Source organism: Cupressus sempervirens, chromosome 1, assembly GCF_028749045.1.
Source record: "Cupressus sempervirens isolate cs-2001-9-10 chromosome 1, ASM2874904v1, whole genome shotgun sequence".
In the NCBI taxonomy this organism is placed as follows: domain Eukaryota; kingdom Viridiplantae; phylum Streptophyta; class Pinopsida; order Cupressales; family Cupressaceae; genus Cupressus; species Cupressus sempervirens.
In genome coordinates this window covers 238556867-238628955 of record NC_143118.1, presented here as the reverse complement: position 1 = coordinate 238628955, position 72089 = coordinate 238556867, and the positions used below count along the sequence as shown (strand labels likewise).

Here is a 72089-nt window from a genome sequence, read left to right as displayed (position 1 = left end):
TTGTATGGTCTGAAACAAGCCCCTAGAGCATGGTATGAGAGATTTCATAACTATCTTATTCAAATTGATTTTCAGAGAACTAATTATAACATTAGCTTATACATCAAGGAAGGACTAAATAACAAGATTTTTTTGGTAGAAATATTTGTGGATGATACTTTGTTTACAGGGAATGATGATATATGCAAAGAATTCTCAGAGTAAATGAACAAGGAATTTGAAATGTCTATATTTGGTGAGATTAAGTTCTTTTTTGGTCTTCATATTCAACAGAGCAGCAATGGTATCTACATCACTCAATCTAAGCATATCAAGGAGATACTCAAGAAATTTGGTATGGAAGATTCAAAACCAGTTGGAACTCCCATGTGTACTGGACTAAAGCTTACCAAGGATGATGATTCAAAAGAGATAGATCAGACTTTATATAGATCAATGATTGAAAAATTGTTGTATGTAGTTCATACAAGGCCTAATATTGCTCTTGCAATTGGTATAGTGGCAAGATTTTCAACAAAACCCAGAGAAAATCACATGATGGCAATTAAGAGGATCTTGAGATACTTGAAAGGCACTGAAGATTATGGATTGTGGTATAAATTTGGAGGTAATCTGGACCTGAAAGTGTTTACTAATGTTGATTGAGCAGGAAACATTGATGACAGGAAGAGTACAAGTGGTGGAGCATTCTTTCTTGGAAAAAGATTAGTATCTTGGACAAGCAAAAAGCAAAATTGCACATCCCAATCTACAGCTGAAGCAGAGTATGTTGCAGCAGTAGTGAACTGTTCTAATATTGTTTGGTTTAAACAGTTATTGGAAGGCATAAAGGTTGAGATCAAAGATCCAGTTGTTATATTTTGTGATAATACAAGTGCAATTAACATATCAAAAAATATAGTGATGCACTCCAAAACCAAGCACATTACAATAAAATATCACTTTGTCAGAGAATTGGTGCAGGATAAGGAAATCAAATTGAAATATGTCCATACAAAAGAACAAATTGTTGACATATTCACTAAGCCATTACCTAAGGATGCATTATTATTGTATCTAAGAGGTAAGTTAGGGGTCATTCCCCTATCTGAAGCTCACTAAAATAAAGTTTTAGTGATGCATCATCAAGAACCGAGTTGAAGATCTATCAGTTGATGCAGCATAGTCAAGGGACCATTGCATATGAATCAGTACTCAAGGTACATTGTCACTCATTTGGTTTGTGTTGTCTTTGGCATGTTTTGTCAAAGAGGGAGAGTTTACTATCATATATTTCTGAAATTTGAATCTGTTTGAGGAAGAGTTTGTTGTTTGAAAAGAAGTTATGTAATTCCTTCACAGAGGGAGATTACTACATTGAAGAAGTTTGTGGCATAAAATCTAAGAGGGAGAAAGTTATGTCAAAAAAAACACTTCTTTTCAAATTTCATTGTGCGATGACATGTTGTGTTGCCCATCAATGCCAAAGAGGGAGATTGTTGGATATGATTGTTTAATTGTATGTTGTCTTTGATGTTACAAAATGTCATATCAGTTGACAGATAGTATCTACCGAGCTCAGTTGGTCAGCAAAGAAAATTTCAAAGTCTACCGAGCATTCCTGAAAATTACTCTATGGAAATAGTGTATGTAGTGCCTACCCTTGTTCACATCTTTCCGGACATTGTTGCTATTATTACCAAACTATGATAGACTAGTTTTATGTTGATGGATTAGTGATATTGTTTTGAGACTATCAGACATTATGTTATGGATTCAGTTGATATATGATGAGATCATTTAGACTTTACATTTCATGTATGCATGATGATCATTACATTGCTTTCAGTTATTGATGTTGATTAGTTAGATGGTTTATTATCTCATGTGTTTTATTATGGATACTTACCCCATACTTGCATGTGTATGGTGTGCATGTTTGTTCATATTGTATGGCATTTTTGATATGGTTAAGAAAGGGAGTTGTAGTCACCTGCTAGTCGGGATCTACACGATGCACCACTTCCTGCCATTGCCCGTTTAGCATAGCATTATATATTGTATGTACATGCATGGTTTTTATGCAGGTTGCAGGTACCGGGTATCGACTTTCCTGAATTGTCAAGATGAGCATACCCTAGTACACTATCTCAATGATAAGAGAAGGGAGATAAATTCTCAAGTCCGAATCCCAAACCCTTAAAACCATTTTTCCTAGAGAGATAGGACAAGTATTTGGATATTTTACCTTCCGAATGTGTCGGATGACATATTTCGTGATTTTTAACCCTTTAGACTGATTTTGTGTGAATTGTTCTATGATGGATTTTTATATTTTATCTTGGAGGTCTATGGTGAATTTTTTATTAATTAAGTCCTAATAAATAGATTTAATTAATAAATTAATTATTTGGAAAAAATTAATATAATATCATGATCTTTGATATTTTGATTATAATTAATTAAATGAGAATTAATTGAGAAAAAGAATTAAATAAAAGAAAATTAATAATTAATAATTAATAATAATTATAAATTAATAATAAAGTAATAAATAAATAATAATAATAAAAGTTATAAAAATTAAAATGAAAGTTATAAAAAAATTAAACAAAAGTTATAAGCTTGCCTAGGAGTAAACACACCTTTTTATTTCTCATATGTCAACAACACGGGGGTTAGTGCACCAATTAAGCACATGGTGTCTACAACCTAATGACTCATCTAGCAAGTTGGAATAGACTCATGCTTAGTTGTCTACACCTTCTAGTTGTTTCTAGAGACATTCTAGGTGCTTCCTGAGAAGCCTTTATATTCAGGCATTGCTAGAAGCTTAGAGACAGCATTTGGAGAGTGTTTTGGAGCATTGGAGGACTCGGAAACTTTGGAGAAGGGAGGAGCTTGCTCTGCGGGCCTTCTGAGGAAAAGCGAATTAGCATCAGAATTCGGGTAGACTCTTGTGATTTTGCTTATGCTATTTCCGCATCTTGCACTTCCTGTCTTCATGGTGTCTTCCATATGTTTTCTGAGGGTTTTTCCTATTTTGGTTGTGTGCTTTCTCAATACGGGTAGTTAATATTTAATTGAGAAAATTTTATATGCATAGATTTGAAGAGAACACGGGACTAGGGTTTAAATTATAGCCAAATCCATTAGAAAATTTATTGAGAATTGTGTTGCTATGGACATGTTAATTCAAATCTGCATACATACATATATATATATATATATATATATATATATATATATATATATATATATATATCTTATAAAGAATCGAATGTCATATTGCTTTGCCATTTGCATTTTTCGCAAAATGTTTTAATTAAAACCGAATCGTATATGATACGATTGTTTTGTTTTAAAAAAAAAATTTGAATGCAAATTAAGGTGGGTGGGGAGGGACGAGCCTGTACCCCCACCCCACTATGTATACATGGCAGAGGCCGGCGGCACTGCTACCACGACAGGCCTGCACGATACCTCCTCTGTGCAGTGACGTTTTGTCATACAAATATATGTAATCGACTTCAAAAGTTATGAAACGACTTGCGATTTGATTATTATATTTTGATTTATAAAATGTTATTTTTATATGTATATATGTATATTTATGTATGTGTATATATATATATATATATATATATATATATATATATCTGTATATATATATATATATATGTATATGTATATATATATATATATATATATATATATATATATATATATATATGTATATATGTATATATGTATATAAGTATATATGTATATATGTATATATATTATTAAGTTATAAATAATAATTATATTTAAAAGACTGAATTAATGGGTCATTCTTTTAAAAGATAAATGATTTAAAATAATAATAATAGTTTGTCAATTATTATTTAAAATAGAAAGATATTAATAATTAACTTAATTAAACTTGGTTTAATTAAGGTTAATCATTGGAATGTGTTTAATCGAAGTTTTAAATCATGCAATTAATGAATTGTTAATTGACTATTGGAAGTCGATAGGAGTCATTTCTAGACAACGTTTATATAAACCATATAATGTTAGAACAATTGGAAAATTGAATCTAATAGTTTTGGGAGAGAAACTTTAAAACAAATACATGGGATTAAGAAATACGTGAAAACATTCCTCCATTTATTATCTAAAATTTGGAAACGGAAAACGGAAAACCTCCACATTTAATTCAAGTATGTAATTTTAGCAAACCAAAACATGTGCTTGCATTGTTTATTCTTTATGCTATTTGTTTTGGGTTTTGGGTTGACTAGTGTTGATGAGTTATAGGACGTCTACCAGAGGCTTGGGGGTTATGATTGTGATGTCATGATGATGTTTTATTTCCGATCTTTATAAACCCAACCGTGGTTATGAGATGGAATGCTCTATGTAATGTTTGTAATTACTGATTGTTATAGCTGAGATTCATATGTATGAGACATTTGACTTAACCATTTTTGAGTCATCAATCAGTTATCCTTGGTTATTTTTCAGTCGCCATGATGGGACTGAAATGTTGATTTATGATGTCATGTTGTGACATGTTTTTGACTCAACCATTTTGGAGTCTTCAATCAGTATGATTTGAGATATATTTTGGTTATTGAGAACCAATGGATACTTTTGATTATCAGTGATGCTTTAGTTGCCAATAGAGAGCTGTTGTGGTCATGATTTTCTATGGATGCTTGCTCATGGAGATTTGATGCTTTTATTGTGCATATTTGATGTTCTTATTATGGATTATCTTTTGATTTTTCTTTCCAGTCACTTGTATAGGACTAGGGTGATTTATGATTCCATAAGCTTAGGGTAGGTTATCTGCTTGTAGTGTCGAGAAGTGGCTTGCAATGGGGTTGTTGGTGATTTAAGAAGTGTTAAAACTACTAAGCGACAAAATGCTTAATACCAAAATGACAGTACATACACAATCTAAAGACTAGCCTATTCTTATTAACAATTGCATATGTAAGGTATTTGGACCCAACTTCAACAAAACCAAAGATGGTTTTCTACTCTTTTGGCTCTGCAAAACCAGGGTGGCTGTACCCAGGGATGGTTCAAAATTGAAACAAATGTATGAGGATTGTTCTTAGTTTCATTCTAATTCTCGTTTCAAGATCCTTGAACATATACATAATTCTTACTAACTTGATAAAACACATCCCATAAACAGATATGGCCAAGAATTCTTCTATAGATCTGCAGATGTTTTCAACAACAATGGCTAACTGAAGCTAAAACATTCCATGCAGACAAGTGCTGGCCAACTTTGAAGATCTACAGGGAATAAAAGTAAATTTTGATTTGATGATGCATTTGAAAAACCATTTGTAAGATATTTCTCCTTCAGCTGAAAAAACTTGATCAATGCCTAATCCATTGGGGTTCAAAGTCTATAGCAAATTCTTAGATCTAATTTGTTGCCTTACAACAAATTCTATCAGCAATTCTTATCAGAACTTATCATTCAAAAATCTTTTTCAATACTTAAGTAATCTTATCACATTCATCAAAGCCTTTATTTAATCCATTGAATTAACAGCAATGATAAATGGATATACAACCTAATTTGATTGCATTCAATTGCACAAGCTTTTACTCATACAACATCAAGGTAGCTAAGTATTTAAAAGGAGACAAAATTCAAAAAGAACTGATATGGGGACAGTTCATAATTTGTATTCATTTCCTTTGAAAATGGTATATCCTTTACAGTAGACTCGGAATGGCCTTCAGAAAGAAACACGGGTCATTCTATATTCATGTATTCTCAGAGAATTTGACAACAAAATACATTACAAACTTGCTTTCAAAATTTGGACCAAAAACCAGACTAAGCACAATACTTAGAAGAAATAGAATTCGGACCCTTCTTTAGCCTTGGAATCTCACTTAAATAATGTGAGATGCAACAAGCTTCAGGCTAAAGAGAGTGACATGTGTCCCCTTAAAAGATACTGACGAATGTTTGTAGTAAAAGACAAAAACAAATAACTGAAAAGCTAACACATCAAACCATCCTGGGTGGGTCCCTTTCTATTATACTTCTCATTTGTTTTAACAAGAAAATAGGATCTGATTCTCCAATTATTCTTCATCCTCAGAGTAAGTAGCCATGAGGTTTGAAAGTGATGTATCGCCTTCAGTTACCTGTAAATTTACTTCAACCTGGGGATTTTCCATGTCCTCATTATTAACTTCAGGGGTGACTTTTACTTCTACATTTTCCTCCTCATCATCTTCTGACATTTGTTCTAGAAACTGATTTTTCCATTTATTAAAAGCATCATCATCTGGCCAATCAAAGCTCAGAGCTTCTCTTTGTATCATTATTAAAGAATTTGCATTTTCTTCTAAAACATCAAATTCTTTCCTCATAGTAGTATAAAACAACTGTATTTTTACTAGCTCTTCATTTGTCTTTGCCCAGAACCAGTGGCTAGTTTCACTTATGATGTTTATTATTCTTTCATTTAATAACTCATCCATCTCCCTTTTCCACTTTTCTTTTTCTTTTATTGTATCAACAGATTCTAAAGCACAAGGAAATAGGGTGAATTTTTCAGCAATGTATTGAGAAAAACAGAGTGTTAATCTTCTCTGTAAAGAATCTCTTTCATCATCAAAATTCTCTAGCTTATTTAATAAATCAAAAATCTTCTCAACTTGATGATAAGGCATTTGGACTGCAGATATACATATGATTGTAATATCATTATTTCTCTCCCTCCATTTCTGTGCAAGAAGAGTTAGTTTATCCTTATCCCTGTTCAACTCATCCATGAGGGCTGAAATTCTTGTCAACTGATCAAAAAAATTTGACCATTGAATTTTATCCCTCAGATATATTACACCGTGCTTTAATTTTTCTTCATATTGATTTCTTAATTCTATCTGCAACTCATGCAATTTTGTTTTTTCTTCTTCAAATTCCTCTACAGTATAGAATTGGGGCCTTTTAGGGGTGTCAGGTATTTCAATAATAGGGGTTGATCCAGATCCAACCAATGGTTGTGAAGGGTATGCAATTGTAGGTGCACTGGATTCTCCCATTTTTCTTTTCCCCAGTATCCTCTCCATTTGAGACATTTTGTTTTCCAATGATTGTATCCGTATACCCCTTTCCTCATATGCCTTCAAAACTTCTTCAAACCTAGCATTGAGTTGGGCAAATTTATCTTCTTCTTGTTCAGATACAACACCACCCAATTTTAGCATTTCTGAAGCCATTCCCATTACTTGTTTACTACTTACCTCACCAGCCCTATATACTGTCAATGTACCAGTATGTTTTGCAGTGGGAAACTCATGCATCCTGGTACTTTCTCTCTTATCTATGGACCACAAAAAAAGGGCTTGGTGGTCATCACTAAATTTGATCCCTCTATGAGCCTATAAGACTTCTTCAACAGTTGTCAGTTGAACATCCTTCTGCTTCCTTACTGAATCAAAAACAATAGCATTCGCTATATCCCATTCTGGCAGAAGGAGGACTTCTAATTGTCTAACTATTTGCCTTCCAACTTTAGGAGTGAACCGAGAAAAATCATTCAAAAACTTTGATTTTACCTCTTCCTTGATAACCGGGTCAAATTTATTTGGTTGCTCAGCCTTGATCTTCTCACAAGCTTTCTCAAAATTCTTTATATTTAATCTCCATAAAAACTGAGCAAAAGCCCTAGATCTTACAAAAATTTCATCATTAATAAATCTTTCAGAAGCCTGGGCAACAATTGGGTCAATTTCCTTACCTTGGTAATCAGCAATGGTCAGGTCCAAGGAAGCTGTAGGAGGTTCTTGTGGCTCTCCAACATTCAGGTCTGTAGAAGTGACAATCACATCCCCATCTCCTCCCATTTGTCTAAGCTGTTCCTTTAGAGATACCTCATCATCTATTTGGATTGGAGACTGGCTTGGGGAGTATTGTTCTTTTTGAGAAGAAGAAGACCCCTACTCCAATTTTCGTCTTTTTGGAGAGCTGGCCGCAGATGGACTTCTTGACCTTGGCTTCTCATGAGTGGGTACCTATTGCACACTCTGAACCATGACATAACCTGCCCTTTTCTGCAATGTATATTGGCTAGGAGTTACTACATTTCTACCACTCATTCTTCTTTGTATTTTTGCTGCCTTGTCTGGGTGTGCCTTAATAAATATATCTTTCTTCTCATTCATAGTCTGAATTATTATAGCAAAATTATTCATTAATGCATGTATTTTATCTCCCCAATATTTCTTATCTTTCAATGGGTCGTACTGGGGGTCAAAAGCATTAATGAATTCTAGGTTTTTACTGAAAACTATCCATTTCTCTTTCCTTAATTCTTGCTCCTGCAATGTGAAAATATTTCTAATTATATCCTCCGGATAGTAAACCCGATGTACCATATGGGAAGCTCTCACCCTTTCTCTTAATAGATCATAGAATTCTTCAGTGTCAATGAATCTAGCGTGAGATTCTGCCATGTTATATTTATTCAAAAAAAAATTTAAATGCTTCCACCCCTTTTTAACAAAAACAAAATCATGCACTACAGTAACCATTGGAAAGAAAGTGCCCTTCTTGACCAATTCCCTCTCATCTATAGTACCTATCTGCCACAAGAGCTCGGCTATCCCTATCTTCAAAGGTACATGAAAAGGTAACACATGAGGTTTTCCTAAGAAACCATAAACTCTTATTACTGTTGAAACATTGTAGGGAATTATATCCCCCCAATTGTGACTGACAAGTAACCCTTTAGCATGATCCTTGGGTCTGATTAATTCTAATAATGCTTGTGGGATTCTAGGGCTATCTCCTCTTAAAAGCAGTCTAAGATTTGATGCAAAATACCTGTCAAATCTTACATAACTAGAATTAATGGCCTCTAAAGTCATATCCACACTCCATAATTGCACTGGATTTCTTTCTCCATCCTTTGTGGTTTCTAACTCCATACCTTTGGAGAAGAAAGCATATCCTTTGTATAAACATACATGCATCACCAATGAATACCAACAGAATGGTTTGTTTACTTTCCCTTTTGCTATTCCAACCAGCCCGTCGTGAATCTCTTTTGCTAGGAAAGTGGCAAAATCCAGAATGGTACTCGTTCCAAATTGAAAGGTTTGAGCAATTATAAGGACCACAGAACCTGGAATTTGATCACCCTCATCTATCCCCAAGATCTTGCAAAGAGAAAAAATATAGTGCTTGAGCTCTCAGATTGAAATGTCTTCTCAACAATGGCTCTGGAATACTAGCTGTGATCATAGGCAAGTTTCCAACCCTAGCAGCATGCTCCTGTAGTGGCCCTGTTCTCAAGTACACTCGTTGTGCATCATATCTAGCTTGCAAATCATCCAGATCAATGATTTCATGCACAGCGTGGTTAGGGTTCAGGTTGAAAACCTCACTGAACAATTTAGGGCAAACCCTTAAAAGGTTGACCCCTAAATGATTTTTTACCCACCCTGTGATAGGATCATACCTCTTTGCCAGGTCCATCAATAAATCACTATCAAAGAAAACACTAGGGACTACTAATTTTCCAATGTCAAATTCCCATACATTGCTCATAGGAGTGTCCAATTTTCGCTTTGAAAACCATTTCTTAAACAACTCCAAACCTCCCATGGAAACCTGGGCATCCCTTATCCAATTAGCTTTGTCATAAAATCCCTCTGCCACAACCAATCTAGGGTTTTTTGGAATGAGCTCCCTTCCCTTTTTTATTTCATGCACTGATAAAGGAAATTGTTCGAGAAAATCATCATGCACTGAACATTTTAGATAATCTTTTTGTCCAGTAAACTCTTTTCGGGGCGGCATTTCTAATGAAACTTTGGAAAATTCACAACAGCAGATGCTTCAAACTTTACTCAGAAAGTCACAGAGTACTTACCCGCCAGAAATCGCACTTCTGCACCATATGATGTCTTCTGCAATTTTATTGGAATATTAACCGAGAAATTTTGTGCCTTAGCTCTGAAATCTTAAACGCCCTTTTCTTTCTGTACTTTGGTGATTCATTAATGGTGAAATCGTGGGCTCTTTTTATGAATTAAAACCGCACGCACCAGGTCTAAATCACATTTACTCGCAGTAACCATTGCCTGCAATTTGCACTCAAATTTGAATCCCATCCGTAGATTTTATCATATCGCACGGTCCTAATTTAAAAATAACAAGGCTTTACGGTCTTTTTTTAAAAATGCCACGTGTCATCATCGCGCCTCCCCGCTTTATTTAAAAAACCTACAACTCTATAACACGGGGATGCGTTGACCCTTGATCTATGATAGATCAACGGTGATTGAAAAACACTTCAACTTGGCATCCTTTCAAACGGAATGTCGCAATTAAAGGTACACAAAGGGTTTTCAAAAGGCATTCTGACGTAAATAAAATATTTAAGATAAAAACCCCGCCAGAATATTTGAAGAAAATACCTCTTTTTAAAAAATTTGAAAACGAGGGCATCACAAAACAAAGACATAACTGATTTTTCACCCAAGTACCAGAAAATTTTCCTATACTATGAAAAATCACACCAACAGGGGCCAGGGCCCTAAGAGGCTGCCAGGGTAACTCATTGTAAGTTGTTTAATAAGTGAAAACATTCACACCTAATACTAACTAAATGAACCTAAAAAGATAATTGTTTTGTTCTCGCCCATGCCTCGAGTGCTTGTATAGACTAGGATGGAAGTAGAGAGAATGCATGGTTGCGACCTTGCATTACATAGTATGCCTTGTCAGTATGAGAGGATACTAGTGGCCGCATGAAGATCAGTAGGGACCCATGGAGTTTAGCTAACTGCCAGGGTAACTTCTACATGATATATGCGATGACACTTTCCTGCTTGCATAATAGGTTCCTACATGTCTTTTTGTGCCTCTAGGAATTAGATGTCAGCTTTGTGATTGGAACCTTTGAATTAGTATACTTTTAGGATTCCTGAACTTATAGAGATTTATGTGTAGCTTGTTTGGGACTTAAGATTATCTCCTCAGCACGGTGGGAGTGGACCACTTAGGTACCACGTAGTCGGGTGTTAGTGTTTTTCCACTCTTATCATTTGAGATCTGTTTGAGACATCGTGGCTGATGCGTCCTTCATGATGGTGGACATGTATCCTTTCATTGATGATTAGCATATGTTAGATGATGTTATCTTATGCTTATATTTGCATGTTAGATTACTTTCTGCATGTGATGTAGTATATGTTAGGAGTGACATTCCTACTATGTTAATACCTATGATCTCTTCGATGATTTAGAATGTTACGCACGGAGGGATGGCTAGGACCCACGATGATCTAATGACACTATTTACGGTTGGGAGGAACCGTGCACTTAGTTTATTATGTTTGATCTTTTATGATGGATGTATATATCTTCTATGATGATGTATCATGTGTATCATATGATTATCTTTACTTTGATGTATCATGGACTAGATTAGGATGATGTACCTTATTTCACATATGTATATTCTTTTAAGCTTTTCATACCCTGTGACATGTACAGTGGATGATTGAGCATTTAGAAATGTAATGTATAAACATTGGACTTATCATTATTATTTCATGTGGTTGTTGTATTAGATGGATTCAATAATGTTAGTTGATTTAGATGTAATTCAACGTTAAGATATCCTTAAATAATGTAATCTGTTATGTATGTTATGTTTACTTTTAGATGGACATTGCTATTGCTTCCGTTATTGTGTATAAGTTATATGTGGTATTTACTTTCATGTGTTAAAAAAAAAATGCTACCAAGCTTAGTGAAATTCTAGGTTAATTCTTTGGATCCCTTGGCGGGGCATTACAGTGTCTACCAAGCTCACTCGAGCGTTGAAGGATTTTGTGGCAGAAGTCAGTGTTAACCGAGCTCACAAGGTTAACAAAGGAAAGTTAGTGTTTATCGAGTTCACTCGGTCTCCAAAAGATTTTGCAAGGTTCGCAGTGTTAACTGAGCTTCAGTTGGTTAACACTGGAAATTAGCTCTAGAACAGTGTTTACCAAGCAGGGTCGGCCAATGAAGGATGTTATTGTTTTGGGAAATAAAGTTTAATTGTTTCAAGTAATGATTGTAGCTGATTGGGGTAATGATTATTAGTAATTGTGAGTTGTAAATGAGCCGACTTGATAATTTGTAAGGTATAAATAAAAGGTCAAGTTGAGAATTCTAAAGTAAGAATGAGCAAGCATGCAAGTGTGTTGATTGTGTGAAGAAGAAAGTGTGAGTGAACTTTGAAGGACGGTCAGATATCCTTGAGGAGCAGCAAAGTTGTATTTGATCAGAGAGGATCTAGTGAAGCAGAACAAAGATCTGTATCAACAATTCAGTTGCATCTCATTCAGGTCAATTCGTTGTTATTTTCTCACCATTGTAGCAGTGATTCCTAAATCTCTTAACAGAGTTGGTTTAACAGCCATTTGTAAATCCTCTAACAAGGTGACAGTTCTATTGAATTGTTCTAAAGTCCTTTTGCAAGGCCACTCTTAGCAGGGTGATTAAATCCTTTAACAAGGTCACACCTAACAGTGTGTTTTGTAACCTTTAACCAAGTTGGCTCCTAACAGGGCTCACTTCAGAAGAGTGAAAATCAGTAGCTAGTTACTTTTTGGTTTTTTCCCATATTAGGTTTCCACGTTAAATCTAGTGTCTCATGTGTTCATATTATTTCTTTATGGTTGCATGTTAATTACTATGAATGCTTAAAGATCTGTTAAAGTTAACGTACACTACATCTAACGAGTTATAGCATTTTTTTGTATGTTTACCGAGTGACAGCAATAACTAGTTTTATCAGACATCTAAGGGACTGTGAATTTGTTTTTGTGGTAACTGATTCACCCCCCGCATGTTAATTACTATGAATGCTTAAAGATCTGTTAAAGTTAACGTACACTACATCTAACGAGTTATAGCATTTTTTTGTATGTTTACCGAGTGACAGGAATAACTAGTTTTATCAGACATCTAAGGGATCTGTGAATTTGTTTTTGTGGTAACTGATTCACCCCCCCTCTTAGTTACTCCATCTATATTTTCAACACACCCATCCTAGTATTACTCCATCTTGAGCACGCTTAACTACAAAGTTTCCTCCATGGTTAAACCCACTCTGCTTGCAACCCCATTTCCAAAAGCTTCACCAAGTGTTGTGCCTTGCGAATCATTCATTAGAAAGCCCCTCAAGCTCATCAACTGATAAGTAGGAGATATTTTCCATAGCACGTTAAATTGTGATATTGCTATCAAGATTTAATTGTGTAATTTTTGAGTCAAACTTATTGACCCATATTTCATGTTAGTGGTTTACACAAACCTGTCTCTCACAACAATAAATAAAACACTTAGCACTCATTAAATCTAGGTGATGCTCACACAGGTGAAGCATCGAGATTTCTTGGGAGGTCACCCATCCCAACACTACTCCAACTTGAGCATGCTTAACTACGAAATGTCCTCCATGGTTGAACCCACTCTACTTGCAACCTCATTTGGAAAACCTTCAACAAGTGTTGTGTCGTATGAACCATTCATTAGAAAGCCCCTTAATCTCGTCAATTGATAAGTAGGAGATATTTTCCACAACAAGTCAATTTGTGATATTGCTATCAAGATTTAACAGTGCAGTTTTTAAATCAACCTCATTGACCCATATTTCCTGAGTAGTGGTTTACACAAACCTAGCTCTCATGACAATGAATAGAACACTTAACACTCATTGGATCTAGGTGATGCTCACAGAGGTGAAGCACCAAGACTTCTCAAGAGGTCACCCATCCTAGTACTACTCTAGCTCAAGTGCGCTTAACTACAAAGTTTCCTCCATGGTTAACCCCACTCTGCTTGCAACCTCATTTGTAAAACCTTCCCCAAGTGTGGTGCCTTATGAACCATTCATTAGAGATCCCTTTAAGCTCATAAAGTGATAAGTAGTTGATATTTTTCACAAGTCAAATTGTGATATTGCTATCAGGATTTAACTGTGTAGTTTTTTAGTCAAACTCATTGACCCATATTTCATGAGCAGTGGTTTACACAAAACCAACTCTCATGACAATGAATAGAGCACTTAGCACTCATTTGATCTAGGCGATGCTCACAGAGATGAAGCATCAGGACTTCTTGGGAGGTCACCCATCTCAGTACTACTCCAACTCGATTGTGCTTAACTACGAAGTTTACTTCGTGGTTAAATCCACTCTTCTTACAACCTCGTTTGAAAAACCCACACCGAGTCTTGTGCCTTATGAACCATTCATTAGAAAGCCCCTCAAGCTCATCAATTAATAAGTAGGAGATATTTTCCACCACAAGTCAAATTGTAATATTGCTATCAAGATTTAACCATGTAGTTTTTGAGTCAAACTCATTGACCCATATTTCATGAGCTGTGATTTACACAAGCCCTTCTCTGATGAGAAGTCAATAGAACACTTAGCATTCATTAGATCTAGGTGATGCTCACACAGGTGAAGCACCAGGACTTCCCGGGAGCTTACCCATCCCAATACTACTCCAGCTCGAGTGTGCTTAACTACAAAGTTTCCTCCATAGTTAAACTCAATTTGCTTGTAATCCCATTTGCAATGCCTTCATCAAGTGGTGTGCCCTATGAACCATTCATTAGAAAGCCCCTTAAGTTCATCAATTGATAAGTAGCGCACTTCATCTAGAGTAATATTGAGATGAGTGGCCTCTCAAGAAGTCCCAATTATTCACCTCGATGAGGATCACTTAGATCCAATGAGTGCTAAATGCACTATTCATTGTCATGAGAGATGGGCTTGTGCAAACCACTACTCATGAAATATGGGCCAATGAGTTTGACTCAAAAACTACACAATTAATTCCTCATAGCAATATCACAATTTGACTTGTGGAAAATATCTCCTACTAATCAATTGATGAAACTTAAGGGGCTTTCTAATGAATGGTTCATAAGGCACAACACTTGGTGAATGTTTTGCAAATGAGGTTACAAGAAGAGTGGTTTTAACCATGGAAGAAACTTTGTAGTTAAACATGCTCAAGCTAGAGTAGTACTAGGATGGGTGATCTCCTGGGAAGTTCTAGTGCTTCACCTTGTAAGCATTGCCTAGATCCAATGAGTGATGGGTTCGTGTAAACCGCTACTCATGAAATATGAGTCAATGAATGGGTTAGTGTTCTATTCATTGTCATGAGTGATGGGTTCGTGTAAACCGCTACTCATGAAATATGAGTCAATGAATTCGACTCATAAACTGCATAGTTAAATCTTGATAGCAATATCACAATTTGACTTGCTGTGGAAAATATCTCCAACATCACTTAATTCTTGATAACTCATAAAAATCTTCACATCAACTTTTGTGGTTCTAAACATGCTTAGATATACCTATGTAGATGATAAATGCATGATCGTGCATGTTAACTTGAGCTCCAATGCCAAATTCAATTGACTATACCTAGGTATTGGCTATTCATTGATCGTGTGGACACTTGGACATTTTATTAATCTAACCTTTCAACTCCATTGTTACAACTGATTTAATAACTTGAATAAAAACGCATCACCGTGACAACACAACAATACAACCATATGATCTAAACACATAATCTGCATCAAATGTCATTGATACTTCCTGGGAAGTCACCCATCCTAGTACTACTATAGCTCAAACACGCTTAACTACAAAGTTTCCTCGATGGTTAAACTCACTTTACTTTTAACCCCATTTGCAAACCCTTCAACAAGTGTTGTACCTTACAAAAGCATTCAATAGAAAGCCCCTTTAAGCTCATCAATTGCTCTATAGAATATATTTTACACAATAAGTCAAATTGTAATATTGCTATCAAAATTCAACTATGTAGGTTTTTCAGACAAACTCATTGATCTATATTTCATTAGTGATCCACATAAACCCTTCTCACATGAGAATGAATGGAACGCTCAACATTCATTACATCTAGTTGATGCTCAAAATGATGAAGCACTTGTACTTCCCAAGAGGTCACCCATTCCAAAACTACTCCAACTTGAGCGCATTTAACTACAATGTTTCATCCATGGTAAACTCACTTTGCTTACAACCCCATTTGCAAAACCTTCAACAAGTGTTGTGCCTTATGAAACATTCATTAGAAAGTCTCTTATGTGTCAATTAATGTGTAGGAGATATTTCCCACCACAAGTCAAATTGTGGTATTGCTATCAAAATTCAACTTTTCAGTTTTTTTGAATCAAACTCTTCAACCCATGTTTCATGAGTAGTGGTTCACACAAACCCTTCTCTCATTAGAATGAATGTAACACTTAGCACTCATTGCATTTAGGTGATGCTCACAAAAGTGAAGCATTGGTACATACTAGCATATCTCAAATGTGCTTAACAATGAAGTTTCCTCCAGTGTTATATCCACTCCTTGCAAACACATTTCCAAAATCTTCAACAAATGTTGTGCTTTATGAACCATTCATTTAAAAAACCCTTAAGCTCATCAATTGATCTATAGCAAATATTCTCCAAGAAAAGTCAACTTGTTTTCCAATCTTACCATAGTGCTAATTTGTTTTCTAATCTTTTTCCACTAAAATTAATAATTTATAAATTTGGATAATATTGGACACCTATCTTTATAAGAAATCATGTAATGGATACCTACATCAGTTTTTTTGAAACATAAATATACAAATTTAACATATTTACAAAATTCTGATTTACCATTTCTCAAAATGTTTGATAGCCCTCTACATTATAAGCCATTTCCACATCTAGTTTATAACTCTGTTAGTTGTGAGTGCTTGATGCATTAGATGTGTTATTAATACACGTAATACCTTCGCCACATCAACTCCTTAAACTTGCCATTCAAATTTTAAGTTTTAAATTTCACGATCATGCAAGCCAGCAACTACATCTTGTTGGAGCTCTTCAGAAAACGATAACATATTGGACAATTCTGAATCAATGCCATTCAAGGAAAATATAATTCAACAGCTACCGTATTTAATATGGGGGATCATATAGTTATAGCAGATCTCAACCAAGGACTGAATTTGTATATCAGTTTTATGAAATATTTTGTGTTACTTATTGATGGAGATTCAGAAAAGATCTATTGAACATAAATTGGGGCAACTTTCTTACACAATGGTCCATATTTTCTTAGCAGTTGGTGCCTGCTGAGAAAATTGTGACATGCCCCCTACAACACTCCCACATGGAACCAAAAGGTAAGCTACCAGCACGTGAAACATTTTTATTACAAACTGAAAATGGCAAACAGAAAGTTACAAAGTTTTGTTTTGCAAAGAAAAACAGAAGATTACATATTAAAATTGCGCATCTCAAGCACCTCCACCACTTGCATCGTGTACATATATGACAAGGTAAGCTCACAAAATCCAATGGGAGGTAGAAATTAAATCAATCAATGAAAGAAACAATAATTCTCTAACTCAAATCTACAATTCTCAGAATTCAAAGAATGAAAAGCAACTCATTATTCAGCAGAATGTTCAATGACTCAAGGGACTTTTCACCCATAGCTTGATATATCCCACTTCCCCATTGCCTTTGCACAAATTCATTTCTTTCTGAATTTTCTTCTTGGTGTTGGTTGGTTCTCATTTAAGGAATGAACTAGCTACAGATTCATTTCTTACCATGTTCAAATATTAATACAACATCAAACTATCACAAATAGAAATTTCCGAGAAAAATGTAATGATACATATCAAAAATTGCCATCAGACCATGGAACATCACCTCCTGAATACTTGCAGATCCCTATCCATCCTGCAAATCCTGCAAAGCCCAGGAATATGGAGTTTCTGGAAGCACCTGAAGTGCTAACTTGAAATTTAATCACCAATGCACCCACATAAGGATGACAGAAGCCTCCAGAACCCTTTCAATTCTTTTGTATGGTCTCTTTAATAGAGTCTAATAAATTTACATGTGTACAATCTTAATAATATTTTAAATAAAAATAACCTGCTGTAGATTGATCTGTACTGATACAGATCCAAACAAGCTGAACTTTTCTCCATTGTTTCAACTTTCAACTTTCTTCTTTCCAGATACTTCACTGTTTAAGGCCCACACGATTACCAGCTGATTTTTACCAATTCAAAGAATCATCATCACTTGTTGATTTGATCATCTTCTATCCATAGTTCACATTATCCACCATTAGAGGAAGCACTGCCTTTTTCACCAAATCTATAAATGCACACCAGTGACATAAAACAAGCCCACAAAGGAATCCACTTTTATTTTATTTATAAGAAATCGTCCACAGAACTTAATGAATAGGCAAATGCACCCCGGTACTGGACATCTGATTACAGCCTCTTTTGCCTCCACTTCTGGTCTACCGCTGTCAGAAAAAGCCTCCTGATGTTAATATCGATCTTGATGTAGCGGTGCTAATCCAAGTGCACGAGTTAAGCACTTTGTGTAGTTTACTTCTAGGTTCAATAACCTGGAAAACGTAAAATTGTCCATAGACACAACAATGAATTTGATCAGAAGGCTTCCTACTTGGTATCAGAAACCTTTTGAAGCGACTGCCTTAAATTTTCAGCAACTCTACATTGCACTACCAATCCCTAAACAGATCTAACAATGAGTGCAACAGACAACACCCATAAACTGAATATAGAACTTGAACCACATACAACTAGATATGGTGTCAAAACTATATTAGCAATCTCTGGCTAACATCTACTCCTCATTGGGTTTGTTAGAAAAAGGTTAGAAGGCCTTGTAGATGTTACAACTGTGTAGTATATAAGTGGGTGTATTAGTTACTATGCTTGAAGTACTTGGCAATGAACAATGTGGCTCTTGAGTCGATTTCTTCCTGCAATATTCGACCACAAATTTGTCACAAATGTTTTAAATTGGCCTTTTCCAGCAATGGTTTCCCAAAGTTGACCATTCTTTGTCACGTCGTCGGCTTTTGTCACATCAACTACTGTGATACTCATATTGTTTCTAATTATACAAAGTTTCCCATTCAAGGGAAGTAGAGCTGCTGCCTCCAAAGCACGGGAGTTTCCCAGATGTAGCTTGCTATCTGCATACTTGCTCCATGAGTCGGAAGAACTATCATAGACTCGCAATTTGCAACCATCTCTGCAGTCCAAAGCATATAGTTGGCCATTAAGAGAGACACTGGGATTGCGCCAGCCTTGAACCATGCCATCATGCACTGGTGACCAGTGATTGGTTGCAGGAACATACACTTCACTCATGACTTGACGCTGAGATCCAAGGCCTTTCAAGAACCATCTTCCTTCATACACAACTCCGATGAATGGAACCATGGCTGTACTCATGTCTGAAATAAATGACCACCTATTCCTATTGGGATCATAAACTTCTGCTGATCTCAAGGTCCGCTGGATTCCTTCACACTCTCCACCTGCAACATACAAACAGTTGTTTATTACACAGGAACCAAAGAAATGTCTTCTCCTTAACATGTCTGGTGCCCGGTGCCATTTATTGGTTCTCGCACTATAGTAGACAACTCGTCTCATTGATCCCTTTAAGGGATCTTTGCCCCCAAATAAGTAAAGGTGGCATCCACTGAGAACAGCGCATCCAAACCCAAGAGCCTCACAATACTCTCCTGGAACGGGAGGAAGAGGTTGCCAAAGCTGGTAGATAGGATCAAAAGCATGCCATGAAATGCGCCCATCTCGATCACGCTTCATCACATAGATCCACTCCTCAGCCATGCCAAGGCTCTTTCTCAAAGAATAGAAAAAGTTTCCTGCCAGTATGCGATACCATCTTTTGCAGACAAGGCGAAGAGTTCTATGTTCAACACGAGGGACACGGATTAAGCAAGCTATTGCTAAGTCATCAGGAAGGCCAGGTATCAATGCAGATGGGACTTTGTTTTTCTCTCCCCGTATGGCCTTGCCTTTGGATGCTCGAATAGATGGTTTAATGTCTGGCTGGATACAAAGCTTTGATCCTGGAACAAATTTCTTTGCCCCTGCAACAGTTTTAAGGCCTGCATCTACCCTGCAATAGCATGCTGCAGTGTCAACCTGCAACAAGTTACAAAATATCGAAATCAATTTTCCCCTAATGATACAGAGAAATGTGCAGAAGTACTTCTCGAGCAAAATCGGATCATCAAAAAACATATATCATAAGCAAACATTGGCAATATCATAATGTTGGTGTCAATACAAAGCAATCAAACGAGCATATTCACAAGTTTTGGTTTTTTCAGCTTTTTTTTGAATTACAGCTACACGTTGACCAAAAAAATCATGGGACCATATATTTCTTGCTCAAATTTTACACAATCATTGTATTTATATCGTAAGACTTAGACAATACAATTGTGGATCCAGAAAATTTTTCTAACAAGACTGTAGATTTGCACTCAATCAAGTCAAAGTTAACCACTTCATATGTAACACCAACAGAAATTCAGTGTTTGAAAGAAGGCTTAGCTTATAAGTAACATTCGTCCAGTTTTCCATCAAGATGCCAGAAAAGGTTTCAGATAGCCTTATATGCAGGTACAGGCATAGCCAGAACACTTAATCATAAACAATCAGTGATCTTCTGATTTACGGCCAACTAGTATTTCCTGATATCAACAATTCTGAAGCAATGATTTTGACAAGACATAAATAGGCTCCAGTTTCTTCTATAGCTTAGTTGCAAGCAATTGTCAACCATTGTTGACAATCTGAATTTCCTTGATGTCATTTACAAAAAGAATAAACCAATCTCTATCGAAATGACAGCATGCTTGCATATCATCGCCTCCATTAAAGTTGATCATGGCACCATATTCTTACTTATACAAAGATGCATGAATCCTCAAATGTCAAATACTCTTCATCTCATATCCTAAGCTAAACTCTTTGTGTTCCATAGATCTCCAGCAGCCTTCATTCGATAGTTTGCATCAAGACTTCATCTACGACATCAAAGATCCCTTTGTCCCCTAGAGCTTACACAAATGACCCAGGAGAATTGAGAAAAATAATCACATATTTGAACAAAGTCCTCATTTTGTACCAAAAAATGTCTCTAAACTCAGAAAATTATTATTTCTCAGGCCTTGGTGAAAATAACAACAGTCCATTCTTTGTCCTTCAATCAATTGACTCTTCTGATCTGATTCTTCCCCTCAACATAGTCAGAACAGCAACTAAATTATCTTTGTCCTTGGATAAGGCCAAGATACTAGGTGAAAAGAACTGTATCTTCATATGTGGCAACACAATGATTATTCTGTTGATTAGATGCTTCAAATCCAAATATTTAAGGACTCTTCCTAGCCACTTCGCTTCACATGCTGCTACCAAAGAATAACTTCTAATCTAGTATTTTATTTTTAAGCCTAAAAGATATAACATCCTATCATCTACACACCCTATACAAGTCAATTTGTGTATATAAATCAAGCCAATTGTTTGCAGCTTCTTATACTTAAAACAGTAATTGATTGCACCTTTTCACATATCGTTATATCTTTGCTATCAACCAATGTGCCAACCTTGGTGCTGTCATAAATCTGGATATAATCTCAACTGCATATCTGCTGTCTAGTACTATTGTCACAAAGTAGATCAAAGTCAAACTACATTTGAATTATCATGTGCTAATAATTCTGCTCCAACTCAAGTTGTCATCGTCATTTCCTCTCAATTTTCCACCTTGACCTGTGAACACCTAAAGCATCTCTCATGTGCATTGTTTTATTCTACATTGAGCATTTTGCAAAATTTCAATCAGCTAGATATAAGGTATCAAGTCAAGATTTGCAAATGCAAATGTCTCTGCCAATTCTATCATCAAACTTGTAATGCTTTATTTATATGTATCTCTACAATATGTCTAGGCCCTTTTACAGTGCAAGTTGTCTCCAATGACAGGCATAATCCAAACGCACATTGTCCATGCAGAAGCACTAGCTGCCCAAGCACCACCCAACACACTATACGAACTTGAATCACTGTTGGCAGACATCAAGAGAGACAATTGCACTCACTAACTTGAAGTATCATGGAGATACTCATCTCACCAGTGTTCAGAGACAATATAAAGATGTATTTGACAACATGTAGCCAACCCTTTGGACCCTTTGTTATTGATGTCAAAAAGGGGGAGAATAAGAAAGCCAAACAGGGGGAGAATAGTCTCAGTAGAGAGAGAACAACAGCAAAGGGGGAGAATACAAACAAAAAGGGGAAAGAACAGGAACAAGAGGAGCATAGAAGAAAGCGAGAGAGAAACAAGAAAAAAAACATGAAAAGGAAGCAGAAAAATGGAGCCAAAAAAAGAGAAAGGAATGAGGTGAGACAGGCACATTGTTAGGAGGAGATCTAACAATTGAATGCCAAAGTCCATCTACCAGCAACGTAGTTCTCACTGGTACACCTGAAGGAATGGTAAACATAAGAATGAAGCTTTTGCCATCAAAGAAACTTTGCAAAGCAGAAAGGGAGATGTTGGTAAATGATGTTTTGCCATCAATGCCAAAAGGGGAGATTGTTGACCTTTGAAAGAAATATGGAGTGTTGTCATTGATGGCCAAAGTCTTTGATTGGCAAACTACTTGACAACAGGTTGAAGGAAAGAGAAGAAGAGAGAAGTTGATGATTACCGGTCAAGGAGTATACCAATATACACTATAGCACACCCATGCCAACACAAGTAGTCGAACATAAAGGATAGTTAATCCGAGTCACCAACAAAGTGAGTCACCATAGATGTGATTGGGGTTAAGAGTGAAACGATGAAGGCAAGCAAGGACAAAGGTCACCATTGGTTCACCCAAGGACTGGCAAGGCTACCAATCTAGGTCCTAGACATGGGGCTCACGGGTTCCCTGTGAACAAACCAGACATGGAATTCAAATTTTGAATTTGAGAATTGAGTAGGATAAACTGATTATGGGTAATTGTGTCCTAACACCGTAGAATGGATATAAATGATTTAATTAGACAAAAGGTTGTTGAAGATAAGAGAAGAAAAATAAAATAGAGAACATGCAAAGCAGCAAGAAGCAAACTTGCAGACAAAGTTGTTGCAGAGGAAGAAAGGCCAACAATAGGTTGTTGCAACCAACCAAGGTGAGAGGTGAGATCAAATAACTCGCCAAGTAAACAAGAAGATCAGTGCATCTTTGAGGATACGAAGTAGAGAATTGTCATGCCCAAAAATTGGGGCAAATACACTACAATTTTTTTTATGACTACGTTAACACACATACTAACTTTAAATGTATACCCTCATTGAGTACATTGTAGAAGGGTGATAACATGGTACAGTTAGTTTCGAGTTACAGGATCTAGGTACAAAGTTGAGTTTCAAATTATATCACATAAAAATGCAGGGTTGGTAGTATTCCATCCTACCACATGGGTTTGAAACCCTAGGTTCTAGTACTACAGGAACACCTAGGTTAGGTTATAAGAATTAAATGATTATATTGAATATGTTATGGAAAGATGATAAGATGGCAATGATAGTCTTCGAGTCACAAGGTTTAGTTTTGATAAGGTTTGATGGATATGTTTCAAGAATGTACACGGCAAGCCAATGCCACATCTAAGGTCTAAATAAAATAGTATGCTTTCTTACCATTCCATCTATTTGTAGCTCTTAGCAGGGCAAGCTTTATTAGCAAGTGTATTGTAAAATCCTCTAAGAAGGTGTCTATCAGCAAAAGACTTGTAAATCCTCTGACAAAGTAGCTCTCACAAGCTTTTCTAACCCTAACGAGTTATAGGCATTCCTAATAGGATGCATTTCCAAAAGAAACATTTGTAGCTCCTAACAGGGCAAACCTTTACATGCATTCTAAGGGCTAGTAAGATTATTATCCCCATTGTGGTTTTCACCCTCTAACCAAGGAATTCCACGTACAAAATAATTGTGTCAACTTGATGAATGCTTTTGTGTGAACTTACTTACTTTTACCTTTCTGCATTTTTCTTGGCTTTAGTTGTTAAATGGATTATTACATTAAGGATAGTTAAAGCGGTTAGAAGAACAACCAGTTTTCATATAACTGTATTTCTTAAATTTAATTAGTTATTCCTCCTCATCAAGCTTTTGCGAAACTTTCCTAACATGTTCTACCCTACCATTGCTTAAAATAAAAATTATAACTAAGGTAAACAATTATAAATTTTCACATGAATGGTCTCAACCACTTCATTCATTAGCTGCATAAATATGCTACAAGCATTTGTCAATCTAAAGGGCAATGCTAGACAGTCGTAAAACCTTTCTTTGGTTTTAAAAGTAATTTCCAATTCATCAGCCTCTCTTATATTACTATGGTAGTATCCACTTTTAAATCAATTTTACAGCAATTCTTAGCCTTCTCCAAGCAATCAACAAGATCGTCCATTCTAGGTAAAGGAAATCAACCACCTAACAATTATCTTGTTTAATGGTTCATGGATTTGTGGATATCCTCCATTCACCCTCCTTTAGCACCAACACAACTAGAACTATGCATGAGCTGAGGCTTTCTTCAATCATTCCTCTCTCCAATAGCTCCCATACTTGTTTGTGTTGAAGATTGTAGCTGTGATAAGAGATCTTTATCTCTGATTTCGCTATATATTAATTGGAACAATACCTTTGTATTGTGTCGACAGCTGGAGAAGATATTTATGATAATATTTGAGATAATATTATATGAAGAGACATGTGTCATGCAAAGAGTGGTGTGTATGGAAATATGAGGAGACTTGTATTTGAAAATTGAAGAGACCTTCAGTGTGATATGAAGGGTCTCTCAATATAATATATATTCATGATTTATTTGCGTGATGAGACATGGTATCAAGTTGAAAGCATTGTACTTGAACTTCTATTATTAATAAAAGATATATTTTTCTGGTGTGGCTAGGTTTTTCCCTCTAGTGGGAGGGTTTTTCCAGGATGAAACCATTGGATCTTTTGTACCTATTTTGTTCTACTTTTGTTTATGAGCAGGTTAGATAGCAACAATTAAACAAGCCTCTTTTCACTAGCTTGTACATCTGTTGCACATTTCATAAGTGTTCTAGGCTATCTGTTCCAAATTCAGTCAAGCCATCTGTAGCAATTATTTTCCCCTGCAGTCATTCTTGTTCTGTTCAAGATTCTCATATTTAAGATGGCTTCTCATATGTCTGTCCATGGTTTCCTAGGTCAAGCCAGACAAGCAATGGAAATAAAAATTCTTCTGCCCACTTGACAATGAGGTAGGAGAACAAATCACGCAAACGCTAATATTTTTATGACAATTTTTCGCTGACCCATTAACATTTTGTGTTTAGCTTTGCAACCAGGAGGTGAGACCGTTCATTGTTCATTCCCTTGTAGCAGCTTGCGCAGTTATGTCATGGATTAATTCTGTCTACTAATGATGCACAAACTCACATTTCCTTTTGTTTTTGTTTCTGCCTTTACAATTTTTATTTTTTTGAATCTTCTTCTTTTTTCCAAAAAAAAATTATACCTTTAAATTTTAGGTTTTGTTTTCTATTTTTTTTTAGTAAATATATTAAAATTTTGCATTTAAATGAGATTTTAATCATAATATTAAATATATGTACATATAAACTTTAATAAATTTATTAATTAAATTTTAATAGTGTTTATATTATATTTTAATAAAATATAATATATTATAATATTTTTACCTTTTAAAATTTAATATGATATTGTTTTGTTTTTGTGGATTTATTTAAATATTTTAAAATATTGATTTGTATAGACAAGTTCTATGGCAAATTTTTTCGGACTTTTTTCCCTGTTGTCGAACTTCATCTGAATTTTATTAGCGCCCGAACTTGAACTTGAACCTTGTGACATAGGTGTTGAGAGCACCAGCTTTACTTCTCAACCTTTTTTAGCGTCCACACTCCACACAAGAAACAAGTGCGTTAAAGATGAGGTCTTCCTCTACCCCTACCTCGGCCTCTTACAAGTTCACCTCTGCCCCCTCATTGGTAAGATCTCTCTCAAGTTTCATTATTATTCTTATAGTTATTCTGTGGTCTGACCTCTTTGTTACAACTGTATTTTCTTCACATTTATCCTCTTCCTCTACTAAATCTTCCTCTAACCCTACCTTGGCCTCTATAAGTTCACCTCTACCCCTCATAGGTAAGATCTCTGAATTCTTTGTCAACTGCATTTTCTTCATATTTATCGCATTCCTCTGCTCAATCTTCCTCTACTTTCTGTTGTTCTTTGCTGCCTTCTTGCAAGTTTTTCTCCAGCCTTTATACTGGCATGTCTCTTTAACAGTCCACAGACTTGTCATACTCATCTTGTATGTTCATCCTTAATCCATTGATATATTGAGCAACTGGCAACCTTTTCCTGGTCAGTATAGCTAAACCTGATAGAAATCTTATAAACACTTGCATATAGGCCTTCACTGAGTTTTATTTGCCACTAGTACTCAACTTCTTGAGCAGTTTTAAGTTAATAATCCCCTACTAGAAACTCGGCATTCATTGGGCTCAGCGTTCACCATTCAATCCCATCTCTCTCTAAAATTTCTCAGCCTCTCAGATTGCACGTCCTTCCACCAAAATGTTACATATTCTTTCAACTTTGTTTGGCAACCTTCTCTCTTCTACGGTCCTATTCCTCCACTTTTTGTCAAGCAATCTGTCACTTCATTGAGTTGCAAATTCTCCAAGAAGCTTGGCTACTCCATTATTGTTTCTTTCCTGATGTTCAATAAGGCTTTTACTAGCCTTCCTTACCCTGCATCAGTCACCACACCTGCATTGTCACCTTGTCCCATTGCATCAGCTCCTCCTTTACTCTCACTGCCCATCGGCTCATGTAATCTTTCCTATTTTCTTCACGGGCTTCTATTCTGGCTTGCAATCCTCTCATAGCTTCCAACACCTCATTAGTCTGTCTACAGCTTCCACTGCTACAACAACAATCTGTCACTCTTCTCATGGGAGGGCGTCCTACTGTCCTGAATCTCTCTCTAATCGCCATCCTCCTTGCTTTGAGGGCACACACCCACATTTACTGCTTGTCAGATTCCTTCCAACCCTGAGCCAACGGCAATGCTCTCTTTCCAAAGTTGTAATCCCCTTTGGTACCACATTGATAGCACCAAAAATCCGTCTAGAACACACTCTCACAGTCAGAGGAAAAGCTGGATTCCTGAAAGCAACTTGTGCTGCCTTGGGGAGATTTGAGTTATTTCTTGCTGCAATTCATTCTGTACCCTGACATGTTGCAGGTTGTCTTATGTCTGCTCTGTGCAGTTGTTGAGGCTCTCCCTTGGGATACGTGTTGTTGCAAATGAAATAAAAAGCACACACGTGCACCTACTGGTACAAAATAGGCACCCACATGCCACATCAAACATGTACAGATTAGCACATACACACTACTCCTCACACAGCAGCACTGATTTGAAAGTAAACAAATCATGGTTTTAAATACATTTCACTTGGATTTCAGAAAAACTGAGTAGTGAGTAAGCCTTTCCCCTATTTGAGCTTCAACATTTCCCTCTTCATCTGTTCTGTATAAAAGGGATAATCTGCTAACTTCTCTTAATCCTTTCTTTCCTCTGTCTTCTCTTGTTCATATGGCCTTGGCTGATGTTTCCTTCTGCAGGAAAAAATTATTATCTTCTGCCTCTACTCTCTCCTCTCTGTTTCTTCTTTCCTCTCAATAAAATCCCTAAATCTAGGCTGTTCCACTTATCTAACCACTTACCATGGGAACCAAAATATGTCATTAAATCCACATCCGCCCCCTTCAAATTCATTCCTGCCTAAAACTCCTTGTACCACCCTTGCAGTTCTGCTGTGTGTTAACATGATGAAAAGGAGTTGGTAGACCACCTTTTCAGGCAAACAGTTACAAAGATTTCAAAATATAATTTAAAAAAACCAACGACAGCACTGGGGACAAGTGTTGCATGGTCAGTTCAGGAACATGACACCCTGCATCAAAGTACAAGCACCAGCACTGGTGTCTTGGAGTTTGCAGATAGATATTCATTTCAAAGCATGAAATGACGAAGAGATAATGGGACCAATTTTGAATGAGGAAATCCATAACCGATGAGCAGCATAAGATATGGCAAAAAAAGGATGCACTCCCATGTCTAATAGTTGGATGGGTAAAAAAAACAATTATATTCTAGATCCTGAAGTGATGGTCGGTAATGGCTTGAAGGCATCTTTTTTAAATATAAAGAGATGTTAATTTTATGGACCTCTAAAAATTGAATTTCAATAGATAACATAATCAGTAGTCAAGTGAGTGTCTCAAAGTACAACAGGGAATCTTCTACAAAATATTCAATCTAGAGATCCAATAGACTCTAAAATAATAAGAGCTAAGTTAGTGGGTCACCCTGAGTTTCCAATCAAAGGCCAAGTCCATTGGATTATTGGATTTCCCCAACCAAGGTCCCTCTACAAAACCCTAAGTGCCTGAGAGGGACTCTAGACAACCCTATTAGGACCCAAGAATCACCCAAAATAAAAATAAACAATTTTTAAACAAGATTGAATTAAAAAGTGCCAAGTTCTTAATTTTGCCTTGATAAAATTGTGAAAATAATAAATATCCTGTGCCATTAATGTTTCTGTGGTTTCAAAGGCCTTAATTAAAGGCATTCTCCCTTAAAACCCCCCATGGCTGCTCATCAACCTCACTGAGGATATTGCCCTTGACCCCCACGAGGGGTGCTACCCCTCAACCCCATTAAGTTCTCCACTCGCAAACCCCCATTAATTATTGAGATCACCTGTCACCTAAGAAACTCAGTTACAATGAAGGGGTGACAACGAATTGTGATCTAACTCTTCAGTGTGCTTAGACATTATTGTTGTATGTAATGTCCCTATCTTTCTAGCAACTAAGTGGAGTTCTTAGCCTTCACGTTCTCCAAAGGCTAAGTGGGGCATAAGAGGAAATTAATTTCCTATAAAGTCATTAAATAAATTAAAAATTAAAAGGTGACTTTATATTTAATTAATTATTGTATTACAAGGGAGAAGCCTCTAGAGTGTGTATTAATTATTGGAAAGGGGAAAGCCTCTAGTAATTTAATTTTCTAGAAGCACAATTAATTATTGTATTGCAAGAGGCAAAAGCCTACAACGCAACGGTAACTTACGAGCCTCTCATATGGGAGGCCTTGGGTTCGAATCTACCTTCACTTAACATATAATAATAATTAATTCTAACAACTAATAATAATTAATCTAGGGTTTGGCCGTTTACTGATCAACAAAAACAAAAAAACAAAAATTTATTGTATTGCAAGGGAGGAGTTTCTAGAGAGTGCATTAATTATTGGAAGGGGGGAGCTTCTAGTACTTGCAATTAATTAATATTTGATTTCCTTCTAAAAAGGTGTAGAGAAAGTATAAATAGAGGTGGGAGCTTCATTGTTTAGCATCGGATGATGGTGAATTGCATTTGATAAGAACTTGGATGTACAGTTTGTTCTTGGCATTAGAGGACGTTCATCCTCGCTTGTGACATTCTAGACATCATTCCCTTGGGGTTTGGCCTTTGGAATCCATTGCTATGTATTTGATTTTATCATTTTGAGAACTAATATTATTTCAGTAGCGGTTCAATCTTCAATTTGCATAAATTCCTTCTTGTTCATGTTATGTGGATTGAAATCTATGCAAAGACATTAAAATCACTTTCAGCAGTTGGTTCAGTTTTTGGGCATTTCCAAGGTGCCCATTACATTGTACAACTTTCCAAAAAACTCTTTACATAAGGCAGCTTATATATATGGCATGCTTAATGGAAGTAGCATTGTAACTCATTGTCTTTCAAATGAAATTGCATCAATCATTGACTTTGATGCTCTTGATGAAGACTAATATGAAGAATATTGGATATTGATAGAAATTTTTGTGTTGACATTTCAGTGTTTCGCTAGTCACTGAATTATAAATTTATGAATCTTTTTCTTTTCTTTTCTTTTGTACAGATTGTGAGGCATTTAAATATTTTGACAAATTTTGTTTTATTGGCAAATATGAGTGTCATTATTTTTTATCATGTTAATACATGAATATATCTATATATATCTATATACAACCTTGTACTCAAGGATAAAAATAATGCAATACAAATGTACCCAAACACTTAAACCATAGTCATCACAGTATTAGGACTAGAAACTTACACAAAGAACAAGGCCAACAAGTAGCTCTAGAAAAACACAACCAAGTGATTCAAAGCATAAGTAAATCTGAAGTTGCTCTTCAATTAAGGTGATAATGGACCACTAGCTATTCAGGGATATTATCCTCGAGCCGTTTTTCTAGAAGAGTTACACTTTGGATATGTGGAGCATACACTAGAAAGTTGGTAGACAATCTGCTATCAGACTTTGATCCTAATCATTTTGCTTCAACATTCTTTTAAGCCTTAAGTTAGTTCTCCCAAAAGAAGTTAAAGACTATTATTCTATCCTGTTTTAAGTTTGAAGGCTTCCCTACATCCCCATAACTCAACCTTGTTTGAAAGCTAACTTACCACTTTGCTCAGATTTGCCTCTAGATCCAAGTCTAATTTGTACCTAACCTGGGTACATGGTCCAATGAATAACAGATGGAGCAGAGTGAGTTATGAGCCATCCATTGCGAATCAATGTTCAAACAATAAACCTAGACCAAGTACAGAGGGAAGCTTAATCTGGGGCTGAACATGAGCAAACCAATAAGTTACCTTTCAAATGAGTTACAAGGATGTGAGGCAAGTCTCAAAAGTTCAAAACTTGCAAATAGGATAGAAGAATGGAATCCTTATGCTTAGATTTTTTCTATGTTCCCCGAGGACGCGTACCCAGCCTAAAAACAGGAGTTTCAGAAATGGGGCAGGGACGGGGGGTCGGGTATGGGACGTCCCCCAGCCATCCCCAAAAAAGGCAAATTGCAAGGGGATGTCCCCAAAACTCAAGGACAGCTGGGAAGAAAAGGGGGATGGCTGGTCATCTCTGGTACGGAAAGGGGACACCTAGACGTCCCCCAACCATACCGGGTACGGCCAGCCATCCCCAAATTTTTTTTTTTTTAACTTTAAAAAATTAAAAAGTGAATATTAAAAAAAAATTTAAGGCTCATTGCTAGGTCACTGAGGTGGGCCCCACCCCTCCAAATGCGGTAGAGGCAGAATATGAGCAGCAGTCTACTTCATTTTTATGTTTTTCTATGTTGAATATGAACATGATTATGATACATTGATACTTATTTCTTTATAGCAGCCCTCTAGCCTTTGGGCGTATAGCTTTAGGCATATTTAGATTTAGATTTTCAGATTTATCATGTTTATCATTATGATATTGTTCACTGATATTGATATGCATTCTGACAGTGGAGTACTGAAATCAGATATTATTTCTTAAATGGCATTCATATGTTGTATGTTATGGTTCTATAATGTTTAAATGAGATGCTTTGTGCTTAGTTTCGTATGAATGACATGTATATTTGCAAATTTCAATGTATATTTGCAAATTTTCATATATATATATATATAGCCATCCCCGTTTGCCATTGCTCCCCCTCCCCCCCCCCTCCGTCCCCAAAATCACCAAAAAAATTTGCCATCCCGCTGTCCTCGTACCGGAAACTCGGGGAAACATAGGAGTTTTTCCAAAGTCCTCATTAAGGGTTCACAACAAAATTGAAGCAAAGAGGTAAAGATCAAAATCCAATGAGCCGATTGCGTCCAAACTTTCTAATATACACTGTATATCCTAAGTGTGATGCCCAAACAAACCCAACTGGGCTTTATCATGCCCAAATTATACTAGCTTCAAGCCATACAGCTCTTTTTGCTGCTTCTTCATACTTTTTTGCTTTAAATTGTCACATTAGACAAAGAAAAAACAAAATTAAAAACTCGACAAAATAGTTTCTTTATTAACAGGCGGACATGTACAAAAGGTGTTATTACAATAGATAAGATGAAATATGTGGCAAGAAGGCCATTATTTCTTCAAGCTTTTCCTTATTTTACTCACTTTTCCATCCAATGGTATTAATGACTCTGCATAAAAATGTCAATGTTCAAGATGTGATATTATTATGTTGGTGTTTCTGTTGTTACAGAAAATGCATGCTGCTCTTTCTTGTTATTAGCTCTTTCCATATTAAGTATTTAAGTATTACCTGCTAAACTCATTTCAAAATATTTTAAACAGCTAATTACTGGCTACATGTTATTAAAAACAATGCATGCTTGTCAATGGGACCTTGGTCTGCTGGTGAAGTTGAAAGTTTCCTAAAGAGCCTGGCAGGGATCAAGGAGTGCAAGGCACCGACATCATAATTGGTAAGGCTTAAATCGTTGCTCAGGATGAATTGGGCAGAATCGATACCCCTCAGTCCTTGGCTATATCCAAAAGAGGTCCATTGCATGGCTCATTCACCCATATTCAGTAGCTAAACTGTCTTTTGGGATGAAAAATCCTCCACAGAGAGAGAGAGACAGAGATGCATGCTTTCTGTTGCTCTTTAAAGTGTTCAACACATTAGTATCACAGAATTTTCTTTTTTTAAACACTCTAAGAGAGGGGAGAGAGAGAGAGAGATGCTTTCTACTGCTCTTTAAAGTGTTCAACACATTAGTATCAACGACTTATCTTTTTCTTAACACTCTTGGTGAGCTCCATACAAAGGGGTTAAGCTTCCAATATTAGGTACACATCAGGTTATAAAAAATTTAGTTTTTCTGTTTATCAGATGCATGTTCTGTGTTTATCCCATTTTTAGATAGAATTATGTATATATTCATGGTTTTTATATATTTTTATACAAATATACCCAAAATATCACAACCTTTATGAAAATTGTCATGCTTAAAAATCCAAACTCAAACCCAGACCCAAATCGATAACTTTGTTTAAAAGAAACAAAACTTGCAAACGCATGGGTTAGACTAGCTCATGGAACTAAATGAGCACTATTGGTATCTAGAAAGAGTAGGAGATGCCTATGCCACTAAGAAGGTTTAAGAATGGTTGGCTTGTGCAAAGTCGCTTTATAACTTTTGGGTTCTATCATTATGTAAATAGTGAGCTGGGCTCTATTCTGCATAAGACAACATCTAGTGGACAAAATCTTTAACTAAATTGAATAATCAATGTAAATGGAGAGCTCTCTGACCTCTGGCTCAGATATGCTCAACCAACATATTCTTAGCTGCCCAAACTACACCAATTCACTCAAATAAAGGCCTAGATCTCAGTCCAATAGATATCCAATCCCTATGGATTCCCACAAGGAGTCCCCAAGTGCACTAGGTTTGCAAGGGTACAACGCAAAGGATAATCAAGTGAACCCATGTGTGCTTGGATGACCCAAGGCAAACCCAAGAAAATTTCAAATGCCCAAAATAAGCTTTTTCATTTTAGGCTAAGTTGTGGTTCCCAGTTTAGTATCAGGTTTGAGGTTTGGTTTGCAAATCTGGGCAAAAGACAATTTGAGGGGGTGGGTTCATCCATACAAAAACCCATAAAATATGAAGAATATATACATATCTGCAGCAGCAGTTAAGTTCAAAATACACCACCATATTAATAGTCAAATATAGTCAAACTCAAATGTCATGATACATATTAAACATTAAAAATAATAATGTCACGTGTCAACAATTGGCCATCATTGATCAGAGCAAATATCCTATGGGTCATAGAAGGTATCATCATCATCATCCTATTAGATGACTATCTTCCTAAAAGTCAGTTGACTCTAATTTACTTGACATGGCAATCATTTGTGATTATGAGCTCTATAAACTGTGATCTCAATAGACTATGAATAACATTTAATGGATAACAACCCAATGACTATCATATTCATGACTCTTCTTAGAATACTATGATCTCTCTTTTGATATCACTATCATTGAAGGTTTACCATGTCTCTCCTGATGGCTTATTTGTATACTGTCTTTGTTTGGCGTTGTATCACAAGGTCTTTACGCATATTAAGACTCCTAATTTTTTAGTTCTTAGGACCTTCAAGTGTGTCAAATTTTGGAAAAGACCTAGGTTACTGGGGTAGTGGCTATGCAGCCACAAATTTAGTATTTTTATGCACTACCATTTACAAGTTGAATGAAAAATTGACTAAGTGTTGCCTTCGTATGCCTGATGAAATTCGTGCCTGTATAACGGTTGCCGGTTGCATGGGTATACGTACCCACACCCCTGGTATGCATACCCGTGTACCCAAGTACTAGGTACACGTACCCCAAGTACCGGGTACTCAATGGAGAGCATCATATAGCTAAGAACCTTGATTAAGATTTCTGGTTTTTATTTCATTTTTTGTTTATGTATCAGCTTTTTGTTTGTCAAGCTTAATTCAATATGTGATCAATTTGAAACTTAGATACAATGCTGATTAACAATAAACTTTATCACTGTTCAAGTTGGCAGTTTGTAATTTGCAATATGGCATTGTAATATCATTTATGATCTTCTTGATCATGTTAAAATCCGCCTTCTCTGTTATGCATCTAAACTTTTATCATATATTATTATTACAAACATACTGCATCTAAAACTGAAAACAATACATCACATTTGTAAACTTTATCACTGTTCTTGTTTTGAAAAACCATCGTCATGACTCATAATTTCAGATTTTCTATAAATATTAATTATATTATATTAAAAAAAGATTGACATACCCAAATAACTCAAAATAGTTGTACATGTACCCATACCAGTAGCCTAAGTAGCCAAGTACCCCTGTCCCCATGCAACCTTGAAAAAGACTTAAGGTATCCTTAAGGCAAAGTAATGAACTAGCCCTAAGATTTTAAAATGGTTATATCCCTTTCTCATTATTATCTACAATCACTGCCACTACACACTTGATAGTGTTGAAGGTACTCATTTGATACTCTTGCAGACACAAACCACTGTCCTTAGCAATGATAACCATGACCCATGCATTTGATAACAATAGAGATTGTATATAGTTATAAATTTTATAACATTAGAGATTAAGCATTGAATATGCAAGAGCGGCCCAGTGATCATTCCTTGATGGGTGGATTTGACAATATTTTTACTACTGCTGCTGATGTATACCTTACAATAAAAAGCCAAAAAAAATTTAAAGCATCCAAATTTGCCGGCTGGACACATCTAGAGATGAAATCTGGCTCAGGTTCATCCAGGCCAAACCCACGGGCTTTTGACAGGACCCTGGCCGAATGCACAGAGGACACGAACACCTGTTAACCTAGATTTTAGATTTTAGATTTTAGATTTTTGCTTTTTTTGACCAATAGAATTTACCCATTGGTCAACTAATAAAAAGAATGCTAAATCCAAAATTGAACTAAAAACTTATAACACAAATACAAGCACTCTTGCCTCATTTTGAAATTACACACAACACTTTCACTTGCTGAACTTTCATTTTTGCTTGCTATTGTATATATAAAGGTGAAAGATCATTTTAATGTTCCAACGAGGTTGGACTATTAGTCTACGAATGTTTTACCTCATTTTGAAAATACACACAACACTTTCACTTGCTGAACTTTCATTTTTGCTTGCTATTGTATACTAAGTCACAGCATTCGCCAAACTTCATGGATGAACTTCGAATTTTGGCGAATTTCAAATATTTTCATTAAATTCGTTAATAGTCAGCCTTATTCATCTAGAGGAATGTATTGACTTTCTCTGCAGTTTTGTCCTTGATTAAACACGCCAAGCATTGTGAGTGACTATGCAAGTCATCGTAGGCAATCAAAGAAGAAACGAAAAAGAACAATTTAGAACAGGATGTGAGAGTGTGAACAAGGAAATGGCAGGAATTACGAAGGAATAAACGGTGTCGGAGATGAGAATGCCACGGCCCACAACAATAAGGTATGGCTCCTCCTCCGTGGTTGAGTAGGATACCTAAGTCTAAGACGTGAGCGAGCAAGAACAGTTTGTAATGATTTCGATTTCAATAATTATTTATTTGTGAAAAGTTACATTATACTAAACCCGATTTTTTATTACTATAAATTTAAATTTTTAATAAGATAAATTCTAGAATATTATTTAATCAAGTATATGATATGTAATTTTATTGAAACTTCTGTTAAATTTGAAATTACATATATTAAATTACTGTATCTTATATTAAATTAAATTATTTCAATTTAAATTTAAGAAATATGTTTTTAAATAATTAATAAAATATTGTCTTATTTCAAGATAATATTGAGTTATTTATTACATTATTTAACACTCTTAAATTATATTGACAATTTTGTAGATATATTTACTTCTATTTAAAAATAAATAAATTTATATGGTGCGAATTAATTGTCATTTTTTTTTCAAAATTTGATCTTTGTCAATTTTATCCAAATTTTATGATTGTTGAACTCGAATTCAAATTCGAACCTTGTGACTTAGATTGTATATATAAAGGTCAAAGATCATTTTAAGGTTCCAAAGAGGTTGGACTATCAGTCTACATATGTCCAAGAGTTCATCTACTACCAAGGATATCATGTAAAGAGATTCTTGGATTGGATATAAACTTTTTTGGTCTTCTCTTTATTTTTTCCCCTACAAACTCATTTAGTTGCTCAATATCCTACATTTAAATAAGCTAGGAAGGATATATCATTTTATTCATGTATTGTTTCATTGACAAAGGGATAACGATAGCAATCCTTTCTAACACCAACCCTCGCCACTTGAAACAAATACATTTCACCCTTGTGGAAGTATGTTGACATGACATAGCAAGTTCCAAGAGGTGGTTGGGGATATCTTTCGGTTTACAATGGGTGTGATGTCAAATATTTTAACTCGTGCAGTTGATGAAAGCCAATGTGTGGTTTTCTTGGCATGGGTATCAAATATTGTCTATGCAAGAAGACTGTTTCCTAGCCATCAAGTGTGTTGATAAAACATATTAGATAGCAAATACGAGATGAAAGGTAGATGTGCCTCAAGCACAAGTTATCCGATGTTAAAACTTGTCTCTTGGTAAACCTATTTGTAGTATATCTTAAGGGGCGATGTTTTTGATAGCCATGGATTATGAAGGGCAACTAAAGGATGTGCAATTCATTGCAGCATCCTCATACATTCCATCTAAAAGTTAAGGCCTAATAATGTTGTCCAAGTCATAAAATACAATGCAAAAACTATAAAATGGTTGGTTTGTTAGTTGAGGCACATTATGTACATCTCTTTTAGCCTTGTATTGTCCAATCACTCGAACTTTTACATTACAAAAAATCTAAGTTGCCAGTTCGGATTCTGATTCGGATGCAGGTTTAAAATTCAATCAAAAAATTTTGGGGCTGGGTTTGGGTTCATCTGTACAAGAATTTTCTATTTTTTATTTTATTTTTATATGTAAAATTATGCTGCAGCAAATAAGTTCATACACTATATGAAGTGCGGGTATGCTTTAGAGTTGGATTGGTTGGATAATAAATCAGATTATATTTAAACAAAAAAAAAACTTTTCAAAACAATAAAAACATTAAAAAGTCAAACTTTTTTGGTTGCACGCCCAAATTCACTCCAAATTCCTCCTGGATTCTTCTGTCAACTAAAAAATTCACTCAACATTCACCCAAATTTGTCCAGGGTCCAAAAAAGAGAATCCGCAGGGAATTCATCAGACAAATGACGAATTTGACAAGAACTAGAACCGACTTCGAATAAGCTACGAATCAAATGTCGAATTTGCATGCTGAGGGGCGAATATGGTAACTTAGCAAAAAATGGACAGCAAAATTGATTAAATCAAATAGGTGTATCCTAAAGCTTAAGAGATACAAATGTTCATCACCAACCAGCACATGCCGCAGGCTAATATTAAAATCATTTCCAAACTTAGAGATGCCAAAGGTAAACAAACAAAAACAAATCATGTTTCACTTTGGTAATTTATTTATTAAAAGTTACATATGTTTACTTCTTTGTTTTTAATTTTTGAATATCATTTTTTTAATAGGTTATTGAGGCGCGATTTGCCCCCAACAAAATCATCTTTATATGAAAACTTAAGGTGTCTACCATGATCATCAACCAACTTTCACCTATATGGAAGCAAACCAAAACAAAGAGGGCACATACATGATCCAAGACACTTGATGGGATTGTGTGGAACATATTCTTAGATTCCTAAGCTCATCATGAGTATGATCCAATTTAATAACATGGATAAACTATGATTAAAATAAGTATATGTTGGCATCAACTCAATGATTAAGAAGATGAAGACCATCATAACTTTGAATAAAAAGCGAGATCCAAATGAAAAATTCTCCAATGAAGTGCACAAAATTGTTGAGTCCATTCAGAGTTTTGTCAGAATTTTTTTGGTTCTTATTTGAACCTTTCTAAATGTGGACTGTCAAATTTTATTTTTATTTTTCCAAGTTTGTAGCTTGATTTTTATTTTTCCAGATTGAAGTTTGATTTATAGGGTATCATTTTATAACTCTAAACTCTCTAAATTTGCCTCAATACATTGCCAGATAGTCTTTATGTGAGCAGATTTTAAGTACAACACCTTCATACACTCAATAAAACACAATCGATTGGCATCAATAGAGGTTGAAACTTGAGATAGTCCATGCGTGTTTCAACTTGCATTTTCTAGAAAATTGACTCAGACGCTACTAAGAGACAAAACAAACTGACTCAAATTCTACTACTGGCAACAAATTGCTTTTTTTGACGAGTCAGATAATCAAGCCTTCTAGTATATATAATCTATCTATATCATCTAATGCCGATGATGACAATGAAGATCTTTATGAAGACCTGTATGATGCCAATTGCTGAAATTTTTTTTTGATTATGAACAATGAATATCCATTATGATATTTAAGTTTGTCAGTTTGAAATTGTAGTTATATCTTTAATTTTTATGGTAGTTTTGTTCATTATAAGCGTGTGATGCAATATTCTAGACTTAATTCTTGTAATAGGCAGCACAAATTTACATATTTATGATTTTTATTTGTATAAACTCTACCAAAACAAACCCAAACCCCCAAATAAATTATCATTTCTGCATATTATAACACAAAACAGTAAGGACCCGTTTGGTTGCTGGACTACAATCAGAATAGGAATAGAAAGTTAGAATTCGTTTTTAATTCTCTGTTTGTTGCGCCAAATCGGAATTGGGAATAGGAATACGTATTCCCATTTTGCCCCAAAATGAGCATTTGTCCATTCTCCAAAATACTTGTAATTGGAATTGCTATTCCCATTCCCATTTTGAATTTTTCTTATTTGAAAATGTTTTCAGATCCGAATCATTTTGACTTGTTCTCAAGGTCTCCCATTGCCCAATTTCAAACTGATGATATTGAAAAAAATATTTTCTAAGATCTGTTGATCAAACCAGAGAAATCATTTGAGCTCGTATAAACTAATTTTTATTCCAGAGAGCCATTGTGAATGGATGAATCATGGGCGGCAAGGGTCTCGAACTGCTAAACTTTGGAGAATCTTCAATTTGGCCCACAATCAGAAATTATTTGATTTCTACGGAACTACACATTTCCTTTCAGGTGTCCCAGCAGCTCCATTCCAGATCATTGCTCTCTGAGTTCTGGTTGTGTGATAATAACAGTATCTACCAATGAAAAACCTAAGCATTGCCATAGTTGCAAATTCATTACCATAGGATTATAATTTATTTGTAGGGATATAAATCGTGCCTGCAGCATTTACTTAAAAGCCAATCAAGTGCTATTTGATCTCTGTAGCTACTGTGCCATGGATGAATATGGGCAGGAAATGATGTCTGACCAAAGATTGAATGTGTCATGGTTTTTTTCTTGTTAATCATTGCTTTTAAATATTCATTGTTGGATTCCAGTTCAAGGAGGCTGAGATGATCAAGGTGGCCAAGTGGGTCAATGTGTCCTCATAAATTTTAATTGCTCTGTGAAACAAAGAAAACTCTATCGTTTTTGCAGGTTATTTCCTGCAATTTGTGGTTCAAAACCTTCTTGAATTCCAATTTGTAATTTGTCTGACCAAACAGAGAATTCAAATTCTTATTCCAGAATAACAATTCTAGAATAGCAATTCTCAATTATCTATTCCTATGCCCGAAACCAAACAGGCCCTAACATAAGAATAGACTAAAGCCTCGCTTGTAGGGTCTTTCCCCATCAGAGGGGTGCAATAAACTTCTTTATGATGCATCAGCATCATTCTCTGCAATGTGGAACCCACATCAGATTTCAGGAACAAAGTATCCCAGGGGCAGGCTTGGATGTATTCACTAGGATGGAGAGCAGTTTGAACACCCAGGTAGTCAACATCTTAAATCTATCTACACAAAAAAAGCATTGCTGGTTTCCACCAAATGCCTTGTGGTTTCAGCAAGGTGTCTAGCAATCACAGTTCCATCCCCATAGAGGCTGCCTGGGCCTCAGGAAAGTTGATGTAAACTGTGCTAGCAACAGGAAAAGATGAGTTTGGCCATGATCACTCAGGAAGATTGGTCTCTAAACAACTCTTTGAAGATTTATTGGCATTAACAACTTCAATTTCAGGACCCATCTAGGAGGCTTTCAAGGAACCATAATGTGCATGGCTCGGTTTTTATAAACTCAAGAAGTTCAACACTCTAGTAGAAGGGTTTAATGAAGGGAACTTGGGTGCAGAATCCCTTGAAGAAGTGAATGTATCTGGCATACTATCAGTCCATTCACCTATGCATATGAATTATCCTTGAGCGTCTCAGATTGTTGATTCACCCAATTTTGCTTCTAACACCACTTGGTTGGATGGTAGAAAGCCAGATACAAAATCTCCTTCTCAGAGAATCTTTACAGGGAATGGAACCACCGTTTGTTACTGACTTTCCTTCCCCACGATGAACATGTGTCCCAGATCTAGTGAAGTTAGTGTATTTTCTGTTTGAATATGTATCAGGACTTGAGGTGAACCCTGTAGTTAGCCGTAGTATTGCAGATATAGATTGGTGGTAGTGCAAAGTTTACGTAGTTTTTGAGGCTGAATCTTGTACATGTGATATTTCAGGCAAGATATACTTCACCTTTATTATTTATAGTCAATTCATGACACAGCGTTTGTCTTCAAATCATTAAAAAGGAAGGCCAAAAATAAAAAAGAATGTTAAGATGAATAAATCTAACAAGAATTTAATTCAGAATAGAGGAAGTACCATGCTGTTTCAAATGACTAGACAAAACAATATGAAAGAGGAGCAAGTTGTCATGAAATACAAAATGTTGAGAACTTAATTTAGATTAGAGGTAGTACCACGATGTTTAGAATGACTAGACAAAGGAGAAAGAAGGAAAAATATCTTATCATGAAACCCACAACCACCCAAACTGGAGAAATCATTTTCTCTTTCAATCAAACAGTCATGTATCCTTTTCCACCCAATCCTCATTTTCACGGTAAAACTTCTGTGGTGAAGGATAGTCAATTGTTTCCTAATCAACTTAAAGCTTTTGTAAGGAGAAACAAAACGAAACTAATATAAAGAAAACTGGAATGATTTTACAGTTATACGTAGAGATGTTCCCTCGGTCCTCTTTCCAAACCTTTGAAATCTTTCTTAACATCTCAAGCTTCAACTAGTCTTCCTCATCCTGAGCTTAGTAGACTTTTAAAAACACAGTAACTGGAAGACCTCCAATCTTGAGCACTACCGCCTTTAAGGATTGTTCAATGTTCCACCGTTCTTTAGGATCGCCATAAGTCCTAAAGAGACGTGTATAAAGATAATATTTCAAAAAATACTGGTATAAAGATAACATAACAGAACACTAGCCGACGAGCTCACCCTATGCCTCTTTCCTATTAGTGAGGTTAGTGAGCTTTCATCATTGGGTCTTAAATCAAACGTAAGTGATTCAATTTTGAGACATAAATATTGCGCGGTGGGAGCCGATAAGCTGTCCCATGAAATACGAGTGCTATGATAACCAAAAGGCCACGAGCAGTTATTCAGTTTGAAGGTTCGATGAAATAAATCCTAGATAAAAATATTGCACTAGCAAAATAGACTATTTGCTTTGCCAAAATGTAGATCCCTATGCTCTGATTCGTAAATTAAGGGTAGGAAACTACAGAGATGTCAGTGCGGGACAGTTCTAGAATCGCAAACTGGTTAGAATCAAGGCATGGTGCATTCATAGCGTATGAGTTCAACAAAAGCCCCAATAAAGCATAAATGTAAATCCCAAAGGCCGATCTACACGCTAAATTCCATGACCCTCGAGATAAAATTCTACGGACTGAACCCCACCGACAGAAGAGCGAAAGGGATACACCAACACGCAAAAGCTTCTCAAATTGTAGACTATAAATTTGATTGATCTTACCAGAGGAGGCTGAATCCCACGCTGCATCTTAGTCTCTGTCACCTTCATTTGACTCCAAGAAAAACCCACTTGCGTTCAGAGCAAGAATAGCGCACCCATATGAATCTCACCGACTACCAGCCCCATTAGGAGCAGATCAGCATCCGCAATGCCCTTTAACGACCCACAAGCCCAATGGCCCAAAATGATTAATACTCAGTCATCCATGGCCCTATATACATTTTTTTATTCCACACCATCAATGGTAAATGTATTGCATTGACCTTGAAACAGAAGATGTGACACTTTCACCCTATCCAGACCGATTTACAACAAGTGGGTGCGGGATATATACAATTCAGGGACAACAAAAACTCTGGGTTGTTATGAATTCTGCAGACTTGAATGAAATGGGTATCCAGATTCCAGTGGTTGTCAGAGAGATCAGAGGTCGAGAAAGGCAAATTGTAGTGGGCAATGGGCACATATCATCGAGGAAAAAGCAGCAGCAACAGCAAAAGTAAAAACACTACAACTTAGTACTTTTTTTTAAATCGGGTGGGGGTAATCATAGTGTTCTATTTGTTTCTTTAAAAAAGCATAACTCTTGTTTGTCCCCATTCAGACCATGGCATCCATGAAACAGAGAAGCCATCACAGCCCTAGATTTACGTCGTGGAAACGCAGGCCATCAATCTACACATAAAATCCTCTCAGTAGACCTTGGAATAGATTGCCGTCATCCATTGATGATATTCTTGAAACACAATGGACTTGTTCCTAACCACCACTTTATTTTATGGTCAAATGAATTAAAGATTTGCATTTATTGTTTTAATTACTTGGCAAGTAGCACGAATCTTCCCTCTTGTTTATTTAAATAAGATTTTCCTCTTATCTCATTTAGAGTAGAGGTTCTTCTAGGTACCTACTTCCCATTTGGTCAACTTTTCTTTCGTAACTGGGATCATATTTTTGTTTGGGATTTGTTTGTTTCCATGCATTCTTCATTCAAGAAAAGGACAATGATGCAGACTACTGATGTTGCCTTTGATAATTGTCTTGGGCCAGGGAAAAATCAATACTACATCTTTTACATGTCACTTTTAACTTTGTTTGACTTGGATTTACTTCTTATGTGCTTCATATTTTATTTTATTCTCCTCCCCCATTACAAACCCCATCACAATAGAAGAGTTTTTATTTTCGATTTATCGGATATTTGAGATTGTAATGTTGGTCAACATTTTAAAATCTTGAATAAACGTATGTCTATGCTAAAAAAATCTGAATAGGTCAATTTTTTTTTTTTTAACAAATTAATTTAATTAACAGTAATAGATTTCCACAATCCATTTGTAAAGTACTAAGTTTTCTAGATTCGATTGTGTGTTTATTTATCATCGACTTTTGGATCACACTACATGATGATTCGAAACATTAATAACATTTTAAATTTTAAAAATTAATTTAATTTTTAAGATTTTTTTTTTTTTTTTTTAAATTAGAAAAAAAATAACATTTTGTTCCTTTTTTTAACATTTTTTAATAACATTTTTTATTATTATATTTATTTGTTTAAAAAATGAAATAAATTATATTTTTCATTAACTTCAGTGAATAAGATAAAAATGAAAATAAATTAACCATTTTACCATTATTGAAAAAAAAAATGAAAAAATAATAAATTAAAACAAAAAAATTTAAGGGAAATATTTTTAAAAATACAAAACTTAACCTTATTCCTATTCCATTTTTGTACAACCACAATGGATTAACATATTCCAAATCAAATTTCAAGTGAACCAAACAGGATTGGAATTGCCCTTTTTCTATTCTCATTTCCCATTTCCATTCTCATTCCATTTTTTATTCTAATTTTCAATTCTTATGCCAGCGACCACAAGGCCCTTATGGAATGATAGTAATAGGGTTTTTTTTTTTTTTTTTTAATAAATAATGTATTTGAGTAATATCAAATAAATGTAAATATTTATTATTATTGTGGTAGTGTAAACATTTATGTAAAATAATTGTACTTTTTGAATTTTAAAAGTATTAGGGAAGAGTGTAACGTCGTGCCGCAAAGGAACCCAAAAGAAATTAACTTATTATGTTACTAAGTATGCCAAACATTTTTTCTTTTAAAAATTAAAATAACAAGAGATAGCATACCAAAAGCAATAACTCACATACATACAAAGAATCCATAAATAGATTATATCTCTTAAGGGTTCCATGACATTGAATCACATACATAAGTTTTAGAATAACTATAAGTGTGAATCAATGGAAATAATATACAAGTACATAAGATGTCAAATGACATAACCTAAATGCATAATCATCCTTTGTACAAGTCACAAAGTATGAAATGCTAATCGAATATACATCATGAATAAATACAACATATCATAAGATCTCCAATAATTAATTACAACACATTAGAGTGTGACCAAAGAACATAATCACAAGATCAAAAGAATAGAACAATTGCACAAGTACATCCAGCAACACCATTTAGATGTCGAATCTCAATGGTATAAGAAACACTATCACATTGTTGAAAACAATTATTCAATTATATATTGTCTTTGATGTTACACAAAATGTCAAGTCTTTACTAATCAATGTCTGTCGAGCTCACTAAGGCAATGAAGATAGTTTCTAGTGTCTGTCGAGCATTCCAGAGATAATTAAGTTCGAAGACAGTATCTGCTAAGTTCACTTTGACACCAAAGAAAGTTTGCAAAAAGATAGTGTCTATTGAGTTCACTCAAGCACCAAAGAGAAGTTGGCACAGAACCAATGTTAACTGAGTTCACTTAGTTACCAAAGGAATTCAATTTAGGATGTAGTGTTAACCAAGTTCATGCAATTAACAAAGGGAGTTTGAAGAAATTCTTTTATGAGTTAGTGTTGACTGAGTTGGGTCGCTAACGAAGGATTTTCTTGAATCGGCATATTAGTTTGATGAATTTATTTGTTAAGTCTAGTTGATTTAAGGGATGAATATTGAATATCTGTAAGTGTATTCAAGTCGACTTGACAAGGCAAAAGATATAAGGTCAAGTTGTGGGATTGAATGAGAGAAGCACGGGATTAAAAAGATAAAGCAAAGAAGTGAATTGGAAGGATAGCAGAGTATCCTGAGTTGACTAAGCTGTAAATTTTTGTTTGATCAAGGAGGATCAAGTATTCAAGCCAAAAAAGAGATCTGAAATCAGCAATTTTGTTGCATTAGCAATTAGGTTCTATCATTGTTAGTCTCTAATATTTGTAGTAGTGTATCAAATCTCTTAACAAAGTTAGCTTAATAGATATTTGTCAAAACCTCTAACAAGGTGGCATTTCTAAATTGAAGTGTCTAATGACTTTTAATAAGGCCACTCCTAATAGGGCGATTAAACTTTTAACAGGGTTGGCTCCTAATAGGGCTTACTTCAGAAGAGTGAAAAATAGTAACCAGTTGCAATTGGTGGTTTTTCCAAATTGGGTTTTCACGTTAAATCCTAGTGTCATATGTGTTCATCTTATTTGTTTTTTTGTTTCTACAACTAAGTTAATTATGGTCAATAACATTAAACATATTAAGAAATAAATATTTTAGTAATTGTTGAGTAACAAAGAATCTTAGTGTTTGCCAAGTGATTCGGTGTTAACCGAGTTACAGTAGTATTTTCAGTTTCAACAAAGTTTGGTTTTCATTTGTATTGACATTTAAGGTTCTGGGATTTTTTTGTGGTAACTAATTCACCCCTCCCCTCTCAATTACTCCTCTTATGTTTCCAACAATTAGCATCAGAGCTTTTGGTGCCTGCAAAGAAGGTCTCAAGAACCTAAGCTAAAGATCAAGATGTCTTACAAAAGGGAGATCACAAAGTTGAACAAAGATAACTTCAAAGCATGGTAGGAACTCATGAGATTGCATTTGAAACCATTGGAGACTCATGCCTAAAGTACCTAGACACCAAGTATATGGCACCTATTGAAACTATGATTGTTGAACAAATTACAGAAAATAAGAATCATAACATTATGATGATTGATATTGCTTCAACTCTCAACTATGCTGAATTTGATGAAGTCAAAGACTGACATATTGCTTATGATATGTGGATCAAGCTGAAAGCTATCTATGGAGGTGATGAAAATGTAAGGAGAGCTAAGGCAGAGAGTCTCAGAGGTCAATTTGATCAAATGAGGATGAGAGAAGATAAAAATATTGCAAAATATAGTGATAGAATCAAAACTAGTGTGTGTGCAATCAGAGCCTCAGGAGGAAAAAATAGCTAATGAACAATGGTAAGCAAGGTTCTCAGAACACTTCTTCCTATATATGCAATTAAAGTTTCAACAATTCAAGAAATGAGATATGATCCTAAGAATGACCTATCATTGGATGCACCAATGGGAAGGTTGACAACATTTGAGTTAGATAACTATGATAACTATGTTCCTAACTCTAGCAACCTTTAGTTTGCATTTCAAGCCAAGCCATCACTCAAGAAAAAAATTGAAAAATCTAAAAAGCAATCTGACAGTGAGGATGAAGATGGTTCTGATGAAGATTTTGAAGTCATTGAAGCATTACTTGCAAGAAGATTTCCCAAGGGCAAAGGGAAGTACAAAGGCGAAATTCCTTTGATCTTCTTTTCTTGTGAAGAAGTTCGTCACATTGTTGCAAGGTGTCCAAACAAAGAAGGTAAAGAAGAAAAGAAGAATGACAAGTACAAGGGCAAGAAGGATTTCAAAAGCTTCAAGGACTATAAAGACAAAGGTAAGAGACCTGTTACATTGCCAAAGATTCTGATAGTAGTGAAGAAGATAGCGAAATGTTCTACATTGTTGTTAAGGATGAATCAGATAATTAGAATGATAAGATGACACTTATCTCACATATTAGTAAGAATGATACATGAGTTATTGATAGTGGTTGTTCTCACTGTATGACTGGTGACAAATCTAAATTTGAGAACTTGGTACACTATGATGGTGGAAGTGTTAGATTTGGCAATCAGAACCATGTTATATGAAAGGTAAAAGGTTGTATTGCATTAACCAATGATCTCATATGTGATAATGTTTATTGGGTTGAAGGACTAAAGCATAATCTACTTAGTGTGGTTGAATTGAATAACATTGGATTCCAGGTAGAATTCATGAATGGAAAGGCCAATATGCTGAATGGGAAAGAAAATTTGGTTAGGACTTGGCAAGCATCAAAAGGTAATCTATTCTACCTAGATCTTAATGGAAGTTCATGTTTCATTGCTCAAGTAGAAGAAAGTTGGTTATGACATAAGAGGTTATGTCATGTGAATTTGGGTAACCTAGTAAACATAAGCAAGAACAAAAGGGTTAAAGGCATTCCAAGCCTGAAGAAACCTAACATGGGCACGTACAAGAATTGTCAAATTGGTAAGATGGGAAAGACAAGTTTTAAAAGAAAGAATTATCATTTTAAATAAGTGTTGGAGAAGGTTCATACAGACCTTTGTGGACCTATTGACATAAAAAGCTACATAGGAGATAAGTACTTTATTTTATTTGTTGATGATTATTCTAGAATGATGACAGTTATGTATTTGAAGGATAATTAGAAGCTTTTCAAAAGTTCAAATGGTATCTGGTTAGAGTGAAGAAAGAAATAGGAAAGAAACTGAAATGTTTACGATTAGATAGAGGAGGAGAATTCATTTCTAATGAATTCAGTGAATTCACAGTGACAGAGGAATCAAAAGGCAAGTGTCTGTACCTGGTACACCTCAACAGAATGGCATTGCTGAAAGACAGAATAGATCAATCATGGATGTACAAGGACCCTATGGTAGAGAATAAAGTCGCTTTCAAATACTAGAAGGAAGCAATCAGCATTGCAGTTCATACCTTGAACCGAGTTTAGTTGATGAAGGATTCAAATCAAACACCTTTTGAATTATGGTATGGCTATAAACCTAATGTGTGTTACTTCATAGTATTTAGCAGTAAATGTTATATTCTGAAGGAGTCTAGAAAAGGGAAATTTGATGTGAAAAGTGATGAAGTCCTATTCATGGGATATTCCAATAAGAGCAAAACATATAAATGTTTGAACCTATCTACTAATAAAGTTATAGAAAGTGCATGTGTGAAGATTAATGAGTTTGCAAAAAAGAGTGAAGAACAAAGCAGTAAGGAACCCGAAGAATACAAAAACTTTGTTTACTATGAGCCTGTTATGGTACCTAATGTTCAAGCAAGTGGCAATCAATAACCTTCACTACCCAAGACCCCAGAATCTATAGTTCAACTTGGCAACAAGTGCAACCTAAGTCATTAGAAGGACCTGAGTTTTAGCAAGAGGAAACTGAGTCATAGTCTGATGGACTCGAGTATGATTCTAAAGATCATGGTGAACCTAGTGATTTCAAAAAGGAGCCCAGACTTGTTGTATATGTTAGAAGGCATCATGCACCCAAGAAAATCATTAGAGATCAATCAATTAGTACAATGACAAGGAACAAATTAAAAGGTACATGTTTGCTTACTAGATTTGAACCTAGATCTGTAAAAGATGCATTAGAGAATGAAAGTTGGATTGAAGCTATGAATAAAGAAATTGATTAGATAGAAAGGAATAAGACTTGGACTATTGTTCCTAGACCCAAGGATAAGAATGTAATTGGCACAAAATGGGTATTCAGAAATAAGTTGAATGAGAATGGAGAAGTTTCGAGAAACAAGGCAAGGCTAGTTTGCAAGGGTTATGCTCAAGAGGAAGGTATTGACTATGGAGAAACTTTTGCTCCTGTTGCTAGACTAGAAGGTGTTAGAACACTCCTCACATATGAAACACACGAAGGATTCAAAGTGTATCGGTGTTAGGATTAAACCACAGACAGAAATAACAATTACATGCAAATATAACCAATAACAGAAAATAATAGATCACACAGAAAAGAACACAAGGCACCAAGATTTAACGTGGTTCACCCAGTCCCTGGGCTACGTCCACCAAACAACAAGTCTGATATTATTACGATCTAGTGAATACAATAGGATTACAATTTGTAATCCCTTATAGCTTAATACCACCGCAAGAACTAATTTCACATCACAACTTGATAAAAAATACCTAACCCTAAGTCCTTTTATACAAGTAATTTTATGTCGCTTTAGTGTTACAACATGTCGGCCATATGTTGGCCATGGCCCCAAAAAAATTTGTACTTTCCTAATTAGTCACCATAAACTAACAATCAGATGGATGTGAAATCAACATTCCTAAATGGAATCTTAGGAGAGGAAGTCTACACTGAGCAACCATAATGTTTCATTGATCCTAACAAAAGGGACATGGTTTCCAAATTACACAAAGCTTTTTATGGTCTCAAACAAGCCCCCATAACATGGTATAAAACGTTACACAAGTGTCTCATAAAGATTGGTTTTCAAAGAACTAATGACAATAGCAACTTATACATCAAAGAAGGACCAAATAAGAAGATTGTGTTGGCAGAAAATTTTATTTAATGCATGATCCCCTGTAAATCTCCTTTCAAATAAATCTCATTTATTTAATTCCCTCCATTTCATTAAATTCTCTAAACCTATGATTAAATTAAATCTTATTTGATTTAGTCTTAAACCTATTTTAAAACCTAGTCTACACCCATCACTTTCATCCTTCTAAGCCAACCCACTTCCTAATCCCACTTATTTATCATAAACACCTTGCTAAACCCCTTTTAGTGCCTAAGTGTGTGCTCACACATGTGTGAGGAACACTCACACTTCCCACACCTCTCATGCCTTCCACACCTCTTATACGTTTGTCCCTCACTCTTTCTTACAAATTTTCTCACACATGTGTGATCAAACTTTGAATGTTGACCCTCACATGACTTGCCTACATGTCTCTCTTATGGCACCTATGTGTATGCCACATAGATGCCACCTCACCAAGGCCTCTCTCAAGCCTATAAATAGAGCCTTTGTCTCAAGCATTTTAAATCTCCCTCACATACATTGTTATCATGTTAGTTTATTATTTGAGCTTTTTAGTGATTTTCTTTAGAGTTGCATTGTTACTAACCATTTGGTAGTTGATAGAGTTCATCTCATTTTGCATTGTTAGATTAGTTTCTTTCTTGCATCCATCTCCATATCCTTTGAATGCTCTCAAACATGGCTGCTTCCATAGCCATTGTTTGAGGTACTCTCCACTCATTTAGCATAGGTTCATTCTTATATTTGCATTTCCTATCAAGATATTCACCATAGTTGTGTTTTGGGAGACCACACCAACATCTCTCCAATCAAAACACACTAATAGGGTCTCTCATAGGTGCCTTTGTTGAATTGTTTAAGGTTGCAAGAGGACTTATTCTTTTGGTTGCTTTGAGTAGCAAAACTCAAGCAAGTGTTAGTTATGCTTCATTTTATTTTGAATACTTGATATAACTATTGTAGCTAACGTTTTCTTGTTTTCTCTTGCTTCTAATAAGTAGGTTTTCTTGCATACATTTTGGCACGCTTGGCGGGACCCACGTCCCTATTTTTCCTTCAAAAAATAATAAAAAAATTGTAACTCGTTGTTAAAATCTATGCATTATCGTCTGCGCTAAACGCAGTGTCGTCTGCAATCCGTCCTCTCTACAGACTAGCATCTACACATATTTGTGTCTCCACAGTTTGGCATCTCTGCCTATTTAAAGTTTTTTTTTTAAATTCTATTTTGTCATCTTCTTAGTTTCATCGTCTTTAAGTTATAAATTGTCATTTCTGCAATTTCATTACTTTGTCATCTACGTTGTGGGCAGCCAAAAACTAGTCATTTTGATAGACTGTCATCTCTGTAGTTTTCATACTCTGTTGTCTCTACAATTTGGCATCTCCGCTATAGACTATTGTCTATATTTTTTTGACGACTCATTATTTTAGCATCTACAATTTTTTGGCGACTCTTAGTTTTGTCATCTGTGAGTTCTATCATCTTCAATATTCTGTCGTCTGCACTATTTAACCTATTCTGTCGTCTGCATTGTGGGCGGCCAAAAACTAGTCATTTTGATAAATTGTCGTCTCCACAATTTTTATACTCTGTTGTCTTCAAAGTTTGGCGTCTTCGATCTCTACTCTGTCTTCTACAATCTGCAAGTGTAAGTATCAAGTATATTATACTACTTTTTATTCTATCATTTCTAAGTTTTGTTATCTCTGCTATCTGTCATCTCTATCTGCATTCTGTCACCTGTGATATATATATATATATATATATATATATATATATATATATATATATATATATATATATATATATATATATATATATATATATATATATATATATATATATATATATATATATATATATATATATATATATATATATATATATATATATAATCAAATTTTGACTTTTGGTGGTTCCATAGGATTAGAGTCATTCCAAGCTTATTCACATATAGAAAAAGTTACAAAAAAAGTTAAAATAATTTTTTCCATAGTAAAGCCTTCATTTTACAGATTTTTTATGAGGTTGATCAAGTTGTTTATTGCAACATTGCAAATAGGAGCATTTTAGAAACACCTAACCATGTTTTTCTTGGAAGTTTTTCTTAATATTTTATTGCTCTAGGGAATGAACTTGAATGCTTAATCATTTTTCTTTGAATGAATGTTGCACTCAATGGGATAAATCAAACACACTCTTTAATGACTAAAACTTAAAATAAACAAATCCAATCTTGAATGCATAATCAATTAAATGAAAACTTTCATTTGGATGAATGTTGCTCAAACACATTCTTGAATATCATTAAGGAATGAATGAATTTTTCATTGGAATGCATGTTTAGGATAGTCAAACACAATCTTGAATGCCTTAAGGAAATTGACATGCTTTCATTGGAATGAATTTTTAGATAGAAAACACACTCTTGAATGTCTAAGGTCAATGAAGCTTGCTATGAAATATTTGGATTTGGCACTTAAAATGAATTCACTCGATCTTGAATGACTTAGAGGAATTGGTTTCATTTTTAGCAATTTGCTTATGTTCACGATCGATTTACTTTTGTTGACAAATCATTGCTTTTTATTACGTTGACGACATTGTCAAGTTGGAAGGAACATTGTATGCTATAAACACGAGTGTCTTCAAGAACAGATTAGAAAATCTAAGCTTCAATCGGCAAAGAACAAGTGTCTTTTAACCTCGAGGCCACTTACATATTCTCTCCTCTTGCACCTTTGAGTAATCTTGAGTGCACAAGAAATAAGAGGCCTTATTTTTATTTTTTTAGGAGGCCTGCTTAGGGATTTCATCACCCCTTGGAACAACCTCAACTCTAGCATTCTGGCAGAGTATAAATATCGAGAGGTGAATCAAAAGGCACCTCTCTTAGAAGCAAAATCTTGTTACTTTTGGCTAAGTCCCAAAGAACTTTATACCTTTGGGAAGTGAAGGTGGAGATTTGGGTTACTATCTCCTCCCAACTGTGTAGCATTATTTTCTTTCATCTATAGATTTGGGCCTCATGTACCTTGCGTATTTCGAGGACACCCCTAGATGAGCTTGTATATCCTAGTCAAAACCTTATAGGATTGTTGGTGTGTTTGACGTGCTAAGTGTTCAAAAACTTCCCAATTTGAAGGGGACACACCATATAAGATGTTCTTGTATATATATTTCATTATATGTTTTGCATGTTATGTTTCAAGAAAAAATCCAATTTTTTTTATTATAAAAGTTCAAAAATCAAAAAATCAAAAAAAAAAAAATCTCAAAAACAACAAAACAAGTCTTGTTTTAAGTCCTCTTAGTCAAGTTGTCCACATCAATTCCACATCACTTCTTTTTTCCATCAAATTCATCACCATCATGCATCTCTTGTCGTAATCATTCAAACCATTCCTTAAAGTCGTAATCATCTCTATTCATCAAAATCATTTCCTCATTTTCTTAATCATTTAATCAAATCCGTAATCTTCATCCTAATCATGGTTCATAATCTACATCAAGATCTAATTCCTTCATTTAATGATTCATCCTCATGATTCTTAATCTAATCCCTTGTGAAACTCATTCATTTCTAATCAATTCTTAATTTAATCCATTTACATCTTCATCTAAAATCAATCTTTCTGATTTCATCCATTCAAATCTTCTTCTAATTCAAATTTCCATAAAATCTTCTACTTTAGTCTTAGGAGCACCATCATAATTCATGGACTTTAATCCTAGTTATCTTGAATGGCCCAAATCTTATCAAGGTTATCTCAAACCTCATCAATATCAAATCAAATCAAATCCAATCAATATCAAGTTAAATCCAATCCAAATCAAATTAAAACAAAGTCCAAAATTGCTCCTAGTCCTAAGATCATATTTCATCCATCATCAAATCTTTCATCACTCTTCATCTAAGTTATGTGGATACAAATTGGCTTAATCAAATGGTTGAAGATCTTCAAAGGAAATCTGGAGTTATACATCCCATTCAACCTACATATCAAATCACTCCTCAAAACTTCATATCCAATTCTAAGCCATCTCACATTTTCTATTCTTCCTCTACCTTTGACAAGGGAAACCCACCTCATTATCCTCCAAACACATACCATTCCGTTCATAGCCCACACAATTCATCAAATAGAATGTCATTGCCAAAGAAATTGAGGAATTGAAGAATTCTATCTTGAGCCCAGCAAATCAAAAGCAAAAGTTCACCTTCCATGACATATGTCCTCTTCCCCCATGTTTCGCAGACCATAGTCCTCATATCCCATCCAACCCAAATCCTCCATGTAATTCCCCATACTTTGACCTTAATGTCAAAAACCATCATCCCAGTCCCCCACCCATAGCTCCACCTTCACATAATCCTAATCCTCCAAAATCAACATCATCCCCACCGTGTAATAGGTTTATCTCACTACAAACCTTGTCTAAGTACAAAAATAAAAATAAAGTGATCCAGTCACCCAAAGCCATACACCCAATTCCATCTCAAGACCTTCCTCCAAAACATGTCATTATAGATTCCTCTTCTCCTCTAGATCCAAGCATTTCCCCCTGTCTTCATTCCCTTATCCCTCAAGATCCATTTATCCCTCTTATTCCATTTCATGATCCCCTTCCTAATCAAGATCAAGACATTCCATGTACCACACACATTATTGATTCCATTCTGTCCCATGAGTTGGCATCCATAGATCCTCCACTTTATGAAGATTCTCCTTCCACTCTGTCCACTAGCTCTCCTCCATGTCAAGATCAAAATGCTCCATCTCATGGTTTCATTCCCTCCACTCCATTATATGATTCTATTCCATCTCATGATCCACTTATTCCACTACATGATCCTCTTTTAAGTCAAGATCAAAGTATCCCTTTATTTTCCTTTCATGATCCCACTCCATCTCAAGATCCTATTATACCTCATAATCCCCCTTGTGATCCTAATCCTCCACATGATCCTATCACACCTATCCAATCCACTCATGCACCCCATATACATGGACTCGCATCTTGTATTGAAAATGATAAGTATCCCATTGAAGAAATAATGTCTCAAGATGTTGGTAGACCTTCCACTCCTTTCAAATCCAAAATTCCTCCATCCAAACCTAAAGGTTCCCATCATCCATATTCCAAGTCCATTTTGGGCCCTTATATCCATATTCTCATTCCTTCCTTATCTCCATCCATTTTGGGTCCTTATGTTCCAAATCCAAACCCTTCATCCCTTCCATCCATTTTGAGTCCTTACATACATCCATCCACCATATCCAATGCTTCCACTTCATCCCCTCATATACCTATTAAAGATCAACAAAGGCACGCATCCTTGAATTCCTTTCAATGTTCACCATCCATAACCTCTCCATACCATTTGTCCTCATACACCCCTACCATGGCCAATGGAAGCAAATTGGATGCCAAAGATAAAGAGAATGAAGCCAAAAAATTGCAAAAATTGAAGGATCAACATGTCCCCTCTAAAAGACATGTCCAAGAAAAGAAAAATATGATCCAAAACAAAATTAGAAGGCTACAAAGGCTTAAAATAAAAAGTGCAAAAATTATGTGGGTTCCAAAGCTACTCAATGAAGCAATGAATCTCAAAGAAATGTCCAACATGGCATCCAATTTCGCTAATCCAAAGGCTTCCTTCATTCATAAATCCTCAAAGCTTCCATTTTCCAAATCCATTTTGGATTCTTATGCACCTAGATCCACCATCCTAAATCCATCATCTCCTTCATCCATTTTGGGTCCCTATATCCCAAAATTCAAATTTCCTCCTACACACCCTTCAAAATTTCCTCCTTTCCATCACCCTTCAAGGTGTGTGTCAATGACGATCTTTCCACCTTCTTCATCACTCGTTCACAAGTCTTCCAACCTAGCAATCATCAACCATGTCTTTCTCCCAACCACTCCACCCCCTTAATCCAAAACTTTTCATAAGTCCTTGACCTCCATTTCCCAATGCATTTCAACCTTCTTTTCACTATCCTACCAACATCTATGAGAAAATAGTAAAAAATTCCTTGAAAATAATAAAGAACGATAAATAGATATCAAGGGATCCCATCCATGCAACTAGATGCTTGAGTCCTCTCTTTGCTTTCCTTATCATGTATCCATTATCTTCCAATTCCACTTATCCATCCCTTCGTTTTTTCTCTTCCACTTGCACTCTACACTGGGGGTAAGCTCCAACCATACCACACTTCCATACTTCCATCTACCATTCATCATCCTTTTACATCTTTGATCTTGACTATCATTTCTTTCCATCCATCCATATGCTCACTTGACATATCCCTTGTGCATTATCCATCCATTATCCTATATACTCCCATAATCCTTTCATATATTTGATCTTGACATTCTATCCATATCTTACATCCCATAGTCCTTGTCATGTTCATTTCATCTATTTTCCATCCATACTCCTATATACTTCCATCCTTTCATATGTCCTTTGTCTTGGTTATCCTATCCATTTCATCCACTTCATATCCACATTTCATCCCTATCCTTCATATCATTAACCATACCATATTCATACCCTCCCTCCCATATCCCATATTCATTCCCCTTTCATGCCCATGCTTGTGATCCATACTAGAGGCACAACAACAAACTGTTCATCCATGCTTTGGACATCCACATGCCTTCCCTTCCTCCATACAATAGCCTTCACACCATCTTTACATTTCCTCACATCCTTTCCCACCATATTTTCTTCCATTTTCCTATCCTTGGTTTGGGGCATTTGAACTCCTTTGAAACATGGTCATTGGTTCCCTATTGTCCGATACTATATCCTTTGGTCCTCCATACTATTCCTCCATTCATATATCTCCACCCTTCCTATCTAATTTACCATTCCTTGGTTATCCCTTGTCATTGGTTCTAATCTATTCCACATTCCATTAATTTTTTACTTCTTCCAATCCATTCAATCAATTCATTTCTCCTCTAATCTAATCATATTCCCTTCTTCTAATCATTTCATTCAAATCATTTCCATAATCAATTCCTTCATTTTTTCCATCTATTTACATATACCTTGATCAAATTTCTAGTCTTCTGTTAAACACACTTTCCTCTAGAGAACATTTATCACCTTCTCTCTCATTCCCCTTTCATTCCAATTCAATTCATCCATTATCTTATCATATCTTATCCAAATTCTTCTATTTATCACCTAACACTAAGCTTCAACCCATCACATTAAGCTTCAACCCATCAAACTGAGCTTATCAAATAGTGATTGCAAATAAAACTTACACAAATTCACATTAAGACTAAATGACTTGAGAACCTTGTTCCCTTCACACAATTGCCAGTGAACAATCACAACTATTTCAATACAATTCAATCAATTTTTGCCTTACAATATGAATCCTTCCTATACAGGCTTAACAAATTTCACTATCAAAATAAAGTTCATGGCAAGAATTGTGGACTAAATGACTACTTGGTCATAAGGTCTTTTGTTGATTTTATCTTTGCATGTCATTGATAGTCTCCCCATGTGTGCCTCGATCTTCAATATCTTGGTATCATTTGAATGGCTTAACTTGATTACACGTGTCATTTTGTGATATGATCTATTTTCATGATTCTTTAGCACATCTTTGTTGGTTTTCAAGTTATGGTTATGCATTGTTCACTGGGGGCAACAGGTTAGCACACTTTCCACCAAGATCCCTAACAAGACTTTGGGTGTGCCCAGACCTCTCCTGTGTGTATATGTCATTTGTTCCATCATGACTCTAAAACCTACATCTATTGTGTTGAGAGTCTAGTCCATGCAAAGGAATCTTGTAATCTATGCTACTATAGCATTTGATGCATAACTCCTCTTGAAATATCAAACTAGGGTGTGCTCTCCCATATGAACACAATTGAATCCCATGCATTCATGTAGTTAAGTTGCATTTAGATTAATCATTATCCAATTCACCCCACTTTATTCCGATCTCACCCACAAGTCATGCAAGGTCCTCTTCCTTCCCTTTTCATTCTCGTGTCTATTTTCAAGTAAATGGGGCACAACACATTCCTTTTCACCTCATTTCCTTGAGGGGGCACCCTCCTCCTCTATTGTTGCTAGGACACCACTCCTAGGACTCCTATCCTTTCTGGGGCAACCTATATTTTTCTTTTCTTTGATATAATGTTGTCTCGACATCACATCAAAGAGGGGCAAAATGTAGACACTTAAATTTGTCCTAAACACTATATTAATTCATTTAATATTTCTTTTGAGATTATAGTTAATTACTTACTAATTAATTATACTTGTCATATTCTTCTACTTATTTAATTAAATTCATTTAATTAAATACTTCCATCTCTAATGTATTAAATTTATTTAATGCATGATTCTCCATAAATCTCCTTTTAAATAAATCTCATTTATTTAATTCCCTCCATTCCATTAAATCCTCTAAACCTATGATTAAATTAAATCTTATTTAATTTAGTCTTAAACCTATCTTAAAATCTAGTCTACACCCATCACTTTCATCCTTCTAAGTCTATCCACTTCCTAATCCCACTTATTTATCCTAAACACCTTGTTAAACCCCTTTTAGTGCCTAAGTGTGTGCTCACACGTGTGAGGAACACTCACACTTCCCACATCCCTCATGCCTTCCACACCTCTTACACCTTTTTCCCTCACTCTTTCTTTCAAATTTGCTCACACATGTGTGAGCAAACTTTGAATGTTGACCCTTGCATGACTTGGCTACATGTCTCCCTTGTGGCACCTATGTGGATGCCACATAGATGCCACCTCACCAAGGCCTCTCTCAAGCCTATAAATAGAGCCCTTGTCTCAAGCATTTTACATCTCCCTCACATGCATTGTTATCATGTTAGTTTATCATTTGACCTTTTTAGTGATTTTCTTTAGAGTTGCATTGTTACTAACCATTTGGTAGTTGATAGAGTTCATCTCATTTTACATTTTTAGATTGGTTTCTTTCTTCCATCCATCTCCATATCCTTTGAATGCTCTCAAACATGGTTGCTTCCATAACCATTGTTTGAGGTATTCTCCACTCATTTAGCATAGGTTCATTCTCATATTTGCATTTTCTATCAAGCGATTCACTATAGTTGTGTTTTGGGAGAGCACACCAACATTCCTTCAATCAAAAACACACAAATAGGGCCTCTCATGGGTGCCTTTGTTGAGTTGTTTGAGGTTGCATGAGGACTTATTCTTTTAGTTACTTTGAGTTGCAAAACTCAAGCAAGTGTTAGTTATGTTTCATTTTATTTTGAATACTTGATATATCTATTGTAGCTTATGTTTGCTTGTTTTCTCTTGCTTCTAATAGGTAGGTTTTCTTGCACACACATTGTTTACTGGAAATGACGATTTGTGAAAATATTTTTTTGAGGAAATGAGTAAGGAATTTGAAATGCCAATGTTTGGAGAGATCAAATTCTTTGTTGGCTTGCAGATTCAAAAGAAGAAGGATGATATCTATATTACTCAATCAAAATACATCAAGGAGATACTAAAGAAGTTTGGAATGGAGGATTCTAGACCAGTTGGAACACCTATGTTTACTAGACATAAGATTTCCAAAGATGATGATTCAAAAGAGGTAGATTAGACTACATACAAATCAATGATTGAAAAATTTCAGTATGTGGTGCATACAAGACCTGATATAGCATTAGCAGTTGGAATGGTGGCAAGATTCTCTACTAATCCAAAAGAAAATCATATGATGGCAATAAAAAGAATCATGAGGTATCTAAAGAGTACTGAATATTATGGTTTGTGGTATAAGAAAGGAGGTAACTTTGAATTGAAAGCATTCACTGATGTTGATTGGGCACGAAGCATTGATACTAGAAAGAGCACTAATGGTGGAGTATTCTTTCTTGGAAAGAGGCTAGTGTCTTGGACAAGCCAGAAGTAGAACTGTATCTCTCAATCAACAACAAAAGCATAATATGTTGTTGTAGCAGTCAATTGTTAAAATATTGTTTGGTTCAAACAACTATTGATAGGAATGAAAGAAGAGATCAAGGATCTAATTGTTGTTTTCTATGATAACACAAGTGCAATTAACATTTCCAAGAATCCTATGATGCATACCAAAACCAAACACATTGCAATTAAATATCATTTCTTAAGAGGATTGGTGCAAGATAAGGAGGTAATACTAGAATATGTGAATTCAAAAGAACATATTGCAGACATATTCACCAACCCATTACCTAAGGATGCATTTTTGTATCTAAGAGGAAAGCTAGGGGTCATTACCCTATCTAATTAGTGTTAAGGATGCATTTTTTTATCTAAGAGGAAAGCTAGGGGTCATTCCCTTAACTAAAGTTCACTAATCAAATTTTAGTGATGCATCAAGCAAGCATGTTGAAGATCAGTCAAGTTGATGTAGTATTATAAAAGGCAAATTACATATGAATTAGTACATCAGGTACATGGAAATTCATTGAATGCTATCGTTGGCATGAGATGTCAAAGAGGGAGAGTTTTGTCATACATTAGAAATTTTTTATGTCTAATAGGGAAAGGTATATCAGAGATATTATTATATATGTCAGAGATGTCAAAAAGGAAGAATAAACTTGAAAGAGGGAGAGTTTGATATTGCAATCACAATAATTAGAGATTGATGACAAAGGGAGTTCACACTAATAGAGGGAGTTCTCATGGATGAGAATCAAAATGAAACTAAGGATATAATCCTTACTTTTATTTTGCTCTTAAAATTTTATTGTATTATGACATGTTGTGTTGCCATCAATGCCAAAGAGGGAGATTGTTGAAAATAATTGTTCAATTGTATATTGTCTTTGATGTTACACAAAATGTCAATTCTTTACTAGTTAGTGTCTATCAAGCTCACTCAGGCAATGAAGATAGGTTCTAGTGTTTTTTGAGCATTCCAAAGATAATCAAGTTCAAAGATAGTATCTGCTGAGTTCACTCAGGCACCAAAGGAATTTTGCAAGAAGACAATGTTTGTCGAGTTCACTCGGGCACCAAAGAGAATTTCACACTGAATTAGAGTTAACCAAGCTCACTTGGTTACCAAAGGAATTTAATTCAAGATGTAGTATTAACCAAGTTCATGCAATTAACAAAGGAAGTCCAAATAAAGTTTTTTCTGAGTTAGTGGTGATCGAGCTAGATCAACTTATGAAGGATTTCCTTAAATCAACATATTTAGTTTGATGAAAATATTTGTTAAGTCTAGTTGACTTAAGGGATGAAGATTAAATATTTGTAAGCGTATTCAAGTTGACTTGAAAAGGCAAGAAATATAAGTATAAGGTCAAGTTGTGGGATTGAATGCGAGAAGCATGAGATTAAAAAGATAAACCAAGTAAGCGAATTGGAAGGATATCAGAGTATCCTGAGTTGGCCGAGCTACAAAGTTTTATCTAATCAAGGAGGATAAAGTATTCAAGCCAAAATAGAGATTCGAAATCAACAATTCAGTTGCATCAACAATCAGGTCATATAATTGTTACTCTCTAATAATTGTTGCAATGTATCAAATCTCTTAACAAAGTTAGCTTAACAATTATTTGTCAAATCCTCTAACAAGCTGACATTTCTAGATTGAAGTGTTTAAAGACCTCTAACAAGGCCACTCCTAACAAGGTGATTAAAATCCTTTAATAGGGTCACACCTAATAATGTGTTTTGTAACCTTTAACAGGGTTGGGTTCTAACAGGACTCACTTCAGAAGGGTAAAAAATAGTAACTAGTTGCAATTGGTGGTTTTTCCCAAATTGGATTTCCACATTAAATCTTGGTGTCATATGTAATGCCCCACCTGGAAATCCTTGGAAACAAGGATAAATAAGCCAAGATTTAAAAAAAATTGATAACACAAGTGTGAATGTACTTGACAACAACATACGAGGATCACAAAGATTGCAACGAAAGATTATCCAAACATCTTGACACCAACGGATCTCCAAATGCCACTACTGAACAAAATGATTGACAATTGAAGATGCACAAAAAAGTTTGAACCAAAACATACTGAAACCAAAATGTGACACCAAAGGATTGAAGTGCACTTAAGAGGGTACCCTAAACACTTCCCAAAAAGTTTTGGTCTTACCGAAAAGTGCCCGTTATCCGCCCGCATAGATTTTTGCAATTTCTCGGTGATACTTTCAATTAGCATTGGGCGATACTTTTCAATATTGCGTGACATTTCCAATGAAGTAAGGTGACACTTTCAGGGATAGGACAACACTGCTCTTAAGAGTGTGTGATACTTTACCGATATTGTACAACATTTCACCAAAGAGGGTGTGATACCTTCCAGTATCGCACAATATTTTCTTCCTAAGAGGTGTGATATTTTCCAGTATCACACAACAAAATCTTAATGAGCATGCAACATAAAAATTATGTCGCCCCATGCTGACACATGGTCACCTAGGAAAAGTAAGAAAACACACATACCACAAAAAAAGTTAAACATGGTTTAGAACCTCCACACCGGGAAGTACCAGATCCACAATTCGAGGTGTGAACACTCAAACACACTACTGAAAGAAAAAAACTACATCTAACCATCTACCAAGCAAAAAAGGGAAAGTATAGAAGGAAACATCACAATGTACTGAAATCAAAATCGCAATAAACAGAAATAACATCACAATGTACAGTACAACCAAACTAAGTACGCGATTTGTCCCAACTGACAATAGCATCATAAGACCATCGTGGGCCATAGCTATCCCTTGTGCGTAACATCCCAAGCCACTAATCAGATCATGAATACTATTGTAATAGGGACATCACTATTAAACATGCTACAACATAAGCATAAGGAAATCTAACATGCTAGAAGTAAAGCATAAGATAATCCTACAAGTAGATAACATCATCAATCACATGTTAATCATAATAGTAAGGAAATGTGTCAATAAATAACATCATCTAAACATGATATACAATCATCTCAATGAAAGCATAAATCACAAGAAAGCATACTCTAGAACTTGAAGCACCAAGTGAAAACATCTAGCGACGGTCGCACTAGGACAAGAGACTATCTTTGTACATCGGTCCCTAGTAGTGGTGTAAGTAGCTACACCTCCTAACCATGTGGCACCCATAGGTCCACACCCACCGTGTTGATGGAGATAATGATCCAACTACAAGCACAAAAAACAAACGACCATGGCTAACACACACACTAGATGATATGATGACTGAAACCAAGACAAAGACAATGCATAAACTACAGGTCCTGGTCAGACACTCAAAGGTTGCTAAGTGGGGGCTGACATCATGGAGAGTCACTTGGCATCGACAAGCCCAAGCTCAGATTGTGCAGATTCAGCTCCCTCAATGGAAAGGCTCTAGCGCAGAACATTTTTCATTGTCTTAAGTTTTATTACCACTTAGTGTTTTATTTAGTTATCACTTATATTAAGCTTCCTCTGCCAACCCCCAATGCCATGAATGTCAAGTTGTGAGATAAAAGCCCCCTCCATATGCTACCCTACCCTACCCATGCTCATCCAACGATGAGTGTCTGTAGGCATGCAAAATCCCAACCCAAACCCAATGATCATAACTTTTGGAAGTACCACGAAAGATCAGGCCTCACAAGTCACTCGATAGATGCACGTGCATGTACTCATGTATGGTGCACCACCATCATGAAGATTATAACAAAAGGACTGGATGAGAACACAAAGCAAAAAGTCACTCAACTGAAAATAGAATTGAGAGGACAGATAGAACATGCATCCCAATGCAACATGAAAGTGCAATAGTGGTCTAACTGATATCTAAACTGATCATCCAGGTCCACGACCCACATTGTGCCAAGAAAATCTAAGAAAATAGGGCGGCATGCAAAATGAGGTAAAAACTCCAAAATTTGGAAAACTTTGAAATTAAATTTCATTTGGCCTTTGGGTGTAAAAACTCAAAAAATCCAAAAATAATTGATTTCAAACACTATATGCAAAAATGCCTAGCATAATAGCTCAAAACCCAAAACCCTCATCCTGAAAAATAGGGAAAACGTTCATACCTGACCAACCAGGTAGAACCAACAAATAGAAATAGAGGGGAACACTAGTTCTCAGCCTCCTAACATACTGCTACAAGAAACAGAAGTTGAAATGGAGCAGAAATAATAAAATTGGAAGGCCCTACCTAACAAAAAAGGGGCAGAAACTGAAACCCATAGAATAAAATAAATATCTTGCCAAAACTACTAAAAGTGACGGCAAAGCAAGAACTCCCCGAGCCGGGTCTAACGAGTTTGATCTCGTGAAAAACCCACACTCATAGCTCCCAGAACGAACAAAAATTGAATCCCTTAGAAGAGGATTCTCAAAAGAGCTCTCAAATTTCTATTTTGGAAAAGTGAGAAGTGAATAATAAAAGCTCTTCTTCAATACTTATTCACTTTTCGAGTGAATAGTCCATTAGGACACATAGCTAGTTAGACTAGCTAGACTTCGAATCGACCCAAACAAAAACAGGTTATTCCTCGTAATGGGAATTCACCTAAGGAAAAGCTACCAAAAATTAAATTCAAAAATATTTAAAGCTCAAAAACTCAAAATCACAAAAAATCACTTAATAACTTTCATGACAATGCGAACCTCTAAATACACAAACACGCTTACTGGTCTAATCACATAATGCAAATGAGTTCGGATTTAATAATCATCAAAAGGTTTTAATTTAAATAATTAAAATAAGGATATGTTGACCATACAGGGACAACATTGGTAAAATATGAATAATTGAATCACTAACTCCATGTGCCACTGCTAGGGATATAATTCATGCACACTAAAACACACAATCAAGTGCAATTGCATAATATCATAGCCAAAGCAAAATGCATTAAATACCTAGTTAATCTTTTTACATCACTCACATTTGCAAAAAGTGTAAAGATACAAGGATGAAGTAAATATCCATAGCATGAAATCCATCACATAAAATAATTAGAAATATGCCCAAATACTAGATAATCAGATTTCATCATAGATCTACTGTCATCTCAAAATGGCATCAACATGCAAATATGATAAACTGAACAACATAACAGTGAAGCATTTGTGGTACTGAGTCAAAGTATAACATTCAACCCTCAAGTCATTACCAAATACAAATAACAATAAGAGTATCAAGTATCTCTCAAATCAAAATAGACAAGGTACATATTGCAAACACGAGAGGCACTACATCATATGTGTTCATGTTATTTGCTTTCTATTTCTACAACTAAGTTAATTGTGGTCAATAACACTAAACATCTTAGGAAGTAAATATTTTAGTAATTGCTGAGTAAGAGAGAATCTTAGTGTTTGTCGAGTGATTCAGTGCTAACTGAGGTACAATAATATTTCTAGTTTCAATAGAGTTTGGTTTTGATTTGTATTGACATCTAAGGGATCTAGGATTTATTTTTGTGGTATTTGATTCAACTCCTCTTATATTTCCAACACACACGACCTTGTTAAACCTAAATGGTCCACTCCCACCACGCTAAGGAGATAATCTCAAGTCCCAAACGTATACTCAATCCAAAAGTCATAACCATAATCTAGGTTAAGGAAATCTTGGTATCAATCTATCTCAAAGGTACCAAGACATACATAACACATAATCTTAGAGGCAACAAAGACACGTAAGAAATTTGCTATGTAAGTGGGCAAGTGTTATCACATGAGCCAACTCTAAGGTTACCCTGGTAGCTTCTTTGGACTCCGACCCCCTAGTGACTTTGTGTGGCATCAATATCCTTTCTTACAGATAAGGCATTCTAACGAGGCAAGATCGCAATCGAGCATCCTCTCTACTCCCATCATAAAAATTCAATTTACAAATGGGTTCAAGTTTTCATTTTCAAAGTGTAACATTTGATAGAATGTTTGGAGTTTACAAGTATAATAAAACTTCCTTAGTATAAAAACCATTTTGATATAAATAAACCATTTCTAAAACAACAACTTGAATTTTAAATGAAAAAATTCTCTTAAATAACAATTGAAATACATCTATTTGTTTTAAAAATAATATACTATATAACAAAATCTTATAATTAAATATTATTATTAAAACGTAATAATTATTATTAAATTCTTAATAATAATAATAAAATTATTAATAAAATAAAATAAATTTATTTATTAACAATAATTATTATTAAATTAAATAATATAATTATTATTAGTTAAAAATTGTAATAGTAATAAAATTGAATTTAATATAATACATCCCCAACATATGGGGTGCGGTCGAAGTCGTGCTGCCAAAGACAGCATCCGCTGCCTTCGCAATGGCAGTCTATCCTCTAATAGCTGCATGCTACCTCGGCAGTGTACCTATTCTTTGGGATAATCATTGCCAATGGCAATTGAGGGGTGGGGGATCGGGTCCCCCCCCCCCACCAAAAAAACAACATATTTTTTTAATAAAAAAATATTCCACATGCATAAATTTTTTATTTACACATGGTTCCCAATTAAAAAAAATTAGTATTGTTACCAAATTAATAATTTTATTACTGTGGTATTCATACAATTTTTTTTTAATACATTTTGAATATAGATCTGATAGGGAAAAATAATTGAAATGGTCAAAATTGTTAAATTAAATATGGCTTTTGTTTTTAAACCCTATCCATAACATAGTTTTCTAAAATTCCATTTTTCAAATAAGAGTTTTTGATTGATTTCTCTCATGGGCATTTCAATAATGAATATAACAATTTCTCGAACAAGGGTTTTAATCAAAATCAATCTCTGAAACAAGATCCACAAACAAACACAAAGAAGACAAAGGGAAAATTTGAAACAATCTACTGTGGTAATTTCAACAAAGTTTCTACCTCAATCTTGTTAGGATAAAACTACGGACAAAAATAACAATTACATGCAAATATAAACAATAACAAAAAATAATAGATCTCACATAAGAGAACACAAGACACCAAGATTTAACGTGGTTCACCCAATCTTTGAGCTACGTCCACCATACAACAAGTTTAATATTATTACGATCCAATGATTACAACTTGATTACAATTTGTAATCCCTTACAGCTTAATATTGGCACAAGAACCAATTTTTGCACCACACCTTATAAAAAACCCTAACCCTAAGCCCTTTTATACAAGTATTTTTGCTACTTTAGGGTTATAATAATAATTACATGTCAGCCCAAAATCCTGATAAAATAGGGCCCAATTTTTTTTTTTTTTTTTCAGGGTAATGTAGCGAGCCCCAAAGAATTATGAAGTATGTACAATACTGCCTTGATCAATTACCACAAACTAATAGATTTGATGCTAACTAGGCAAATGCTCAGAAGTTGTAAGAATTCCCCTCTCTCGAAACCCTTTCTGGAAGTTTACTCCTCCAAACCTATGTGTGGAGAAATGAGTTCCAGTTTCTTAATAAAGAGCTTTCTCCTTTAGGAACACGAAAAACATTTTCTTTTATTAATTAATTTATTTTAATTTCATGTGCAAACTTTTTGCATTTTAATTAAAATAACCTTTATTTAATTTATTCTCTTTTACTTTTATTACATAATAAGACATATTTAAAAGTATATTTATTTAAAAAAATTAATAAAAGGCAGGTGCCCAATTTATTATGTTAACTCTTAAAATGTTACAGCTACCCTGTTCATGTACAGGCACCGAGGAAAAAGAATGGGGCCAAGAATACCCCTGGTATTGCTTGGGACTATAGTTCTATATACTTACATTTGCCAATTAATGGGACTTGAGGAGGGGGTTCCCTCTTTTAGAAGTTGGCTTTTCAACCCATAATATAATGCATTGCCTTATCATAAGTTAAAAGTTGATATTTAAGAAGGGTATTCCTTTCTTAATATTGAAAATCCAACATAGTTTGTCAGGCATGAGTATTCAGTCGAGGCTTGCACATTACTAGTGATGAAGCGTGCTCCGCTTAATACCATAAACTCATAACAGAAACAAAGAAACAACAACAAATGTGAGAACAAAATATGAACTTCTTATTTATGCTGCAAATGCAATATTATAGAATTAACAAGTATGATATGCTAACCCACATGGGCACCTTCATTACAATAATCTACAAGACAAGCTACAAACTATCACCTAGAGTTGTCTTAGACAATGTTGGGGCCTTTCTTAAATAGATAATTTTATGCTGCCCAAGAAGGTTCTAGATGCTCAGACTTAACACCTAGGGCTGACAGACCCTAACAATACATATAGAGTTGACCAAATACATTTTTGACATTTATTTTAGGAATTTCGAGTAGCCTAACTTTGAAAGGCCATAATTCTCGAACCGTTGCTCCAATTGGCTATTATAACCACTTTTCAAAAATGCTAGCTCCTGATCTACATGCTCTAAATGGCGCAAGCACCCTTCCATTGAGCTTTTGGACCTCATTTAGGCACTCTAAGGCCTCCAACAATAAGCTTGAAGATTTTTCTGCAAATTTTTCCACCTAAAATCTACAATAACTTCTTTGATACTTAACTCGGAGCAAGTAAATTTTATGGTAGGCTTATAACTCTAAAATGAACCTTTATATAGAAAATGAGAGTATTCTAAGCTTGTATGAAAAACTTACTAAAAATAGCAAGCTTGCATAAATAGTAACCACCCTGTCTACTAGTCCTTATTAAAATAGAAAAGACTGAAAAGAAAATATTTTTGGGTGATGCAAGATTGCTCTTACACCTAGGATGCTCCTGCATCAACTGGTCCTACACTGCTTGTTCAGTCATGTAAGTTGTAGGCTGAAAGGAGTGTGGAGTTATGTTGAAAAGAGCATGTTAGAAACAAGAAAAACATGTTCAGAGATAACTTATCCAGACTGGGAGGGCAAAAAAATTCCCTATTTTAGCTCTTTTTGCCCTTGCCAGCATGGTCCATGGCTGAGAATCTGCATTGTGGGTTAACCAATAAAATACCCAACATAGAACATCTTACCTTACAATATTATGTTAGTTGAAAAGAAAATGTTTGCATTAGATTGAAATAGATAATTATATGTCGTGATTGAGTCCTAGAAATAGTAAGAGAAACCATCCTCCATTAACACAAAATAGAAGGATATTAAGTCTAAAGAGAGATTATATCTCAGATCACAAGCCTAAAGCTTCATATCCTAGTCAACGGTCTAGCTTAGAAAAAAGAACAGTGTACTTCTTGCTACACTATCTAATTTTAGTCTTCATTGAGTGTCTCACACATTTCTTGGACAACATCTTCCAATGCTTCATCCTCAAACACATCATCCTCGTTGAGGTAATCCTCTAGCCAGTCAGGATTGATAAGGTCATTGACTCCCTGGTAATAAACTAGGAAGCTCAGGTTTCTTTCAAAAATGGGTCATATAGCCCAAAAACCCTCTTCTTACTCTGTGAAGACAATCAGATTGGTGGGAATCTCTGCTCCCTTTATGTAGAGCATGCCATAGTTGGTAAACAAAGGGATAGTGAAATCATCCCTTATATTCCAAGAGCCTTGTCAAAACCACGTTGAATTTCAGGGAAGAAAATCTTAGCATAGAGATCCACTATCAGACCGTGTTGCTATAAACACAGTGAGCTATACTATGAACATAGCTTAGATATCCTAGTTTAATCTCTACCAGTTTGGACAATTGATGTATTGTTCACTTAGAACACTCATAATCACTTAGATGACCACCTTGTTATTTTTTATCAACATCAGCTTGATATGTTCAACCTTTATTGGCTCGTCAAAAGCCATAATCTTGGAGTTGTTGTAGAGTTTAATGGGGGTGTCCATCTCCTTTCTATTATTGTTAAGGCACTGCTAAAATGATTCAATGGTCTAGGGAGTTATAAGCTAGCATTTCTAACCTTACAGGAGCATTACCTAAGAAGGCTGCAAGTAAACATGAAGTATCAAAACAATTGAGAGGCATGGAGGGAAATTTTAGGAATATCATATTTGAAAAGATGCCATATTTGGGATAAAGTGAGTGGGAGTGGCAGTGAAAAGATGGGATTTCATTTATCAAGTCCAATTGAGGGGTGCCATTTGATCCTAACTACACTTTTGTAATTATCGAAACCATTAACCCCTTTTCTAGCAAGAGAGTCTGCTAAGGTGTTACCCTCCCTAAATATATGGTTGAAAGTCACATTTTCTAGTTTTAGTATAAGGTCTAGGGCTTGGCTAAGGAGACTAGCCAATCTCCAGTTAGGGGTGGTTTTATTTCATAAAGCATCGATGACTATTGAAGAGTTACCTTCTATGGAAACCTTACAAAATTTGAAATGGGTACAAAGCCATAATCCTTCTAAAAGGGCTTTGAACTTTGCTACATTGTCTAAAGTAGTCTCAATATGTAAAGATCTTTCTATTAATGTTTTCCCTAGATCGTCCCTAATAAAACATCTAATTTTAGTAGGACCTAGATTGCCTCTAGAGGCCCCATCAAAATTAAGTTTAACCCATCTAGCTTCCAAGGGGTCCAACACATTTTTTTCTTAGAGATTAACTAGAGCTATCTCCTTTCCCAATGAAGGATGAAATTCTAAGTCCAATCCATCTATTTCTCATATAACCATCCCATGATGTCATTTGAACATTGCTCTGAATCAATTTGTTGTTTAGGGTTTCAATTATCAATGCCTCTATTTTAAGGATAAGTTGATCAGGAGGCATTCTCTAATCCTTGAAGATCTACCTATTTCTCTCCTTCCATATTTCCCAAATGATAATTGAGGGGAAGATAGTCCATAACTATTTGAAGATGTTATTGTAGTGGAATCTATGCCATGCTAAGAGGTGTTGTAAAATTGATTCATTTGATAACATAGATATGTCCATTCTCTTATAGAACCATGTCCATATTGTGTGAGCATAATTACAATGTAGAAGGATGTAGTTTGGGTCTTCCTTTGCTTCCTTGCATAAGGGGCATCTTGATGGACCCTCACAACCAATTCTCTTGAACTTATCTACAGTTAGAATTTTGTTTCCTACTTTTGGTAAGCATAACAAATGCCAACAAAGAGAAGTTGGCAACAATTTCATTGTTTGCATCTTACATTTGGATAAGTAATTATAACCGTCTTTTGAATTATACTCTCCAGTCTTAGGTCTAGTCCAAATAAGTTTATCTTTGGAGGATGATAGGGTGAAGGATCTAGTAGCCATGATGGATTCTATGATTGATAATTCTTCTGGAGGGATTTTATAGTTTTTGAGGCCGTTCCATTGCCATCCCTTAACTGTGGAGGTGTCCTCTTCCTAGTAGTCTACTAAGAGAGTGCTTATTGCTTTGGTTAAGATAGTCATGGCTTGGGATAGCTTTGGAACTTTACATAAGGGTGGGAATCCTTCCTAAGAGTCTGTCCAAAATCTAACCTCTTTGCCATTGGCTACTTGCCATGTTACTTTTTTGAAAATTATGAGTCTTCATTTCAACATGAAATTCTAGACTCCTAAGCTTTGGGGGGTGGATTTGGTTTTGAGGATGCTAAGAGCGTCTATGGAGTTTAGGTATTTATTTGAAAGAGTCTTAACCCATGACAATTCTAGATTATGAATCATTCTCCAAATCACTTTTTCTCCTAATGCTTGAGCTTGGAGCTTAATGTTATGCATGCCAAAGCCACTAGCCTCCTTGGGTTGGAAAATTTTGTCCCACGCCATTAGCTTGAATTTAATTTTGTTATCTAATCCTTGCTAGAAAAAATCTTTGAGGATTTTATTTAAAGAGTTCTCTACACTAGTTGGAAGATTTTTTAGAGGTAGTTGGTAGATGGACATACTAGTTAAGATTGATTTAAGCATAGTAGTTCTTCCTGCTAGAGAGAGCCATTTCCCTTTCTACAATTGGATTTTATTGTCAATTTTGCAAATGAGGGGTTCCCAACATTTGTTTGGTTTGGAGTGGTCATTTAATTGGAATCCCAAATATATACAAGGTAGAGATCCTATTTTAATATTAAGGATCAAGATTATCTTCTCTCGTGTTTCCATCTCTGTGTTGAAGAAGAAGATTTCAAATTTTCCTCTATTAATCTCTTGATTGGATACCTTCATATAGACTATGAGTGAGGTATTTAGAATATTAGTTTTCTCTGTACTAGCTTCCCCATAGAGTAGGGTATCATTAACCAATTGTTGGTGAGTTTCAGGATTAGTGTTATTGGAAATATTGAGACGTTT

General features: G+C 35.2%; 1 protein-coding gene across 1 annotated transcript; it reads right to left on the bottom strand.

The window, feature by feature from the left end:
• Nucleotides 1-17471: 17471 nt before the first annotated feature.
• LOC149577047 (Galactose oxidase/kelch repeat superfamily protein) lies at nucleotides 17472-43233 on the bottom strand. Its single transcript, XM_089821744.1, has 2 exons — nucleotides 42385-43233; nucleotides 17472-20060 (listed from the first exon to the last, which is right to left on the bottom strand). Exons 1-2 carry the CDS (start codon nucleotides 42430-42432, stop codon nucleotides 18807-18809), a joined length of 1302 nt encoding a protein of 433 aa, XP_089677870.1. The 5' UTR covers nucleotides 42433-43233; the 3' UTR covers nucleotides 17472-18806.
• Between the last annotated feature and the right edge of the window lie 28856 nt (nucleotides 43234-72089).

What these genes read in the sequence shown, in the direction of transcription:
- LOC149577047 (XM_089821744.1), bottom strand. Translation starts at nt 42,432, where the DNA reads ATGAAGGTGACAGAGACTAAGATGCAGCGTGGGATTCAGCCTCCTCTG. An exon ending in GTGGGATTCAGCCTCCTCTG is followed by an intron (nt 20,061 to 42,384) that starts GTAAGATCAATC and finishes AACTTGTTGCAG; the next exon opens with GTTGACACTGCAGCATGCTA.